The sequence below is a fragment of the Mya arenaria genome, chromosome 5 (genome assembly GCF_026914265.1).
Source record: "Mya arenaria isolate MELC-2E11 chromosome 5, ASM2691426v1".
Classification (NCBI taxonomy): Eukaryota; Metazoa; Mollusca; class Bivalvia; order Myida; family Myidae; genus Mya; species Mya arenaria.
In genome coordinates this window covers 68,952,507-69,024,595 of record NC_069126.1, presented here as the reverse complement: position 1 = coordinate 69,024,595, position 72,089 = coordinate 68,952,507, and the positions used below count along the sequence as shown (strand labels likewise).

Below are 72,089 nucleotides of genomic sequence, written 5' to 3'. Positions count from 1 at the left end.
AGAAATATACCGGAAATTATTTTTAAAGGTAGCCATTTTGTTTTTCGTTTTCCGACTGTTTTGAAAAATTTGTGCTTCGTATAAACCTATTTGGAATACTTGAACCTATTGCATGATTGAACCACCTTGCACGGTTTGATATTACAGTTGTATTTAATCCGTTTGTGGATCTTACGACTATTACGATTTTGTACACCGACAAATGGACGACGAAGGTGAAACAATTGACGTTTAGGCAAATGAAAATGATTTACGAATTTAAGACGAAAAGACATGCTTCCTTACAATGTACAGTGCTTTATTCATAAGTATGTGCAATGTCATTCTAAGGATGCATGTCAAAATCAGCAAAGTCAGGTCTAGAAAAGCAGACACCATGAATGAATAAGGGATAAATATGGCTTCACTGTGAACTAAAGGTAAGTTATAAGAATGTTTTTAACCAAAATGGTAATAGTTAATTAATAAAACTTATTTATTAGGTGATTTTATATTGGCCCATTTTTTTGTCCTCGGTCAGCTGTATTTGCCTTCGCCTTTTCGGGCTCAGGCAAATACAGCTAACCTCGGACAAATAACTGATATAATAGTGAAATCACCTATTAGTAATTAATAACATTATAATCCAACTTCCCTGTCCAAATATATGTTAAAAAGGACTTATATTGACAAAATACGTGCCATGTACTTTCAGTTTCCCTGGAACTAAATTAGTCTGACAATTTGAATAACATGTTCGTGAAATATAGATAGACAGATACTCGTATATCTTCCACTTCTTGTTTCAATGCACTGAGGGTGTTCAAATAAATCTTAAAAGAACCAAAATGCAAATATCACATGAACATGTTTCAAATGAAAAAAAGAAATATTTTCCTATCAATATCGCAGAAAAAGGGAGAATTTATCATAAATAAATGAGCTGGGCTGGTTTAAATATTTTTCCTGTATGGATTCTGTATGAGCCTTATTGTTGGACTTAAACTGGATCGGCAAAATGTCGACATCGCAACCATATTTGAATTTCAACGGATTGGAGATGAAAGAACAATATATGTGGTACAGGCATAAAAAGCTTGACGCTATGGGATGAAATGCAAATGAATTTCTTTAAAACAAAAGCAATCACCACAAAGCCATAACACATTGTGTAATTGGGTAGTCATTTCTATTTTGACACAAAAACATTTCATTTTGTAGACTTTTCAAAAAAATAATAATACTTTTTGAGCCAAAATCTGATATTTCGACGGATACTTCTGATTGAAACTGTATTATATTATCATACTATGTAACCTAATGCTTCATGATTCGTAAAATGCACTTTTGAAGGATTATTTTTTATTTTTTAAATACAAAACAAAGTGTATCAAACCATCAGGAGTGTTAAAACTAAGATACTGACTACTGATCCCCTTCAACTAAATGTTAAAATATACTCAAGTATAAGTTCACGATTTCATAAACCGTTGCTAACGCAATTCGGCAAAAGGCTGTACATAGCATGATTGGTTGATTGACATTATCACGTGATGATTTCAATAAAATAAATAAATTAAATAAAGGTGAAACTATTTAGCAAGATATGTATGAGTCACACTGGCCAAGTGGTAATGAGATCGGTTTTCTATTTTGTTCTTGAATGTACCAGTGTGGGTTTCCTCCCGACTAAAACGAGGGTTTCTATTCATATTTGAAAAGAATTTTTGTGTATTTCAAGTATCAAATAGTAAGCTTATCATAATATAAATGTTTTCAGATGCATTGCCGGAAAACCCTTTTTTGGGCGCCAAAACTTGACCGAATCCCTTTAAATTTATATAGCATACTTGCGAGATGTAATACAAATACAAACGTCCCTTTGTAGTTTCAAATATTTATATGTTTCTGTTTGTTAGTTAGTCTCACTTTACAAACTATATTTGTCATTAATGACATAGAATAATAATTACATTTTTCATGTTACATAATAATCAATGTTCTCATTTAGTTTGGAGAAAAACATACTATTAATTCGTAAGCGTAAATATACGGCTAATAGATAACAAGGTTTGCTTAACTGTTCTTTTACATAATTATGCATTAAACGACAGCTACGTGCAACCACTTCTTATAAAAACAACTTTTTTTCATGTTTTCGGTTAGACAACTGAGTAGATATACAAATATATACATCCAATTTCTTTTTCTAATGACAGTTTTATAAATGATATTTACTTGTGCTAGAACATTTTAATTCCAAAGATAATATTCCAATAAAATACAATTTATTACTAAGTTGTTTTCGTATACATTTTTTGTACGGCACAAAGAAATAAGTTTATAGTTACCTGCATACGTGATGTTTTTTCCAGAGATCGGTTCCCTTATATAAGAATTTAAGCATGTATAATAGCCTGCGTCGTTCACCTTAAAATCCGTAATTGTTACGTTGTATCCAGCAGGCTCTGTATTTCTGATCACAATGAACTTGGTTGGATTTGATTTCTCACATCCAAAACTGCTGCATCTTCCTACATAGTTCTTATCTTTTTCAAACTGAACCGACGTATTACTATCACTCGTATTGCAGGTTAGCGTTATATCACCACGAAGCTGTGCAAACTGTTGGTCGGATGTCAGCACCAAAGCACCTGAAATCGAATGCAACGTTTAAAGGTTTTAGTGAATATTTGTATTGAAAAAAAGTGTATACTGCATATCTTTATCTTTCTACATGATTGGGAGCCGCGCTCCAAATTGTTTTTCTTCTTCTTGCGATAATTTAAAATACGAGTCTTCAAATGCAAATGATTTTGTAAATTGTACATGTATGTTAAACGATACAAAATATGTCTGAAGCTTTGTAGATCGGATATATTCAAAACAAAGAATATATATGTTTGTAAATGTCGGTAAGTCGGTCGGTCTGGCGGTCAGTTAACCATGACTTATACGCACACTAACTAAAGAAGAGCTTTACCTAGGACATTGAAACGTCAATTCTAGAAATGACTGGAATGCTATGACCCATTGTATTGCCTATTGAGATCAGTAGATCAAAGGATCTTATCGAAACGTTGTCCGTCCAATAACTTGATAACAGTTTGACCTAGAACCATGAAATGTCTGTGGAAGGTTGTCGTTGACCTATATTAAGTGTAAGGTCAGAATGTCAAAGGTAGATGTTTAGTTCAACAGTTTTATAAAAATTCAATTCGCATCATGAAACTTCAGTTGCAGATTGCCATTGACCAGTAAATAAACTTTTTTCTCTTCGTTCCTTTTTTTTTTTTTTTGGGGGGGGGGGGGGGAGGGGTGAGGGGTGGCGGAAGACAGGAGATCAAGGTCAAACTAAAACTTTGTGTACACAGGTCGTATTACTATTTGCTGAATATTTATTGAAATAATTATTTAATTAAATGTACTCACTAGGGTATTACATTCAATGTTATTATCGGATCAAAGGTTATCAAAGCTATGCACACTTTTTATCATATTTGTCTTTCTTTGTTATCAGGATGATATTCGATAAAAATCATAACTTTTGAAAATATTTACCTTTCTTTTCAATCCTAAAATCAAATCCGATGTAGACTTATGTTACGTTAAATAAACATAGACAATTATATTTAACCTTTCGTTACTTTCTGTATTTTAATGGGAACAAAGTTATGACGTCATCTTACCGTGTATGACATCAACATTTAATTTTAAGCAATTTACTTTTGAAAGGATAGTGGTCATGTTGTAATTCTTCATTCTTGTTATATTCACTATATTCAACGTCCCATGTTCGGATCGCAAATCATCGCATAAAAATATACATGAAAATCGATTTTTTTTTATCTTATCATTGTTACTTTTGTGTCAGCAGGCTTTAAATACTTAAATCAACATTTTAGAAGGTGTTAACTTATGATATGTTGTCATTAGTGTTTTAAGTTTACGTTTAAAAGTGAATTTAAGTGGATAATCTTTTTCCGCGTTATTGTGACGTAATTATATAAACTTTTTCCGGTTACGGTCGGGCGTTCCATTTACAGAATGGATGAGAAAAAATAACTGTAAGGTATTCTTAAATGGAATGAAGTGTTTTTTAACAATTCTTGAATGAAATAATGAATTATTGATTTAAAATTAAGTAATGAATTTCGGTATTGATGTCATTCTTTGGGAGATGAACGCAGTTGGGCTGGTTAAAATATGCGTGGAATGCTTCGGACACCACAAACTTTAACCAGCCCAACTACGTTCATGCCCCGATAATGACATCAATCTAATCTTTCCGAAAAAACATGTGATAAAATGTGATACTTGTCATCATATAAAACATAACTTTTAACTCGCCTTGGCTTGCTTACTTTTAAATATCCTGAACTTGTTGACCAAAATTGTGTTTTATATGATGACAGACCCGTTATACAAATGTGTTGCCGAAGTACAAAGTTCATGCACACGCTAAGTGTAATCAATGCATGAATCTTTATAAAGAAAATACCAATTTTAACTGGACAATAACACTTATCGTCAAATTTATATAATTTGCAATACGTTTTTAATGATATTGCAAAAAGCCAAAACTAAATGCGAATGATTTAATAAATGTCTTACATGATTTTAAGACGATCTTGCGAAATAGGTCTACATCAGTCTTACATTAAGATTTAAGTTCGGTTCAATTATTGAAGACCATCCCAGCTCAGTCATATTGGCCTATCAAACATTGGAGTGAGAAATAAAACGTCATCAGACTGCAAAATTAGTTGCTATAAGTATATATGTAAACAATGAACCAAGAAAAATTGCCAATCTTGACCAAAGGGGCAAACGAGCAAATACTTTGATTTGATGAATTATTATTTTACTACAGAGTGGTCCCGTATATGCATTATTATTTACCGTTCATAAATCATGATAACAAAGGCCATTTTTATGAAAAACAAGATTCTGTATAAAAAGTGTAACCTTAATCAAATATCATTGAATTTAAAAGTATTATATCATTTATGAACACATGATGACACTATAAATTTGGAATTACTAGATCAATGGTCAAGATGAATTAAACTCTTAATATTAAGTATTTGCTCACTTATCAAGAATTGTTTGTATTAATTAACTGTTGTCTAATAGAAGAAATCATACAACTCAGGAAAGCGTATTTCAAACCAGCAAGAGCAAAACACTTATTTTACTAACAACATTAAAATTTGACGCCAGATGCAAACAAGCTGCATGCATCATACATTCTGGACATGTAACTCTACGTCTGTAAGTCTAAATGAAAGCTTTTAGTATTGTACTCCATCTTTTCTGAATATCAACTCCAGAATTGGGCCGAGTTTGCTCAAGTGTTTTACAGAATTTGAATTCAAATATAACATCAATATGTTTTCATGCTTTTCGGAAGAAAAATGGAGTTTTATCAGTTAAATAACAACAGTGAAAATGTCGATTTCATGATAAAAAAATGATATTAAAAAGGTTGAATATGTTAATAAAAAGGTGTTTTTGGAAATGAACATGACATGCCATTAGAGAAACGGTGTCCTGTTTTAATTTTTTTTTGTCAACTCGAACAATTGTTTTTATATAAATAAATTACAGACGAAAACTTCTGCTCGAACATACATTCGATGTTATATCATCTATCAAATATATTTTAAACAGCATGTAGTTCAAACCTCCTAGGACAACTCACACAACAAAGCAAGCTCTTCACTCTAAATCTGAAAAACGACCTGTCTTCAAGCGAATCAGACAGTTCTCTGACAGTGATGGATGATTGAATACCCATGTTTCATGAAACATACTCTAAAACTTGGATAACTGTTTTACATCCAATGTTAATTCACATTCGTTTTGCTTACACAACCCATCTAGCGCTTAATGGAGCACATTTAAATTTAAGTTTTCTGGAAATTGTTTACAATTCATATATAATACTTCGTATGAAATAGAAGCCAAAACGTCACGTTAAAACATTTTACGACATTATGACATCAGCTCCATCACTGCACAAATTATTGACGTAAATTATAAGATAGCAACTACATGTTTATCAGAAATTTGAAATTCATTATAAAAATTCAAGCACTTGGCATACACATTTACAGGTGATACGGCGGGACCTGATGAACGCCATATATAATAAGAGACCGGACGCCGAAGTTAAAAGTCTGCTTTTTCACCAGGACCACGATCCTCCACATCGATGCCACGATACATTGACGACAGTCGACCTTTTGGATCAGAGGATCAGTCACCGATCGTACAGCTGGACCTGACCCCGTTTCATTATGCAATCTCCTCGAGGCTAAGAATGATATACGGGGTAATCGCTATGGAGATCTACAGAACCTTCGCTTCGCTGTGAGAACAACAGTGGCACGATATCAGAGTGGTACGGACAGATATTCAAGCAATTGGTTTAAAGCCATCGTAAGTGTGTACGTGCAGAAGGAACGTATTTTGAAACACTGTAAATGACGTGACGCAATAAGACTACGATTTGCTTCGTGACTTGTAACCTGTACTTGTAATGTTTGTTGTATACATTCACTCCGTAGTATATTGTTGAACTTTTCAGGATTTGTTTATATAAGGTTAAACTATGAGCTGATAATTTTTTTTAAATGCAACCTATGAGTGTTTTTCATGAATGCAGTCTCAAAACATTCCGGACAACTCTCGTATTTAGAAAATTAAATTCTAATTAAACTCGCGTAGTCGATCATAGAAAAATGTTTTTTAACTCGTGGCTTCGCCATAAATGAAAATATGTTTTTATGACATTCGTGAAATAAAATACGATCTTACACTGAGATAAACCAATCGAGGGCTCATTGCAACAGTACTGTAACTGCATTTGTTTTACAGAATTTATTATTGTTTTGGCATTTTTTCATTTAATTGTGTTAAGATGCATTAACTTAATTATTTAGATGCACTCCTAGAATAAGTGTTTCTTTAAGAGAATGCTTCCTGATTGTATCTCTTGTGTGTTTAATTCCAAATCGTAACCCTATTGTAACTTTGTTTTACTATATCAGTATGATGACACAATGTTTGATGACATCATCAGTTTCGAATTCCTTGGAAAAGAAGCTAAATATAGCAAGTAGGTTACAACTTAAAGTATGGAAGAAATCAATAACTTATAATATATAAAATACAAATACACACAATGATAACAATCGGTTATTAATATACATGTCATTAGGTCAAGCCAATTTAATGTTTTTTTTCTTAAAAAATCGTAAAAATATTCGATTTGCATTCAATAAAATAATAAATACATCCTATAAAAAACTTAAATCCATTTTTGTTGAGGAAACATATCATATGCTGCAAGGTTTTAAACACGAGGGACACGTTTCCTATAACGGATGTGGCCGGCAGGATGATGCAAAATCAGTAGCTGACATATGGCAAAGCTACTAGCAGACTCCTGCAAAATGGGAGCAGCAAACTATGGACAACGTCCGAAATATTTAAGACCAGCTTTATGTTGACATAACATCTTAAAGTGGCTTAATCAGTACTGATCACTTGAGGATATACCTGACCGATTTTGTAACCTGGAAATCACAGGTGTTCCTCTATTTAGAACAGTGCTCTGTGTCTAAAGAGCCATTCTGTGCATAAGGGACGCTCTGCAGGACATTTCTGGGTCATCTGCCGGTCACGAATGTCGTTTTTAGAATGGGAAACAGAGTGTCAGCATACAACAGCGCTATTTGAAAGAAATACAGTGATTACTTCTTCTTTGACCCTCATTCACGCTCTGCAGCTAGGATGAGTGTGGCTGATGGTCATGCTTCTTTGACCAAACATTCGTCAATTGACAATCTTCGTTTGTTTATCTGTCTTGAAGTGTAGTGTCAGATGTTAATGCTCTTCTCAAAGTCGAAATTGCTTCCCTTTTCATGCCAATAAGGATGTACGATGACAGTGATGATTTTTTCAAACAGTGAAGATGAAGTTACCTGTAAATTATACCTTGCTGAACAATATTAGGAAAATCTCCCTAATTTTAAATCTGAGGTGTCTCTTTCAGATACTGATATCAGTGGAATATATATGGTTTCATGTAGCTCAAATATAGAAAATACATTACACCAATTTAATGAAGCATCCATTCTGATTAAGGCGATAGACGTAAACACATCTGGCAAGTATGATGATAAGAGTGATGATGATGATAATATACCCTTGTCATTGTTTGCCGAAAAAGCTCAAACGGAATAGTGGGAATTCAGGTAGCATATATGGGATGTGTGATTCAGAGATAAAAATGAAATGGAACAACAAGCAAGGACTAGACACGCCAGTACTAAGTGGACCAGGAGTGGATGGACTTTGATTTCATAGATATGGATTGAATGGATCAGGACTAGATGGGTCTGGATTAAATGGACAGTGGCTAGAAAGACACAGATTGGATTGATCTTAATTGAGTGAAACCGGATTGGATGAACCAGGATTGGATTGACCAGGATTAGATGGACCAGGATTACATGGATCAGGATCGGATACAACAGGATGGGGTGGAACAAGATAGTATGGACTAGAATCAAATCGGCCAGGATCAGATGGATCATGAATGGATAGACTAGGATTGGATGGAGCTGGAGCAGACGGACCAGGATTCGATTAACCAGGATCAGATGAACCGAGATTGGTTGAACCAGGTTATGATAGATAAGGATTAGATGGACCGGGATCGGTTGCACAAGGATTGGGTAGATCAGGATTGGACAGATCAGAATTGGATGTATCAGGATTTGATAGACATTCAAGGAACAGAAACAGCACAAAATGTGCAGGAAACAGTAGAGAAGCAAGCCAGTAGAAAGGAAAATTATGAACCTAGTTCTTAGACATGAAATATAGCAGAGAGTACGAAGAAATATGGACAGGAATACATATCAAGCAATAATGAAAAACAGTTATAACAAGGAACCATAAAAAGGGGATGTTAAATGAATTGCAAGTTTAAGTGTCACTCCAAATTCACAGAAAAAGACAGAGAACAAGCATTTCATAGCTTTCTGGGAATATAAACAAACAACGGCAGTTCATCGAAAAGTATCCTGGTGATTTTTTTTATAAAAAACAACAACAAATACCAATGACTTTGGGTATAAAGAGTTTCCAAACTGTTGCCACTACCTACAATCAGTGGCGGAGTAGAGGATGTATGCAACACATATTTTTGAAAACTATCAGCATTTCTGATCAAAAAGTCACAAGTGTACACAATAAACAACAAGGCAATGCTGGAATTAGTACTGATGACAATAGAAGTCACATTTCAAAAAGGGTAAACAGACAATCAGAAATGCAAAGTCAAAAGTTTTTTGTCACATACGCAAATTCCAAGCCACTACTGTAGTAAAGATTGCAGAAAGAAGTAATTTGAACCTGATTTGAATATTTCAAGAATGTATATACTATACTGTGATGATTGTTCCAAGGATGTAACTTACAATGAAAAGCCGGTTAATCATTGTATGCATTCCAACATTTTCAATGCTGAACTTAACTCGTCATTTCATGTTCTATCCAAAGATAGAAGTGACCTTTGTTCTGCATTGATGAGGAAAAAGAAAACAATAGTGAAACTTATATACTATATTTTGCAAATAAAGAACATGCTCGTTGTAAAAAAGAATCTACAAAGAAATGCGTATCAGATGGCAATAAAGGAGACTTAGTAGGAGCATATTTTGATCTTGAACAAGTATTGATCACACCAAGAGGCTTTGATTCGGATCTGTTTTATAAGCGCAGACTTGGTATAACAATTTCATTATAAATCATTATGGTAACCGACAATGTTACTGTTACCTTTTAAACGATACCATATCTGGGCGTGAAGCAAATGAAATAGCATCTTGCCAACAAGTTTTACTTTAGTATGCAAGGGTTCTGTTGAAGAAAATTTACGCTTAAAATTATCACACACATTTATTTGCATTTTTTTTCAAAACTGCTTCACATAAAAGGCCATATTTCGTAAAAGCAATGAGTATGACTGACCTTTTGGACATTGAACAGGTTGCAAGCAATGTGAAACACTTTTCATTAAATGAAAATAATGAAAACGTCAAATACAATGAAATGAAGACGGTATCATTTACAGCAGAGACCAACCAAACAAGCTACCATGGCCCTAAGAAGGAATTTGATCTTGTTCTATAGACATATATATAGAGTTCCTGTTCAGTGTAAAAGTTTGAATCAGCCACTTTTTAAGGCAAACTACTTGGACCTGATAAACTTGTGAATAAAGAGAACTATCCTAAGAGTGCATCATGATATGCTGTGCTTCCCTATGATTCTCAGTAAGTGTGAAATATATGTTTTAAGAAGATATAACTTCCTAACTACCATTGAAACATAGTTATACTGTTATTGTTATATGTAATTTTCGTAGAATATGTTGACGTACTCTTTTTATACTATGATACTTAAAACTCACTTTTTGTATGATGATTTATTAAAAAGTATTGTCAATAATTATTTTATAGTTAAGCTGATATGCTAAGGGATTTAATATTATACTAAACTATTAAACCAAAACAGTACAATGCCATTAATATAGAGTACATATAACAAATAAATGTTATGAGATCAATAGAAGCAGAACAATCTATAAAGTAACTTATTATTATTTAATTACTCTTCGTCGGATAATCCGATATATTACATCGCTATGTTTTATTTTGTATGAAGTGTAGCAGAAGAAAGGTCTGTGGATGCCAACGATTCTTATTATGATGTATTAGTTTGACATCAGATTATTAGTTTGAATGCTTAATTGTGATTTCAGTATATTCCCTGTTTGCGAAACATAGAGGACATAGCATGAGTGTTCATTCAGTAAGGAATTTAATTTTCATTTAGAAATATAAGTTTTCTTAAATTGATAACAGTAAGCTGTAGCAACGTTTAATAATTTAATCATTTAGTACGTTACTTAAATTTGATTTAAATGACCACGAATGTGATATTGTATTTATGTAGTAAATTCAATTTCAATGATTTACAGAACACAAAATACATAAACCACTGCTATTAAGTCAAACGTTATATAGTTTTTTCCACCTCATATCAAATTTGAAAAACATGATTTATATTTTCAGTTATATATAAGTATTAAGTGAAATATAGTAAATACATATGTGATATTACCTTGCGTGGAGGCAATCGTCAACAGTAAATGAAGGACCTTCCATCGAACGACCTACAACAATAATCGAAGTCCTAGAATATTTGAAGCGGAGCTTTTCCAATACTGAAACTATTTTCATTTAATAAATGTTTGCAAAATACAGTATATAGTATATCATTGAATTGCATGGTTCCCTTTTAGGTAAAATTGAAGCATATGTCTCTCACATTGCCAAATACTTATGATCAGTACATTGCTTATTTTTAATTTCTTATGTTCCCTCAGTGTTGTTAACATTAATTAGAAGATATAGAGGATAATTTTTGATCTCAGTTTAAGCTCGTATTTAATTTTACGGGTGGTCATAGAAAACATAGTTTGTAATTTCAAGGTAATTCTCATTTACAAACAAGATTCATTGTAATAAAATTGGGCTTATAATTAAGTTATTCATCCGAACCTTTAATTTAAAGTTCATGGATATAACGAAAACAAATTTAAATTCCCCACAACGAGTGATAGCTGTATGCTTTTGGCGCTTTCTTAATTTCATTCCTCACTTGAGTCATTCTTGTTAGACGACAACACATCGCTTACGAAGGGAAGTTACCGCTGCATGGCGTGTTCTCCAAAACAAGCAAGGTGTAGGTACCTTTATATAAAATAGCTCCTCGCTCATTAATATTTTCGTATTCATACTTTTCCTGGCAGTAATTCTAAACAAATATATTTGCCATTTTAAACAAATAAATCCCATCGTTGATGACATAGTAAAACATTGGACAATGTAAATAGGCACCCTATTTTAAACGACACATTTAAGTTTTCATTTAGTATTGAAACTTTTTTTGAACGACATATAATAAGGCTGTTGAGTTATGGTTGTACTCACTCACTCACTCACTCACTCACTCACTCACTCACTCACTCACTCACTCACTCACTCACTCACTCACTCACTCACTCACTCACTCACTCACTCACTCACTCACTCACTCACTCACTCACTCACTCACTCACTCACTCACTCACTCACTCACTCACTCACTCACTCACTCACTCACTCACTCACTCACTCACTCACTCACTCACTCACTCACTCACTCACTCACTCACTCACTCACTCACTCACTCACTCACTCACTCACTCACTCACTCACTCACTCACTCACTCACTCACTCACTCACTCACTCACTCACTCACTCACTCACTCACTCACTCACTCACTCACTCACTCACTCACTCACTCACTCACTCACTCACTCACTCACTCACTCACTCACTCACTCACTCACTCACTCACTCACTCACTCACTCACTCACTCACTCACTCACTCACTCATTCACTCATTCAATTATTCCCTCAATCATTCACTCAATCATTCACTTAGTCATTCAATCAATCATTCAATAATTCGATCAATCACTAAATCACACACTTAATAACTAACTTCTGTACTCACTTGCGCCCTCACTTACTCGTTCGTTTGTCAATAATTACTTTATTGCAATCTTTATAACATTATTGCACATGTAATGTAAAATGGGCGAGAGTTTTAAAGTCCATAAATATAGGACAAACCTTTCGCTTTCATTCCTGGAAAGTATCACTTTATGTAATAAGTAAAATATAATGAAAAATAAAGATACGTCCATTAGCCTGTGCCATAAATAGTTGAACATTTACATACAAAAAACAATACTAATTTTTAGCTAAATGTGGTTCCCGGTTGATATTTTCATACAACTACATATATAGTAAACTAATATTTGCACAATTTCCAATAGATAGCCACTGAACGTTGCCTTCAGGAATGATATAATTCAGGTATTATTTTACTTTTTCTCAGTCGAAACATTACATTCTTCTTCTCTCATAAAATGGGACCTTCAGCTCTTAAAAACAACAACACTTTTAACAATAATTTAGAAAAAAAAGAAAACATTTTGTTATCTTTGTACTGCTTTTGATTCTACCTATGAATGCAGAAATTGTAACCGCTTTGTTTCCTCTTTTAAATATTCACTTATCGGATAGTATACTGGTTGTGTAAAGGGAAGTAGAGATCTACAATATCCTTAAACACAAAATTATTTCAATGAAGCGATTTAAAACATATATAAACTTGTTTGTCGGTAATGATTTTTCATGATATTACATGATAACATAATTTTAAGTTGTCAAATACTCTGAATGGTATATATTCTAGCATGCTATGAAAACAATATGGTTAGGTAATGCATTCAAAACATACCTTCACAGGCGTATAATCCCTCATAGCTATTCTTAAAAATCCATAGCAATGTACTTAAACATCTAGGATGCAGTCAGTATATGTAAATGGCGTATAGTATCATCGTTCAAATGAAGAGTAATGACAAGGCCAGACTAAATAGATTGTGGGTTTGTCGTAAGGTTCAAATAACAACACCTACCTAGCAGACTAAAAAACAAAGTAATCAACCGGTAAACAATAATGGCCACTTTGTAACAACTTAAGATTATTTGATGAATATACAACAGTCGTTTGAAAAATGCACCCGTTGTAGTAACAAACTAATATCACCTAAGTCAATATTTTATAAAAAACAATTGAATTCGAAATGTAGGAAAATGACCACCCGGAAAGCAATTATGACATCCTCTTCTGGATATATTTATATATGTACTGTACATACATTGTGTACGTCGTAGAAATATGAGTAATTATGGAGGTTTAGATAACAAAGCAGCATATGTGATAGTAGTAGTAGTAGTAGTAGTAGTAGTAGTAGTAGAAGTAGTAGTAGTAGTAGTAGTAGTAGTAGTAGTAGTAGTAGTAGTAGTAGTAGTAGTAGTAGAAGTAGTAGTAGTAGTAGTAGTAGTAGTAGTAGTAGTAGTAGTAGTAGTAGTAGTAGTAGTAGTAGTAGTAGTAGTAGTAGTAGTAGTAGTAGTAGTAGTAGTAGTAGTAGTAAGTAGTAGTAGTAGTAGTAGTAGCAGAAGTAGAAGAAAAAGCAGAAGCAGTAGCAGTAGCAGTAGTAGTAGTAGTAGTAGTAGTAGTAGTAGTAGTAGTAGTAGTAGTAGTAGTAGTAGTAGTAGTAGTAGTAGTAGTTGTAGTAGTAGTAGTAGTAGTAGTAGTAGTAGTAGTAGTAGTAGTAGTAGTAGTAGTAGTAGTAGTAGTAGTAGTAGTAGTAGTAGTAGTAGTAGTAGTAGTAGTAGTAGTAGTAGTAGTAGTAGTAGTAGTAGTAGTAGGAGGAGGAGGAGGAGTAGTAGCAGTAGTAGTAGCAGTAGCAGAAGCAGTAGCAGTAGTTGTAGTAGTAGTATATTATGTTGTTGATGTTGTCGATGACGTGGTTGTTGTGGTTGTTGTTGTTGTTGTTGTTGTTGTTGTTCTTGTTCGTGTTGTTGTAGTATTATTAGTACGGATATATGAAAGTTGGTATCACTTTTAAGCGAATATTGATTTGATAAAGGTAGGGTTTCAAAGCAAGTACATATAACATTTGGCCTTTTAAGAGCTAATGATAGACGTTATTTAGTTCAAAAGTTTAAGGGATACTCTTTTAAGCTTGGTTTATCAGTCAGTCGGTTGATCGGTCAATCAGTTGGGATGTCTTTTACTAAAAGTGTTTGTGGAGCGAACTACATGTTTTGACAATCTGAACAACTTATTTCACAAAAGTGAACAAGTGCCTTATTCATTTGCCTTGTATCTATATCAGGGTTTGAAGAGCGAATTTCTCACACTGTTAAAGAGGGATCGGTGTGAAACTTAGACAACATGATCAGTATGAAGTCTTCAAGTGCTTAACATAAATTTTGTCAGTTTTTGTAAAGTGGTTTAAATTGAGTATGCCTTGAAGAACTTGAATTTCACACTTACGTATATATAAATGAGAGTCGCTGAGCGAACAACTTCCGTAATTGAAAATATCATTCTTATACAATGTAAACATGATAAACAACAAGTGTGCATTAACAGGTTTCAACAGATAGGGCAGACGCGTGTAAAAATTAGGTGCCCTTTAACTTCGTCCTGACATAGCTGTACCAAACTTTGTCCACAATTTAAGAGGGATTGTTCTGAAACGTAAAACACATTGGCACTATTATGTGTACTAGTGCTTGGCATATACTTCATGAGCAACAACCTTTTCATCTTCGATTTTCTTGCACTTTAATTAAATTCTAATAGGAACAATATCCACCATGATGTGAAGTAGTACCCGATGATTTTTTCGTTTCCAACGGCCTACCTAAATAAGAGCTAAGTTACTTGAAATTGGGTTTTAGACTTTTTGGCTACATTGGACTTCTTCCACATTTTAAGATAAGACTTGATATGTTTTACCTTCATTACGTGTAGCAGTAACAGATAATGTATTTTTCGTGACGAAATGTCCTTTTTTCGTAGAGTTACATGCCCTTAAGCATTATGTTTTAATCTTTGGGAAGTATTGCAGATTATGTATTGATATAATACCAATCCACATTCTTAGATATACCAATCTGATACTTGTTAGTCAGTTGCGGATTCGTCATTAAAGCGTAAGTCTTGTTAAGTAGATTTGTTTTGTAAATAAACTATAAAAAATAGTGATTTTTTATTTTAATATTTGCTTGATTCAGAACTAAAAACAGTATACACGAGAAATACGACAAAACGAATACAAATATGGCGTTCATGGCAAAGCACACTTTTCTCGAGGAATATAGCGAAATCGAGGACGTGGGTATTTTGAAAAGTCTCAAATCTCAATAGATATTAGCATATTATTAAAACTGAAATCGTGTTATGTGAAGACTTGGAGTGTGTCGTTGCGTATATAATCTACATGATGCCCATTTTGCAGCAACATCCTGCCGTTATTCTACAATAGTACAGATGCTTCTAGTACTAATTTCCTGTTCAAATATAAATAAATCAACACATAATGCAGATTCCTTTCTAGTGCTACCAAAATATAAGTGTACACCAAAATTATCATAAACCAGTTGTGTTTTCTTTCATTTTGTTATAAATTTTGAGGGAAACTGAAACTCTTCATGAGACCTGCTAATGATTGTTTCATGAAATTTATCAGCTAAGTAGGTGGTACTTGTATATTTATTTTGCATCCTTAAATGCTGATGTTACAATCGATTATATAATAGAAGCTGAATATACTCTTACAAACAGGACATTTACTGATCCTATCACACAATTACTTCGTCATGGTCTCGTTGTACGAATTATTCTTCCTCATCTATACTTAACAATATACACACATCCACTACGTATGTCTGCAAATCTGGTAACATTTGTTTCCCAATGCATTAGTTGTACTTGTGTGTCTATACTCCCGAATGGTTACAGTATCGGCGTTCACACGCACGCACGCACGCACGCACGCACGCACACACGCACGCACGCACACACGCAAACAAGCACGCACACACACATAAACGCTAATATATAAGTTCCTCCAGAATCTGACTGTAAAGAGCTTATTGCTACAAACATGAAAGGACAGGGGTTTGATGGCGCGGCGAATATGAGTGTGAAGTAGCGTGGTGTGAATGTCCGTGTAAGACAGAAGTACTAGATGCGGTCAAAACTCACTGCAAGGCGCATAGCCTAAACCTCTGTATCGTACACGCCTGCAAAGAACAACTTGTTCGGAATTTTATTGACACTATTCACATCATAGCATTTGCCTTCGAGTATTCAGCAACATTCAATGTAGCAATATATAACGACAAGCTTGCGAGAGGAGAAATAAACATACACAGGAAGTTATGTGAGACACAGTGGGCATCTCGGAAAGACGTTCTATACACATTCAAGTCATAACTGCTTCGCGACTGCATGCACAGCACTGCAACCTTTGCAGACAGCCGGGGATGCAAAAATAAGGCCTTTTCTGGCATTCATCAACAAATTGCTTTTATAATAACTCTACTGGCCACCTAACACGTATTGCCAGGCTTGATTAACTTATCTGCCCAATTACAAAAGGAGGACTGTGATCTTCTCGGCACTGTAGATGGGTCAAAGGTTGTAAAGACCACGGTCAACGAAGAAAGAAATGACACGGCTGTGTTCGACGTCCTTTTCAAAAGTGCCTTAAACATTCCCCAACACAATGACAGTGAGCCTTTTTTCGAGGAGCTGCGCAAAAATAATGTTAGAGTGGGTTATCCTCCCGGTTCTCGCTTCATAATAGTGTTGTTCTAAACGGGGCGCTCTGAAAACAAATAAAGTTAAATTATTCACGTTTCGAACGATACAGATTCTTGGTTGTTTTATTGAACATTTTTTTTGTGTAATTTTTATTTAGAGATTAGTGAATACTCGGTGTTCTCACGATTTCATTGAGTTAAATGGTACAGAAAGACATAGTTTACCAAATCGCTGCCTTTGTATCGTCTATACCTTGTTGACAATTTGTCTTACGACAGTATCTTTTTCAATTATTTCATACATCGGTAAAGCAATATAGACTAAAAGTTCAAATATGTATATCCAGTAAACATTGAATAATTGAGTGCTCGTTTAGTTTGTGCATCAATGAAACACAAATAATATTTTTCTATATATTATGTAACCTTCAGGCTAACAAAAGCTAAGTCACAGTAATACCTTTCTTGACACTTTCGACGTTAACATAGGACTTTGAACTTGGCACATCCAACGGCGTGTACACGTGCGATAGCACATATATGCATGTATATACATTAATTAATCACATTGGGCTCGTATCGACATACATGCAGACGTGTATACCTTATTATTATAGTCAATGCCATGTTATTATGTAATTTAATTCAAATATTTAAAACTTAAGTCTCTGTTGAAAACGACAATAATCTTTAATGAGTCAAAAATGATCGCTACCCTTAAGAGACAGAGGAAATGCAACATATACATTATATGTGACTTTGTCAATGAATGTCATACACAACACATACAATATCAGTATATAATATGTGCACATACTTACGTCTTATAGTTTCAGTGCATTATTTTCATTGGTTTAACATACCTATTGCTGCCATCTTCTGTAAAAGAAATACAGAAAACTACTAAAAAAAGCTGGATGTTAAGCAAATAAAACGTATACACGCACATCAATGTGTTTGATGTTTCAAAAAAAAACAATTCTCTATTTTACCATCAAGATTTCATTATTGAAGGAACACTATAAAAATTAATTAGAAAACCAGCAGTTAATTCTCTTAAAGATATTATTTCATTGTGTTTAATCGCTGGTACTTGATTAGTTGATATATCTTGCATTTGAATTTCATATTGCCAGTATTATTGTATTATTTTAAATCTAATATAAGACTATTTAACGCAAAAATATATGCTATACTTTGCGGTATCGCCGTATACGTCATGTGACGTCTTTTCCTAACATGACGCCATTTCCGGCATTGCATACAACCTGATGAAGGCCCAGATGGTCGAAACGTTGTTAGAGTAAATGTTTTAATGTTGTTTAAAGTTGGATATCTGTTATATTTATTGATATGAATAACACGAAAATATGTGAACTAATCGGTGGCATCACGATTTAAATTTCACACAGTTTTTAACTGGTTCTAGATCCATTATGCACAAAATGGTTATATAAAATAGAAGATAAAACACCAATTAAAAGGATATTGTTATTAAGATGATCCTTTAATGCCATCGGAGAGTGGTACTAACTTAGTACGTCGTATGTTGGTGTTGCAGTTGTCATGGAAATATCCTCGTATTTCTGAGCTGCGTTAGGTTCAGCATTCTCTGCACAGGATCTGAACATGTAAGAGCAAAAAGATAGTCCTCAACTCATCCAGTTAGTTTTGTGGTTCATCTTTAAATGCATTAAGACAATGCGGAAAATATAGCGATCATCGTTTCTGAATAAAGAGTTGTTATCTAAATGAATAAGTAATTTTTCAATGATAATATTTCATAGCAAATAATGTACACAATTTTACATGTTCTAATGGCATTGAAGAGACTCATGTACTATATTTAGGATCTTTTTTTCAACATGAGTTGAATATTATACAATTTGTCATAGAATTTGATAAAAATCGAATACAATATACTTTGTAATCATGCTAGTTGTTCGGACACAACTTGAAAAAGTCGAAGACAACGTGTGTATAATATTAATGACTACATGATCGATTATGTACAGACATTTCGGTAATTATACAAAGAGTAATCATTGTTTAAGATGCCGGAAAAACAAACTGTCACCAATCAGCATGGAACGGGGACATTCAGATATTCGTATCAAAGAGCTATGAATGTAAGTGCCCTTGAGCAGATTGATGAGTTCAAAAAAGTTTGTTTTTTAATTTATCTTTGGAATTTTGAAATAATTTTTATTAGCTAAATGTTAAGACAGCATGTTGATCTTTTACATGTACTTATGAAGTTATGTACATGTTACATATTTTACGTGCACTTATGTACATGTTACATATTTTTATATGTACTTATGCTCATTATGTATGTATATGATTTGAGTATGTAATCTTTAATTTGATTGATTTATCTTAGAGAAATATCAGGATTAAAATTTTGTTTAAAAATGATGTGTTTTGGTACGTGACCTATTTCTAACATACCATCATACATGTACATACCCGTTATTTGTTTACAAAATGCATATTTTTAGAATAACCTGTGAGGAAAAGTTGTACGTGGTTTGGGGCTTGAAGCCATGACTGCTTGGACACTAGTAACATTCATTTGCATGGTGTAGGTCTCGTTAAAACCCCAGACTGTCGTGAATCATTATGCACAACAACTACACATTTGTGCCTATCAACCCTTACTCTTGGCTTAAACGGATATTAGTGCAGGATGTATAATACTTGTGCATTTGTATTTTACAGTAGTAGTTTCTGCTGGTTGATAACCGAAGTCTAATTTTTATAAACACACTGTATTCAATAATCAAGTGGTGGTGGTGTTGGTGGTGGTGATCTAGTGGTGGTTGTGGTGATGCTGGTGGTGGTGACGGTGGTGTTGACGATGATGTTGATGATGAATTTTATTGACAAATTTAATATTTTCTTTATATATACCTGTATGTATCAGCTTGTTGATGTTTTTTTCATATATTTTGTATATGTATGGCAGTATAATTATCCGTACTAATTAGTTAGAAAGGCTTTAAAGTACAACGCTTTTCCTTTACAGCACTAAACATTCTAGATGGGTAAAGTACCTGAAGGGGCATGACAACCAAATCAGCTTTGACTCAGTATTGAGTAGTTATCATCTGTGCACACACTACAAGTGCAAACGCATGGGAACATACCAGACTTCAAATGTTGAAGAGTGAAGAATTATTGTGAAAAATCTAGATGTTAGAATACCAATAACAAACAAAACAATCGCAATATATCATTTCATGATGGTGCGGGTCTAGAATATTATGATATACGTATACATACATTCTTTGGCGTATCGTTTAACCCTAATTGTACACATTGACTAGACAACCTCCCATCATGAGATTTTAAGTCAGAAACCGATAAAATGATAAATATGTCGTTTAATTAAATTTTATTTGTCATTCATTTTTTATACAAGTATGTTAATTTTTCAAACTATTTCAAGATGCCCTTGGACGCTTTGCAACAATTGTCTTTTTTGTAACGTATTTACATACCCAGTGGGAAATCAAGTGAAACGTCACTTATATATATACAAATCTTAGCGGAAAAAACAAAGGGAGGCATATCTTGGATATCATAAAATGTTTGAAAAAAGTAATTATTTAACAACAAAAATGTACATTTTTACATCATATTTATTTATTTATTAAAATACTGTATAAATAGCTATATTCAGTATTTGTTTTGTATTATTTTGTATTATCTGGTATTAAGAGTAACCCTCTTGTATTGTAGTTGTCAAAGTAGTCATATACTTTATAATAATAACATTTTTATGTGCTGTTTTTACACATTTTGACTGAATTAATTTATTATGTCAACTGAATTTTATCGCACACTAAAATTTAATGTTTATTACTTTCTTGAAGCGCTTGAAGTATTCTCTTAAGTTTGCAAATATAAAAAGTGAGCTAAGTGAATTCATCAAATGAAAATAAAAGCACAATCATATTGCCTGTTTGCAATGAAGGTACAGATTTGTATTACTTCAAAAGTGATTTCAAACAGTAAGTTTTCTGCTTTTCGAATAGCATAATTAAATTGGCCGGTTGATAATTGACTCCAATGCAAATTGTACATATATTGACCGTAAAAGCTTACAAATAGTTCATTTGAAAACAGTAGTAGTTGAACAGTTGTAAGGATAACTGTGAATCAAACGATCTATCAGTCCTTCAAATAAATTGACTTCCCTATGTCTATTACATATGGAATGTCATAATAGTGTTGGTTCATCAGCATTTTGACCACTTTAGTTACTTTATTATATTGACCTTATGTCTCTAATTATGCCTGATATTGTTTGTTGTTCATGAAGTGAGTAAATATATATAGAAGTGTTGTTCATGAATTGAGTAAAGATTTATAAAAATGTATCATATAATCATGTTTCATGAAGTGAAAAAAAAATAAGTAATACACATGTATCATTCATGTATACAGTGCATCAGAAGAGAGGGAGTACACACCATCTTCCATTGAAACCATTCTGTTGAAGGAGGAATGTTTGTGGGTATTTCTCTGGGTGAGAAAAACGGATCTTTAGTTTTTTGGGTTTTTTTTACAGTTAATAATTGTTAGCTCACCTTAGCCGAAGGCTGAGGGTGAGCTATCAGGATCGATGAATGTCCGTCGTCAGTTGGACGTTAACACTTAGTTTGTTAACACTCTTGTGGTCACATTTTAATCTCAATTGTCACGAAACTTTGTCAGGTTCTTTGTTCCAGTAATTACTCGTACGAGTTTGAATATGGGTCATCTGGGGTCAAAAACTAGGTCACAGTGCTCAAATATGGAAAAAAAACCTTGTTAACACTCTAGAGGTAAAATTTTCAGCCCAAATATCCTGGATTTTTTTTCAGAAAGGTTTTTTTTGTTGATTTCTAGCTCAAGTTCGTATTTGGGTCATATGGGGTCAAAAACTAGGCCACAGAGCCCAAATATGGAAAAACCTCGTTAACACTCTAGAGGTAACATTTTCAGCCCAAATATCCTGAAAATTTGTCAGAAAGGTTGTTTCAATGATTTCTAGCTCAAGTTCGAAAATATGGGTCATCTGATTTGTGACACATTATGTTACTCCAACTTAAATATTGTAAGTGTTCTGGCCCTTTGTAACTTCTTAAACAAACACATACTTTTCATGTTTTTATACGACTGTTTTAAATATGAGACATAGTCTGGTTTTACTTGTGGCATACAGACTTCAAAGCTTTGTAGTCACCTGTGAGTTATTGCCCATTTATTATAGAAAAGTCCAGAGCACCTTTTTTAAGTTTTTTCAGGTGAGCGATATAGGGCCATATTGGCCCTCTTGTTATGTTAAAAGCTGGCTTACAATGAGATTCCACCTTGTGATTTAACCAAATCAAATATGATTGCTAACTTGCTGAAATAACTCCTACGAAATGATTTTCCTTGACGAGCATTGTGTTTTATATTGCAAAGGATATTTACCGCTTTCCGGATGTTTTTAATTGATATCTGCAGTAAGGATAATGCTTATAATGTATGTAAAGGAGATGTTTGTTTGCTCTTTACGTTGCTAGTAAAGTTTAAAAATCGCAATAACACTTTATTGAATGAAACCAAGGTCTTCACTTCAATTAACAAAATTGCATCCAGGCTCAATACACTTAAAGTAAAACGGTTAACTGTAGCTCTGACCTGAAGAGTTGTTAAAACTTAGGGGAATGTTACTTTTGCCCCCCTTCGAAGAAGAGGGGTAAACTACTTTGCACATGTCGGTCAGTATGTCGGTCGGTCGGTCCGTCGGTAGACCAAAGCTTGTCCAAGTGATAACTCAACAATTCCTGGATGTATGGTCATCAAACTTGACATGAAGGTTGGACCTGACCAGTAGATGATTCCTATTTTTAGGGCTCATCGGGTCAAAGGTGAATGTCACAGTGACCTTTAATGGTAAAATAATTTTAAAGTTTGTCGGAGTGATAACTCAACAATGCCTAAAGCTATGTTCATAAAAGTTGATATGAAAGTTGGGCCTGACCAGTACATGACCCCTATTGTTTTTGGGGGTCATTCGGCTAAAGGTCAAGGTCACAGTGACCTTGAAAAGTAAAAGGTTGTCCGAGTGATAACTCGACAATGCTTGCAGCCATGGCCCTCAAACTTGACTTGGAGGTTGGGCCTGTTCAGTAGATGACACGTATTGATTTTAGGGGTCAAAGGTCAAGGTCACAGTGACCTTGAAAGTAAAGTCGACATTTCCTGGACCTATGGTCATCAAACTTGACATGACAGTTAGGCCTGATCGGTAGATGACCCCTATTGATTTTGGGGGTCATTGGGTCAAAGGTCAAGGTCACAGTGACTATTAACGTAAAAAGTTGTCTGTGTCATAACTTGACAATGACGGCACCCATGGCCCTCAAACTTGACTTTAAGGTTTTTGTTGACCAGCTGATGACTCCTATAAAATTTGAGGTCATAGAGTCAAAGGTCATGGGCATAACACACTCTATCCTCACACTTTGAATGGTCATAATCTTAAAACTGCCGCAACGGCATCCAGTGTATGTTACAAATCAGCTGTCATTTTGGTCCATGCTTATTTCAATTGTCCATATAATCCTGACAACATGGTGTTCGGGGGGGGGGGGCATAATGTCTGACAAACATCTCTTGTTTTGGTATAATTTGTACCTGCAAGTATATTGCTTTCCTGATATTCATACATGAAAACCATCAAAGGCAATATATCTACAATTCAATATTATGGTCCAAGGAAAACAACCACAATTGCAATATGCTAACCAGCTTTTAATGCAAATGTTACACACTGACAAAGTTATTGTTTAATTGTTTTGTTCTATATTTAAAATACAATTGGAGCAATCTTTAAATTAAACAAAAAATCATATTTGTATTAATGTTTTAGTGTAAAAACCTGCATATTCTTTCTCTACTCAAATTGCCATTGAAAATGATACCAATAGTCAGAATTTGTCATTTGCATGTTAATTTTTAAAACTGCTACTGGTAAGCAGTCTTAAGTTCTTTGTTTAATTGATGAAGGTAACTGTTACTTAGTTTTTTTCAAATACTGCATATGTATAATTATGATACATTATAGTATCTGAATGTTAGCTTCAATATTTGTATCCAGCTCTGTCAACAATACCATAATGTTTGTTGGTTTAAAGTGTTATTGAATAACATATTCATATTGAAACATTGTTCAATGTTTGCATCTGTTGTATATTCCATCTATCTTCTGATATGACAAAAAGCAAGTTATTAAATGAGGGAGTAAATGATCCAGTTGTTTTTGTGAACTTGCAACCGACTTTACCTACAAGATGTATGTTTTAATGGTTGAGTGGAAATTCAAAATTCAGATTCAAGAATATCATCACACATTTATTATCAAATATAAGTATTGTACATACACATTGATATCATACTTCCACTTTGGGTTTTGGTTTAAAACAAAAGGATACCCTGACATAAGGACACATGGACATAAAATGCTTAATTGTAATACATAATAAGAATGCATACTCATAAACACATTTGGCAACAAGAGTGGCATATACTTTTGGCGTGACATGGCTGTAAGTTGCTAACAACTGCAACAATTGTTGTAATTTGTCACAACAGAAATCAAATCTTCAATAGAATTAATCCTGACAAAATGTTAAAGGTCTTCATTCTTCGGATAACTCTTTCAACATGAATTCTAACAGAGGCAATAGATCTTGAACGTATAATTGCTTTACAGCTGAGGCATTTTCCATCTGTAAATGCCGGTATATTAAGTTTAGCTTTCTTTGGAAGTAACAAGTGCCTTATATTAAAACCACGATCAGCCATTATAAAGGATAAATATTCGACTGAATATGCAGGCAATATCCAGTCAAAAAAACAGTGAAGAACTGCTACTGTTGGGAAACCAGTATATTGAAAACATGTACCATTATTTTTTAGAATATGGTGAGTTAAGTCAACCGATGTTTTATTAGATGTCTGTGTTCCAAAGTCTGTTGTGCTACTAATACTCTCAATTTTATATCTGGGTTATTTTCGCACTGAATTATATCCTAAACCCCGGTAGGTTTAAGTTGCATGGAAAGATATTTTCATGTGTGCGGTTATCAGTGCTACGAATATTCTCACGAATTCTTCGTTTAACCAATATTTAGTCTTACATTATAAACATACAAACAAACCTTCGAGCATACGAAATGATGTTTTCCAATTTTCTCAACCGATAGGTACTGATGTGGCCTGCCACAATTTTTGATCCACTGTTTACAACGGTCGTGGCTCTTCGTTAGTTAAGGAAATGGCTTAAAATAAACGTCTTTAATATGTGGCTTGTCTTTATACCGACTGTCACTTTTGCAAGTTCCCCAACTGCAGCGTTTAGTAACCATGTTGTTTTTATTTACTCTTAAATAACGATTGTTCAGATGAAAACAGCGTTTAAATTTAGCGCTATCGATTGACTTTGTATGTACCGGTGTCACGTGACATAAATATTGGAAAACCCAACATGTGGATTTCCGGGCTTGAAGTATTGCTTGTAAACACGATACAGTCTTTAGTTTTGATTGAATCGATGAAACTTGTACAGTATTTAGATATCCATCAGAGCTTGGATCCTTTCGAAAACCAGCCAGATCTGCCCATGCATGACTAGACTATGGTCCTTGAAAGTATTCAAAAATGCTATTTTAGCAAAGTCTACATGTATAGCCAAGTCTAGGATTAAAGAGAGACAACTTGTTTTTGGTTGTGCAGTTGGTTTTATGTTGAACTATCCCTTGCCCTTGTTGAAAAAGATCAAAATTACAGTTTAAAGGGGTTGGTTGATTTTTAGCTCTGTTGGCCAAAGTCCATTTCTAGCTCTATTGGCCAAAGACCAGAAGTGTCTGTCGTTAGTGCATCCATCTAAACACAATTGCTTGTGAATGTTTGTTCAAGTTATGCCCTTGGGGTCATTAATGGCTACGGGGTTCACAGGTTGGTATACTAAAATTGGGAAATGTTTGAAAATCCTTTTGTCTGAAACCGCTAGGCAGACCATTACTATTTGTGTACCATGTGTACAGTGTTGTAAACTAGCAGCAATATTGTCCCTGGATGGCATTGACTGTGACCTTTTGACCTACTTTTTATTGTTAAAGCTACAGCAATGACATTTTGACCATGTGTATAGTTTTGCAAACGAGCATCAATGATATCCGCGGATGACCTTGACTGTGACCTTTCGACTTTTTTCTTATTTTTAAAGCTACAACAATGAAATTTGGACCATGTGTACAGTTTTGCAAACGAGCAACAATGTTGTCCTTGGATGCCATTGACTGTAATCTTTTGACCTACTTTCTTATTTTTGAAGATACAGCAATGAAATTTGGATCATATGAACTGTTTTGTTAACAAGTATTTATTTAGTACTTTGATGACCTTGTATGTGACCTCTTGACCTACTTTCTTAATTTTGAAGCTACTGCAATTAAAATTTGGACCATGTGTACAGTTTTGCAAACAAGTATCAATGTTGGCATCGGATGACATTGACTGTGACATTTTGACCTACTTTTTGAAGCTTCTTTAGTGATTTTTTTCGTATGAGTGCAGTTTTGAAAACAAATATTATTTTCCTCCGATGACTTTGACTTGGCACATATAAAAATAGTTCATGCAACTTATCTGCTTACAATGCTTTCTGTCCTCAGATGTTGAATGTGCAACGTTTTCAGCTAACCCAAACACAAAACGTGAACTTTATTTCTGTTGCCTACTCATATATACATGCTCTGGATTAAAAATGACCACAAGAGACATGCTAGTAGAGCAAAGACCCTCATGGGCCTCTTGTTTGGTTGTGCAGTTGGTTCTATTTTTACTTTCCCTTGAGATCAAAATTACAGTTTAAAGGGGTTGGTTGATTTTTAGATCTATTGGCAAAAGGCCATTTTAGCTCTTTTGGTCAAAGACCAAAAGTATCTGTTGTTCGTCCATCCATCTGAACCTAATTGCTTGTGAAAGTTTGTTTAAATTATGCCCATGGGTAAATTACTGGCCACACCCCGGGGTTCACAGGTTTTGTATACTTTTATTGGAAATGTATGCCCCTGGGGTCAAAACTGGCCCAAACTTTCAAAATCGACCTCGACTGACCTTTTGACCTACTTTCTTAAATTGAAGTTACACCAAAGAATTTTGGACCATGCTCACCATTTTGAAAACAAATATCAATGCTGCGCATGAAAGGCCTTGACTGTGACATTTGACTTACTTTCTTGTTTTTAAGCTCCCGTATTAATGTTTTAGTTTTTAATGTATTTAAAGTTTTATAATTAAGAGAATACTTCAAGTGATCTATTTATTACTTTGTCAGTGGTTATACAGTACCAAAGGTACCGGCCACTTAGTGTGTTTAACCGATTGTGTTACACATAGTTCTGCAAAAAAAAAACTTTATAGAAAAAGGAAGGTCATTGATGTGTTTGATTGTTAAATAAATCGTGAAGATCGATGTTACTTTCCGATGTTTAAACGAGAGAAGGGGAAAACAATTGCGGGAAATTGTTTATGTGAAAAAAAAAACAGCGGCTCATTTATTTGTGGTATTTCATTCGACTTTTTGGGTATAAAACCCAAAAAAGTTCAACTTAGTGCATATTCGTTATCTTTATAGCTTCTAATTATTGCATACATGCATATATACAGCAATGCGTAAACATATTTCAGCCTATCATATCAGTTATAACACAATGAAATATTGGTTATTATGCATAATTCATTAGTATCAATTACAGAATATTTGTAGCATAGCCATCGGATTAGTGATTACTATTTCATTATATTAACAAATCCTTCCATAAAAATGTTGATCAAATAAAATGAAACAAAAATAGTTCGCGTGGTCCTTTAAAGAAGACAGGATTCAAGAACAGTTTAATGGACGTAAGAATCGTTGTTCTTCGCCACTTGTCGCAGCATCCTTTATGTACGAACTGAAGTCTGTTGGCCATACAACGTTCTCGTGACGACCGACACCTAAGTACCAAATCACGCTGGCAACGTGAGAACACGTGCCAACCACACGTGCACCTGCCTTACACAAACAATACCATGCTGTTCCTATGGTCGTGTTCCACCCAGCATTTGTATTTCAAAGAAGAGTGACGGCTGTGGAGCTGAGCTTGGAGTAGACCGGGGACGAGTTTGCATAAAAATAACTTGTAATATTTGTGTGTTTACATGTGCTCTTATGTGTAAGATTTAGCCAGTTTTAATGTTTATTTCAATAAAGTTATCTCTCTTACGGCTTCTTCTGTAAGCTTAGGGACTCCAAGAAATTCATATGCTCTAATTAAAAGTTGACAATAAGTAAAGCAGTTTTTCATCGATATCGTTTAGATTACAAAACATACACGTTCTATTGACATGTTGACAACATTTTGTCTCCATCTGCCGACTTTGACAGGAAATTTTTGATTGCTATAGCATGGAAATGCGAAGATGTAATAAGTAGAGATTTGTGTAAGATATTAAGATACGCTTCAAATTTTTACATCGGACTTAAGCAGATAATATATTCTAACCTTTAGGTTAGACGAAATATTAAATTGTTCAAAACAATTTTGCTGAAGATTTGGTTTTCAAGATTATATTTCACAAGTTTACTAACATGTTTTGAAGGTACTCTTGGTGGTTAAGCTAAACGTATGAATAACCCGTTGAATCAAGTATTGACTTCATGTAATTGGCCCAAACTGAATGGTTGCTATGTAACATGTATTTTCAGGTCAAGAAACGTATTTTCGAGTCATGGTATGAAACGAGTTTACTCCAGTAGCTTATCATTCTGGTTTGAACTATGATGTTTATACGGTATCTATCAAGTTCTGATTAGGGTGTGTAACAAATGATGAGGTTGATATTGTTTTTAAAGTTTCAAGAATATCGAAAACATAAAGTTAATTGTATATCAATTTTTTCCTTTCAAGCAAAGTATAAATGTATTTGATAATGTTTGTCGCTTAACAAGGCAAATGTGTGTTGTTGTTTTTTGTTTGTTTTTTAAATAGTTAGAATAATCGGTTTATCGGTAAATTACTCAGATGTATTCGAATTCCGATTCAAGTTTACATGTATAATTGTTTACCAACTTGAGAAGGTGTGTCGCACAAAAAATGCGTCCTCACGCCTGAAATATCACTATCAAACTCAGAGTTAAGTTAAACCCTGTTGGGATTTTATAGTAATAATATCTGGCTAAGCTATAACTTACTGAACTAGATTTTAATCCGTTTGCTCTCAAATAATTAATAATTGCTGACAAGCATGCGTATGAGTTTCGCACATAGCATTTGTGCTCTTATAAGGTCAAGGTCATACTTAGTTTGTATAATTAGATTTAAAATAATGTGAAATTAATTGTAAATGATACGACTCTAGTTGACTAGTCTATATTACATCGATATTTATTGTCATGTACTAAATTCCAATCCCACATCACCGGCTACTTACCAGCGAGATACATACTGTTAGATACGCCTTACCATAGGAGTAGTGTGTAGGCAATTCGCTGATTTTTTTACTTGCCTTAAAAACGAAACTTGAATGTACTATGTGCGGTAAGCATCGCTCTACTATGCCATTGTATTTATCAATGCATAAAATAACTTTAGGCATGGTTAGAAGATCGCCATCCCTCTATAAACGTAGTGTACATATATTACTACTGTTTTAATCCGTAAAGCGGAGCGCACCGAAATCGTCAATAAAATGCATTTTTTTAAATATGTACAAAAAAGTAACTGAAACTTAACTGAAGTTCTGTATCTTTGAGTTGAAATTATGTATTTAAAATTTGTGATAAAAAACCGGATGTTTACTGCTGAGTCTCCTATCTCAAGAATACAATTATTATAATAAATTAAATCCGGTATAGGATCTGTTAACATTAACGAAGCACTTAAGAAAGGCAAATTAATTAATTCTTAAGTTTTAAATGCACACATGGACATAATTAAATTGAACATTTAAACAAGGGGTTAATTCAAACGTGTGAATCCGAAAACAAAAATATATTTATGTCGAACAAGTCCATTACCGTGGTAACTATTACTAATTTATGGAACACATAATTATATTTTTCCATTAACGTATACGATGCACTGAATAATTTCTTTTGGTGTCTATGAATATGAAAGTTGATCGCAGCTATTTTGCCATGGTCCCCAATTACGAATTCTTCTTCCTGATCTCTGATTGGTAGTGTCTAATATCCACTGTGGTTGGTAGATGGTATAAACTAGAACTACGTCGGTTCTTAAACCTGCTCCCATTGCAAAAGTTGTACTTTTAAGCGTATCTATCTTTCCCGAAAGAATACCACCGTGTCCGAAAGGAAGGCTGCCCATCACCATTTTGTGTCCGCTAAGGAATCCACTTAAAACCGCTGGCTTCCTAATACCATGGCAAAATATTCACATAATCGAGGTGACGTTAAAGCTGCACTTTCACAGATCGAACGTTTTGACAACTTTTTTTTATTTTTTTGTCTTGGAACGAGCCAATTTTTGCGAAAATCCATGGAAACCAGTTAAATAAGACTGCTGACAAAAATTAGATCGCAGATATTTGTATTTAAGTTAAAAAAATGATGATTCGAACGAAAATATGATAATCTACGATCTGATTTTTTGTCAGCAATCTTATATGATTGGTTTGTAGATATTTACTCAAACATTTTCTCTTTCCAAGAAAAAAAGTTGTAAAAATAGTAAATCTGTTAGAGTGTAGCTTTAAGAGTAGATATTTCTGGCAGATACCTTCAAGTACCCTGTTACACATCATTAAGGGTCAAGGACCAATTTTTGATTTCACCCTAGAACACCTGAACTGATAAAATGATCCAAAAAATATACCTTACAAATGTTTGGAATAGACAGTCGCAAATCTAGAAAATTAAAAAAATCACCGTGGTGCTCCCAATAGGTGAAAAGAAAAACTCATAAGCATGTGTTTAATGCGCTTTTCGTCTAGATAGCTAAAGAAATAATGTCAATAAACCCCTAAACTCTAGATGTTGGTGCGATTGGAGGGACACCGCCAATACATGTACCTCCCCCTAAACATTTGGCTGGAGATCAACTACGGTAAAGCTTATTCAAACACATATTCTCGTCAAAAGAAAAACAAATACATATATTTTTTCAATACAGATTTTTTTTAATACAAAATACAGATACGATTACTGAACATTTAGAAATTTAAGACAGGTGAAAGTCAACTTAATAGTTCAAAATTACGAAAAAAGACATCACATATAAGTACATTCAAACCTAAACTGTGTCAAACTAGCAATATATAATTAAACAAATCACTTATTCAAGCACCATTCATTGCATCTTGCATTTTGTAAACAAACACATATTGTTTCTTACAGATTTCTTTATAATAAGAATACGCTAAATCGCTGACCTCTGGCCATGGTCATTATAACGCGTGTATTCGATATTTCTATGTTTTGAGCTATTGTCCCGACAAACTGTATTCAAACTTTACATATATTCGATGAGGACAATCATTACGATTATATGTTGAATATTAAACCTAGTATTGACTTTTCAATGAGTTGATTTATTTCAATCTGATTATTCAAATCACAATAACAGAGATGTTATTGTTTTAAAAGTTACCTATAACAATAATTTTAATGAGGAATGGCATAGAAATAAGGGTGCTAAAGTAAAAACATGGGGAAAGGCAATGACAAAGGGAAATAACTCAAGGTGTTTTAAAAATGAAAGGCAATCAACTTAAGACATGCGCGTCTATTTTGGCCCTTACCATATATGGCTGAAATATGATGGCCATACTGTTCGATTTAAATATAAATAAAATTGGTGAAGAGATTAAGTTGCTGGGTGGTACAAGATTTCATATGGGACTCAAAATTGATGGAGATGTTATGGTCATACATAATCTTTCTAAATATGAATTAGTGAATAAATGAAGGTACCATAATGAAAACAATGTTAAGTATGGTATTTTTTCGTAAATCAATCATAAGTATATGTTTTAACATGTTCAATTAAAAACAAACTACAAACAACGGTAAATATATACATAAATAATTATATGTCTGCAAAATACATGACACAGTTTAATATCAAAGAGGCATACTTGTTTTAGTGACTGGAATGATTTAAAACAAATTCGAACTCTACAAATAACCTAGTCACCAAGTTGCATCATGATTGGAAAAGATACTTTGGATATTGTTTTCAAAAAACATAAAAACTACTGCTTCTTACGTAACAGGAGTAAAACAAATATTCAAATTTCACCGAGAGATTGTGACCATATACATTGTGTGTGAGTTTGATTAAAGACTGGTTCAGAAATGTTGATGCTAGAATGGTTACAAAATAAATTTTGACGACGAAGTACAACGGACAAAATGCGATCAGAAAAAGCCTATCTTTAAATAATTTGAGTAAATTTACATTGAATGCGTTAACGTTTTTTCTTATCGTCACAGCTACCCTAAAATATATATTTTTTTATCTCAATATGATATAGGAAGTGTGTATTCATTTTCTTATATTAACCTAGTGACTTAATTTCCAGTCATAGGGTATACTATTTCGTCTAATTTTCTTTTTATGTGTTCCGTTTTACTTGTAACTTATTGCCATATTAAATAATATCAGACTAAACATATTTAACCATATCTAATAAACCGTTTTATAAAATCTTCCTACAACAATTCTTAAAAACATTCAAACATTTACATACAGGCATCGGGTTTTAAAAGCACAGTTGATAGTATTAAATGAGTGCTCTATTATTGCAAGAAAGTATAAACCTGGCTATACTAGATACATTCATCTACATAGTAACATACGGGCATAGTTGTATGTCATAAAATAACAATTCCTAGCTTATTTGATATTTTCAACTTTACTTTTATGTATACATTTATTTAATTTGTAAATATGTTCTCAAAAGTAATGAGTAAAAGAAAATAAGGTGCAATAAACTCTGGTACTTTTCAATATTTCGTTTGGTAACTGGAAAAGGTCGATTACAAGCTAATACATGAGTGGTTAACTATGATGCTTTGATGTGTATCATATATGTATAGCATAGTTAGAAATCGTGGAGTCACGACATTTCGTTATGCTCAAACGCGTATTCCGATCAAATGCCAATAAATGGAATATTGACGTGCACGGTGATTATGATATATTGTGTTTGCTTTCAATAGCTTTATACAATTAGACAAAACAATCGAAGAATTAAGTTCCACGTAGGATTGTATATTTGTTGTGTTTAGTTTAGAAGTCACATAAAAATAACTCGTTTGGAAATTGCATAATTGCTAGAGCTTAATGTTGACATCGTACTTGATATCTGGATTTTCATTAAAACTGTTATCGTTTCGTTTTAGGTTTAAATTAGGTTTATTGACCGTTCCAAAGCGGTATCAAACAATCCAACATACCTACACTTTCTTATATATATATATAGTATGTATGCACTGTGCTGTTTGTGGAGTTTTGTGCTGTTCTTCCATGTTTCTTGTTTGTTATTTTTTGTTTTTTATGTTCTATGTCTTTGGCGTTTACCGAGTGCCAACAAACCGGGTTTATGATTAAATCTTTTGCTACAGAGCTTGTTTCTGTAGTTTTTCACGTAAGTATTAAGTAATCCCTTGCATATTATTTGCATTTAATTACTAAACAATTGTCTCGATGCTCATGTAAGAACCTAGTTTTCAATACTTTGTGCACTATGCTCAAATTTCTTAGTGTTGTTGTGGTCATGAAGTGTTGTGATGCTCATGTTTTCTAATTTATTGGGAATTGAATTTTGAAATAATAATTGAAACAGTCAAAAACGCAATTTAATTATTTAAACGCTTGGTCTATCTCTTTAAAGTATGGCAAAGTACATCACAGTTTTGCGAATTTTAATGCATTTTGGTGCTTTGCATTGAAATGATCCATTGGTTCGTTGACATGAACTGTGTAAGGCACACATTCATTTGTCCTGTGATTATCATCAGCAATGAGAAGTCCAAATTTCCAAGTTTGGTCCTCTTATTCAGAGCGTCTGTAAATGTAATATCATTAAGCCCGAGACCAACCACCACGAAGTGGGGGTTCAAGGAACGCTTTAAGTGCGTGAACAACTGTACACGGAAATATGAGTTATTCATTTCTTCTTAATTAAAGATAATATTGGTTTATACCCTGCGCTGTAAAGAATATACGTATATGACATTTCATCACTGGGAGTACTTGTTTATTTAAATGCACACACAATTAATACACAATATATAACGGAAAAGCGGTTCACGATTTAGAATGTGTTTTTTTTTCTATAAGTTATGGAACTAATAATTATGCACTAGCACCAAAATGATTTAACCTTTTGTCATTAAAAAGTTTCAATTATTGAAAATTGCTAAAACAGTTTTCGTGAAATTGACGGTGTTAAATATGTCAACATTAAGCTCTAGTAATTCATGCAAGTTCTAAAAGATTAGAAATTTATTTTCAGTTACAACTTTTTCATTTAAGACAACACATAGTCAAACCTATGTAGTAATACTTTTCCCGATTATGTTAACCTTACTCGTTACCATTAGGTGACATAGTAACTCACATTTTACTTACATTTTTAACTCATTGACAGTACAATGGAAAGGGCATTATCAACGCATAACAACATGTTGTGGCTCAAAATATTATTCGACGTAAGAGGTAACCACCGGAGTAAGTTCGTTTAATTTCAATACATGAACTGTAATCGAAATATAGTTAAATTAAAGCTCCGGTTTGTAGATCATTTGTATGAGCCAAGGCCCAGCATATGCATTAATGCAGACACATATGCATTAAAGCGAAAACGAGGGTACGGAGAACTTTGCTCTTATTGGCTTGTTTGAAAAAATGAACCTTAATGCAAGTTTAAAACTTTTTGTGTTATACCAAGATTTAAATCTTTATAGCTAAATAGATGTGTAATGTACCACTTTTTGCTATCAAACTTATGCAACTTTAGTTTTAACAATTACGATGGAACATGAGCTGGAAAATGTTCCTTTCCATTATTTCGATGTCGATTTACTATCAACTCCATCTTTTTCAGGAAATGGTTTCCCCCTTTTGGTCAAGTCCACTTCTGCGTATTCTGTCATGTTATCTAAACCGTGGATGACAAATCCCTGTTGTCCGTTTGGGGGGTTTGACAATTCAAGATCTGCGTATAAAAGTCCATCTGCGTTTACATTTCTCTGAAACAAAAAGTAAATTTGCGAATTTGACCTTAATAATCAACATAAACATTACAACACTATGGACTCTGCCAACATTTAGGGTATGAAGGACAAGATTTATGCATTTATTTGTTTTAAGTAAGTTTATGTCCTCATATCATATACAATATTTTACCATTTTGTATTAAATTTAGATAATACAGTGAAAATTGCAGGGACAATCCCAGTAAAATAATCCCTGCATAGGGGCACAAGACAAGGGACAATTAACTAGAGGCGCAAACATACTTACACCACATACACAAAAACAAACACCAAAGAAGTCTTTCCCTTGTAATAACATACCTAAAATCTATTTCAAAATAAGATAAAAAATATGCTAAAAAAGAAATGCCTATTGTCAATAAGACTAGGGCTGGTTGCAAAATGATGGTAACTCGGAAAACCGTAAACAAACATCAATAAATTTCTTACCCTTAATAAATAACGTAAATTATCACGATAAGCTTTTCGATGCCTTTTATCACGACGAGTTCGATGTATAACACGTATCCGTTGAGATCGCGCAGGAGTCGAAACGGATGCATGTTAATACAAGTTTTAACAACGAACTAGTCGTAAGAAAAGCGTCCTATCGTATATTCTCTTTATTATATATATATATCATTATATATATATCATTCGATTATTTCCATGTTGGAATGCACCGCTTCTAGTTTAAACCAATTAAACTGCACATAGATTTTAGACGACATTTTTCGGATTTTCCATTCCGGATATGACGTCAATAATTAATCGCATTAATGACGTAGTGCATTGTATTGAATATAACCACAAACAAGCAATTAAATACAATTGGAATAACTTCTTAATGAATTATAGTACGTTACTGAACAAATATGTTACTGAAAAGTAAGTTTATATTTTCAAAATCTTGAACTAATATCAGTCTGTAAAAAGTAGCACTTACAAACGCTACTACTGATAAGGGTTAGAACAAAGAGGGATACGGATGTTTCAATACGGTACGCTTTATTTTCACTGTTGGATATGGAAACGAAAATTGATCGGCTTGTATAAGAACATGACATTAAAACGTAAAAAACATGTACATGATCCCTGATTTGTTATTATGCGAGGATTTGCAAACTAGCATTATAATTTATTACCGAAATCACAGTTATACCTGCTTTTGTGGGTAATAAATTTAGTTTATGTGGTTAATTCGATTCGATTGTTCTTTTATCTGTTGTTTTTTTAAAAGAATGAACTCATATGTCCTTGTTAATATATGCAAAATAACTAAAACAATATTTAAAAATGAAAACATATTTGATTTTACAAATGATTATCGTTCATTATTTTAAATGTCACCAGCGTGTTATCTGTAATATTCAACTGCATTAGGTGGTGCTGTGAAGGGATTAAAGAAAACTGAAAGAGGTTTTCATTTTTATGCACCTGTTCCAATGCCAAGGCTTTTGCTATGGTGAACAGCCGGATAAAATCGTAATGTTATTACAATTATTTTAAATGCATTCTAAATATTTCAGACACGAATAAAAATGTATTTCCTATTTCTATACAATTGATAAGTAAATTAAAATGAATGGTGAAGTATTTTTTACTATCATTTTAAAACGATCAACAGACGGCTTATAAATGTGCTTTAAAGTATCTGTAATACAAAAGAAAACATCAGTTGTTATCTGTTTAAACGTTTGGAGTAATTATTTCAATCGTTAGATGAGAAAAATAATCAAAATTGACACTTAAACAGTCCCCCTTTGTGATGATCATCTTCTATTCATGGCTGATCATGTAGAAGTTAGACATCAAAATGATGTAAAAAATGTTCGAAACTCCAGGCATGGAAATTGCGGATGGTTGGACGTAAGGACGCTCGCAAAATTTGAACTTTACATGGTTTCAGGTTAATTCGTGTCAAGCTAAATCACAAAGCAGCTCAATGCACGCTGGAGTCTACCAAATGTTTTTTAGAATTATTTAAATGAATCATTACAATACAGCAAAACAAACCTTTGTTGCTTTCACTGTCAGGGGCACTTCATGATTCTCGTAGATATCACCAGCAAGAGTAGTGTCTCGATCATGTATCTCTCTGTGATTTGTAGCGTTCTCGTATACATCTAAAACATTAATAAGTAAACCATGCCATTATTGTAGTGCAATATAGTGTCCTCTACAGGTAAGCCTTAGTGAGATACAGATAGAAAGTTGTTCGTAAGGTAATGGCATAATGACAAGAAAGTCGTGTTGATGGTGAATAACCGCGTACAATTGAACAGGAAGAAAATAAAACTATATGTCAAAAGGCAATATTGAAACAAGTCATAAAACACTTCGATTATTAGTCAGATTCGTTTTGTAATCAATATCGTATATCAAACGTATTCACACAAAAAGGGATACAGAAACATAATGTGTTACTTTGACCAATTACTATTGTTTGTTTAATAACTTGTAAAAAACGCAATTACATTAATATAACTAGGTTGTGTGGACTTCTTTCACTTTCGCAGTAATTCATTTTCTGGCTCTCCGGAAAACAATTTCATCAATTGACAAATTACAACCAGAGTTCCTGCTCTTCTACACATCTGTATATTGTTACTAGCCTGTTAATATCCTAAAAGGGTTTTATTGTATTGCCATTTGTATAAGGTTTGCTCTCAAGGGGTCCAACTAAATAACTTTACTTAACTTTATAACTAATAGCAATATTCATGTTATATATACGCAAACTTCAACATATCCATGTTCCATGCAAATATCTGAAATATTGTATGAGTAATTGCCAATATTCAAGTTGTAGCGCAACGCCACCGCCGACGCCCAAAACGACATCAAAGCTATGACAATAACTTTATTTTGAAAGACAGACTTTTCAAACAGCGAAAGTTAATCTTACAAAGAATTTTCTGAAGAAATTAAGCAAACCAGAGTGACAAATGCCAATTAAATGATAAGCGGGCTCAAAACGAGATTCTGAGAAAAACAGCAACTGACTTAAATGAATAATGTTGGAAATGTTGTTTTTTTTAATCAGACATTGAAATATACAAACGTGAAAAGTATTGATATACGCATCACAATGGAATCAAGTTAATAACATAACCTGAAATATTACAAGGGTTATATTGTGATCAATGGAAAGCTCAGTATTATGTGTGCATGCATTTAACACGCATTTTACAAATATGTAAGACATAATAGTAAAATCAGCCTTTAGTCCGGGACATATTCATGAGCTACAGCGTACCTTGCATGCAAAAAATAGATAACAAAATGTTTCTTTTTAAGATATACGAGTAGTACACAACTTGAGATATAACAAGTCGTTGATAAACATAATGTTATATTAAAATACTTGATTACAGATGATTGGTTCCAGAGGAGAGAAACATAGCGGTGATAATAACTCATTGTGCATTATTTCTCTGATGAATTATATTATTAGAGACTCACTATTTAAAAAGGTTGCATTTTACTCTTGCCAAAACTTTCAAAATATTTTAACGGCACATATGAAATCGGGATCAGTCTTGATGAATTAAATAAATGTATGAGTCAAATATCTCGACAGTGATATACTTGTTGGAGCTATATTCATACCGGCTCAACTGGCAAAATGATAGTGATTCGTTCAGTAACAGACGATTATTCGTTCAGATTATGTTACATAATGCACCATTGCCTTTTGTATGCCTTTATAAGGAAACATATGCTACTAAATAAAACTCAAATAGAAATTTGCTTAAGTTTGACTCTAGGACTTAACTGATATTGTAATTCGGATAATGATTCGTTTGTACGATTAACTATAAGTTGCGTATGTGCTTCTAGGTTATTTTCGACTAGAGCAGTGATAAGTTCAGAAATTCTGGTCAATGATTCATTTAGTTCTTAGCTTCAACATTTCCAATACTTCATATAAATCCATAATATATCAACTTGGTAATTATAATTATGTTCCTTCGGAGTGAACACGAATGGGTTTCTACTTCTTTGAGTTTGTTATTATATGGAGAAAAACATTTTAGCATGTCATTGCGGTATGCTGTTTGTCTCGGCATAATGTGTTGCGTTTTAAGAACATTCTTTCCAATTAGTGTGCACAGAAAGCATTGTTACAAAATTTATCATTTTCTATTTGGTTGAAATAAAAATAAACGTTTGGTGAATAAGGTGTTAAGGTGATTCTTCTTTGTTATCTTAAATACAATTTCTAATCAAAATATCCATGCCTAGGCCTTCAGATAGTACATGGATTTCACCTCTAAGATACGAGCTACTGCAAAGTGAGAAATGCTAGGATATATAAGTGCTTTATCCGGCAGTAATCATAATTCATTGTGAACTAGTGACATATACACGAGCATTATGAACAACTTCCATTACAAACTGTTGATGTATGTAGAGTTATCCTCTCCCCTTATATTGTCTAAAGATCTGCTTTTAGACGTGAAAGTCTCCCTAATGTGCAATTTCAGCTATATTTTCTATCCTAATGATTGTTTAATCTGTGTTGTTCCAATGCGTTTTCATGAAATAAATATTGTTTGAAGTTAAAACAACCATTCATGTTACGGAAAAAAGTCGCTTTACATAATAACATTGGAAAAGCTTATATGTATTCACTATGTATGATGTTTAACGAGTCGTAATAAGAATGAATTTATCGTTCGTAAACTCTTTACGAATCGTCAGATGTTCACTTAACGAATCGCTATCATTTTCCTGAACGAATCGTTCTACGTTCAGTTGGAGTCCTTGACCTTTACATAAACATTTTTATTTTTCAGAAAGGTAGGAACAGATGTTTGAGCCTTTCTTGACTTTTTGAAAACTGTAAGTAAAAGGTGAACATATTCAATCTAGCCTGCTTCTAATACCATCGACTCAGGAGTGGCACAGGGATAAACACTGCCTCAACTGTTATTTCATTATATGAGCGATTTTGGGCCTTCGGACATATATTTGCTATTATTATGTTTCACGGTATTTGAATTAAATGATATTTCAGGAAGAAATTCGGAAAAAAATCGTAATGATATCATTTAAATTCCGTAAGATCCTAGTTTACAAGTGATATCATGTATTGCATTTTGAATACTATATTTGACGTCATTCACATGACGTCGTTACGAAAGCATATTATTCAAATGACGTGCCAAAATAACGTTTCAATATAACAACTAGCTTATAATTGAAATTATTTTCTTAACAAAGACTCCTTAAGGAACGTAAATTAAGATAAAAATGCGGAATCATTTTTATATTTCAATATATTTGGCCGATTTAAACATCTATTGATGCAGTCAAGATATGTCGGGACGAAATCCATGGTTGCTATGGAAATATGAGTAAGCGAATGGTCATAAATCGTCGAGAAAATGAAGTTTGGAAGGAATTGATATACACAGAAAAAATCATTAGTGTGGCACTTTTTATTACTTATTATTTTATTTATAATAATTATGTCCGAAGGCCCAAAATCGTACGATGCGGCTCATATATTAATGGTATTGCATGAATCCGGTTGAAATATACCTAGCATTGAATGTCAGGTAAAAACGTGATCTTAAGTTAGTAACTGACTGGTGCAAAATCAATAGCATGATTTTACATCCTACTAAATCAAAACGTTTGATTATTTAAACGCTGCTTGAAACAAAACATCAAGCTTATCTAAATGTAACCATTTTGCCTAAGAAATTGTGCATTGCCCTGAATGTATTTATTATTAAAATAGCATTCACAAGTATGTTGAACTCAATAACTTATCTCCAACATTATACTGATGTAATGAATATAATGATATAGTTACATATGAGATAAAACGTATGTTTTACGGTGCGTTTATACGTCCAATAATTGTATTTTGTTGTCGTATTTGAGAGCAATACGATAACTCAATGACATAAACAGAGGAAAAAGTGCAAAGAGGAGTTGAAACCAAAGCAAGAGCTATCCAGTTGGTGAATGAAATAACTGCATGTTATCTGTAACAAGAGAGTTGCGAACAAAACAGTGCCTATCTTGTCTATAAAATGCTTATTGGTATGGCCTCTTGTTAGGTTGACATACCAAAATAAATAGGTTAACAACCTCCAAACTTAATTAAATATATATATTTAGAATCTTTTAATAAATGCATCGCAGTGATCACTATCATTATTATCAGTATTGTAATTATTATCCCACATGTACAAAGCAAATTGGTAAATAAAATAACTTACCTTCGCTGGGTTTGGCTTTCTTCTTTTGTTTCAATGCCTTTCCCGTTCCCTTCTTTCCTATTAAGATACGTATTGTTCATTATTACCAGCATGCTAGCGTGCAACAACAATTTTTAATAAAATGTAATTCAATTGTAAACAAATAAGATAGCCCCCATATGCGTAGCTAGAAATATGTTATTTACCATGAATGTAAATCTTTACAAATGAAAATAAATGATTCGTGCCGAGCTATGAAAAAGGTAATTAATAAATAAGTTGTATATGATTTTAACTACAGAACGGACTGATCGTGTTCAAACACTTACCTTTCGGCTTTTTGTTTACAACACTATATAGGTCACTGACTCCACTTGACACGCTTGCAGCTTTTTTCTTCTGAGGCTGGGAATAAATAGCCTCCACCTTGTTTGTGTGGTCCTGTACATCATCACCTCCTCCATATAACGGATTAATCACTTCATCTTTGAAAGAAAGAAAATAGGAATGACGTCAGAATTTGAAAAATGACTCGATAATTTGTTTCAAATAAAATCGTTGAGTGTATGGAAGGTTCAAGATATCATTTATAAACACTCACACACAGGCTCGTACAGCCCTAAATGACTTGATTGTAAAGTCATTCTACAGTTCATGGATTTAAAGGACTACTTTCTTTCGTTATTGTAATAGTTGGCCACATATATTGTTTATTAACTAATGGGAACTAAATAGCGTTTCATTCATGACGAATACAAGGTGTGTGCAGACCGGTAAGAAAAGTGTACATTGTCTGGCATACAACATCAACTAAAATTTCATATGGAGATACCTGATATATATGTACATTTTTACATCGTTACTTTTCGTAAAATGATTGGAAAATTCTAAAATATATGCATGAGTTATGTTTTTTATTTGAAATTATACATCATTCCGCCACAATAGAGAATGAAGCAATCTTTAATTTTTTATAATAAGGTTATAACTAATGCAGAGCTTACAAAATATTATGAAAATTAGTTTATATTTGTTTTTCCCCATATTCCACGTCAAATAAAGTCAACAGAACGCCATTATTGGTTGCAAACAAGTCGGAATAAATTGTGTCACGGTGAATTTGACTGAAATATTTGAATTTAACGTTTAGTAAAATCATTTATTTTTTTAAATCTATGAACACTATTCACAAGCGACTTCATGTTTCGACTTCAATGCGATACCGTACTGTATTGTGCTGTAAATAATGTGAATGTCAACCTTTTACTCAAGGATTGAATAAGTTAACTCAACTTTTATTCGGACTAAACTAAATTAACAAGTTCAGATTTTCGCATAAAAGCGAGTCTAATCTGCTAACTCCTATTATTTGAAGGTTGTTATTCCGGTATACTTTATATTGATGCTAAGTTTTAAATATAAGATATTTCTTTTACTAAAGACACTCTAAAACGTATACATGAGAAATGACAAACACTTATTCAAATGGTTATAAAAAGACGTAAAAGTTCTTGAAAGTTTTCAATGCTCATGAATGAGTGAAAGCATATGTTCTCGCTGATGAAAAGGTAACATATTCTAAGGATTAAAACACAATTGAGGACTTGAACAAATCATAACCAATCATAGAAATAAATAGTTTTGCTTTCCAGTTTTTAAATAAACAAAACAGCTGCGTTATGTCGTACTTATGATGCAAAATACATCAGCATCAATTTGTATTAACAATTGTATAACATTGGCCTGGTAAAAAACACTCATTCACATACCGTCATCATCTTCTTCATTTTCGTCCGTGTTCGCCTTGGACTGCAGCTGACTGCAATTGACAAACACGTGCATAACAGTCTCGCATTATTCTGTTGTATTATTAATGTACTATAAGTTAACATGTCCTGACCTTCAATGTTCAAAAAGTACGTATTAGTAAACGCACAGTGAATATGTCAGTAGAATAAACGAAAGACGTTTGTATTAAATACAAGTAGAATTTGAAGAAGCTGTTCAACTTACAGTTACACCTGTATTCGAAATAAAAATGTGAAAATAAAAGCATACCGCTTTTTAGTAATATTATGGTATTTTACAATCAACAAGCAATCACATAATTATTAAATACAAACAAAGGTTTTTTAACCAAAAAAAGACACAATAGAATTGTCTTAAAATATAAATCAAATGAAGATTAACAACATTTGTATTTAAGCACACGCTTCAATCACACCTCTTCTCAACAAAGCCTGTTTGAATAATTTCGGTTATTATCTGTCATACTAATATGCAAAACATAAAGCAAAGGTTCATTGTAGAATCTTTAAATTTGGTATTACCCAAATAGCTGGAAATTGTGTGTTTAAGTGCAAATTAAACAGAAGGTAAAGAAATTTTGCGTTATATTTCTTTAGGATGCAGAGTCAAACAAATATAGATTCCCTTTTACAATTAAAGGCAGTCGAACTGTATTTCGAATGCTCAAACGATGATAAGAGGTTGTGAGATATAAACGTCCTTTATGCACAAAATAGATCAAAAGGGTTATTTAAACCGAACACACCATTATTTAGTAGTACAACGCATATGGATTGTATGATAATTGGCATATAATGCTTAACATTAATTACATTAAACCATTTGATTTAAAAGCCAGAGTATTGTATATTAAAAACGTATATTAGTTGATGATATTTGAACAAAATCATTTTTCAAAACTCATTTCACTGTCAATGTCAATTAAATGTTCCGTTAACGCATTATGTTATATTCAGTCTTTAGCTGAATTACATCAATACAAATGCTGAAAGAAATCGCCACCTCCAACACTTAATCGCGTTTGCACATTTTGATCGGTTCAATTGTCACAACATGGATGTCATAAGCATAAACTTTATTTTCTAGAAGACTTTAAACCGTTGACAGTACGCTTCAGGACTGTACTCAAAATCACATTAAGTCGATACGGTCATGTGTTCGGGAAATGAGTAATATTGCAAAAGAAAGTATACTCTTAAAAAGTTAAATGACTCAATAAATTGATGACTGACCATGCATCTCAAATGTTCCTTCTAACTATGGCATGGAAAGCAGTGCTATAAAATATATTGAACAACAGACTAAGCACACCTTCTTACACGGTGTTTGGTTATTGTCTTCTTGTCATTATCCGAATTTAAATTGTACATTTTGTATGAATTTAGGATGTTTATATCATCATATCAGCTGAAAATGAACGAAGCGTAAAACGATTTGTTCTGCAAAAGATAGCAATTCGTTCAGTGCGGCCAATGATTCATTTGCATTTAAATATTTATAAATATAGTCAATCGATGAAATTTGTATATTTTTCGAACTTTATATGTCCTATTTAATGACAGCAATGTTTGCATCTTGTAAATTACATATAATCTACGTAAAGACTATGACTTCTTAATGGTAAGCATGGCAATATATCCATAAGATATATCAAATAACAACCTAGTCGCACCTTTCAGGGTTAAAATAAAACTGTCAGACTACCCAGGCTCACAAAATGACATAAATTTAATCTGAGCCCTAAAGTTGAGATTCCTCTTAACTGAGTATGAACCAATAACGAAATACTTACTGTTCGTTGGTTAATCTGTCAACATCTGTCCTTTTCCCTGAAACGATTAAAGATTAATTCTCTCAAAATGTGTTGCGTTGGAAACAACAAGTTCAAACACAAGTTTTATCCAAGAAATCTAAATTAAAGAAATATGAACCCTTTCTAAAGAATGAGCTGCAAATTCCTGTATGCATTAGATTGTATTCGAAGCAGAGGAAACAATAACGCTTAAGTCATTATGCTAAGTTTCCGAAGGTTGGTTTTAAGCGTGGGAGTAAGGTGCATACATACCTGCCTTTCTTCTTTTGACGATTATTATTATAACAACACAAAGCACGACTCCACACGCGACGGCACCTAACACTGCTATAAGCACAACAGGTGATCCGCCTAAAATCAATATATAAAGGGAATCACTCGGTAATACAATGTTAAAATACCGTTAATCAAATACTAATATTGAACAGTCATTGAAAGTCGAATCAAATGCATTTATTGGGTTTACGAATAACCGAAAGACACAAATAAAACCGACAGATCGAATTGACAAACAGACATTAACACACTGAAATACGCTCGATTGGAAAAATACATTCTTTCTTAACTCGGTACTAACCAGTTTCCGGCCTTTTTAATGTTGCCACTGTTAAAACCTCTGATGCACTTGAATTTCCAATGTCATTTGTTGAAAACACTCTTATTTTGTACATTGTCTTAGGATTCAATCCAACAATGGTGTGATAAAAGTGTCCAGCAATAACATCATCTTTCCTCCAGACGGAAGATCCAATGTCCCTGTACTCTACGTGAAACGTTTGAGTAAGCCCTCCATCGAACCCGGGTGTCCATTCAATGTAAATCGTGTCAACTGAGACTTTTTGTAAGTGTTGCAGAATGAAAGGAGAATGTGGACGCTCTGAAATGAAAGGTTGTATATCTGAATTTCATTCATAAGGATATCATTTTAAGCCCACATTGTGACAATATTGAACATGAATTATGCCACTGTCCTAGAAACAGACATGGCCACGAATTTACCGAATAGGGCATGACATGTACACACATATATAAATATTGCCGCATCTCATTGTCCTTCGTAACCATTCGTGCCATTACACAGGCGTTTTGTAAAAACACAACACAATAAAATAATTTGAAACAAATGTGTAAAAACATTGCGAATATAAAACATATAAGTAGGTCCCTTTACCCCCTACGGGACAAGTTACAATGACAAAGAAATTAGTAGTATCGGAGACAGGATTGATAACAAAGATGACGGGACGTTATAAAACAACGACACTAGTGGAAACGATGACAGCGGTCATATGATGGGCAACAATTCGCATTGGCGAGGGGACACTAAAACATGACAATAGAGGAGTGAGGATTCAACGTAGACCGTAATTTGAACAAAAAGGAGAGTTATGAACATAAGAACTGTTACAAAAACACGACAGGTAACAAAAGAGACAGGCGTGGAAACCATGGCAAGGGATTTGATAACGACTGAGGGAGAAGTGTAAACAACACTAGGAATTCTGGCGATTGAAATGAATAGAAAAGGGGAAATATGGGAAAACGATGTAGTGAGGAGTAACGATCGCGTAAAACACCTGTGGTTGGCAGTAACAATGGTAATTGGAGGGGTTAAAAACTACGGAAAACTTGGTAGCAACACCGACAAACAGTGCAATTAGACGTCGGATTTTGGAGATGTTTAACGTGGGTGTTATTGTAAACGATAATGATGTGAGTTATAACAACGTCGACGATATTAAGGGTAACAACGCCCTTCAGTTTGAGTACAAATGGTTGATATCAAAACTCCAAATAAACAAAAGAGAAATTGAATAATCATCATGGTTCATGCTGAATTCCTCAAACACGTGCGTCAAGTGTCGCTCTTTTTAATAAAAGAATCTTCATTATGCTTCAAACACTTCATTAAAGTAACTTTTTGCGAGTCTTTTTATATTAATGCAGACTTGTTTATGATCCTACACAAACAATATCAATCACATAATCCGTCGAATTATTAAATGTACACACTTATCAATATAATAAGTGTTTTTTTACCTCACCTTCAGCAATGTTGACGTCAAAAACATATACCATGAGTGACCTTATTTTCAATATAAGTTAGATGAGAGCTTTTCATGAAACATAAGATGGCCAAATACTTTTTTATCACTGAAGTAGAACAAGTGTATTGCCTTTTCGGAGAAACAACTAAAAAAGTTGCTTAACAATGATAGATGATGCCATGGCAGTTTATAGGATTCCATAGCAATACAATCAAATTAATCTCGGCTGAGCACTTTTCAAGCTTCATGAGTGTGTTTAAAAATAGGACTACTATCTTTCAAGAGTAATATATGATGGAAAAACTAGTTTTTGTTTCACAAATGCTATTGAGCTCGTGAATGTTGGACACCTGCATTTGGTAGTTTTCGTCATCGGAAAATTGGCCGTTTAACTAAAATTTATTTGTATGAATATAAAAAACGCGATGAAAAATAGTGCCTCAGAAGGTCTCAAAGTATTTCACAGTATTCTTATAAACAATTAATATCATAATTTTGGTAAACAAACACGGACTCTTTATATTATTGTTCTATATGTTTTGGTAGAAATAAGTTTTGTATACTCTTTCCATACCATTCGAAATTTTCCTTTTAGTTTATTGTTTTCACTACTGATATTTTGCCAATATTGAAATAGCCTTGATTACTGAATTGATTTAGACCATTGCCAACAAACAACAGCCGTGGTCAAGTATCAGGTACAATGTATAAATAATTTGTAAACACTAACTCGATTAAATCTTATTAACAGATGATATAAAGTGCTAATTCGGGTTTTGCAACACTATGGCTAAGCGTGAGATTGTGACTGAAAAGACGGATGAAGTGGGTACGATCAAACTGAGTTGTTCTGACTAAAATGATTGACGGTACGATTAGATTTATCAACGTATTAATCCATGTCAACCAACAGCATGAGAGTGATTGGTTTAAACACAATTTGTCGAGCTTAAGTTCTCAACATGTCAATATAATTGCGATTTCAATATCAGGGATTGGAACGATAGAAGAAACTGATATATTTTCCCTCCTTTTGTCAACGGTACGCTTAACATTAAGGGCCTTCCACAGTAAAAATGTAGTTTGAAGAATCATAACATTAAAAGTTAGAAAATCGTTTTTCATTAAGTTTTGTGGTTCAATATGTAGCAGGTGTATATATATATATTTTTATATATATATATATATGTATTCGTTGCAACACATGTAGTGGAATTAAGGAGTTGTGCAAATTGTACGAAGGAATTTTTTATCAGATTGCAGATACTTTAAGCAAGATATTTGCATATTTGAAACCATGAAATGAATTAAATCCACGTTTTTATTATTTTATTGATCTATTGGGAGACAGAATAAGCAGCAGCACCACAACCACCACCAAAACCACAACCACCACCATCACCACCTGAATGTCGTTACCATATAAGAGCGTAGATCTATTTAAGACAACGGTTGCACAAAAATAAGCAGAAGCTTCCTTTGATTAGCGAATAGAAGACACATGAGAAGACACTCATATGAGGCGTTCTGATTTTCACAGTTCCAGACAGGAGTGGAGACACTTTGTTTGACACAAGTATGATGGTGGAGGGAACTATAAGTGGTGCGTATGCAAGTGCGCAGGACATGAAGCTAACAATTTTCATTGTAGAACTGTTTATATTATTTGTAATTATCCGCGGTAAGGTAAGAGTGCAAACGAGGAACAGTTTCTAAGGCCTTTGGTTCTATCAGAAGAGAGTTCCATGCCAAATTTATAGAAGGTAAGAATTATGTACGGGTTCGAAAATTGGAAATGTTGGACGAGTTTCTATCTTGTCGATCGTCTGAGGAACTAAATTAATCAATATTCAGAAGAGAGACCTTGTAAAAGAGAAAAAGCTTTAAATGTTCCATCCTGATGCTATAATTATGGCAATCTTTATAATATAAAACTTGAGATATCGCTGGATAAACTTCATGATTAAACATCTTTTTTAAATCGATCAAGTCTTAATATGCGTATTTTCGTTGAATTGGAAATTCTTTCTTTATATATTTTAATTAACAACTGCAAGTGCTTTCTTTTCAGTCTATCCAAAATATGTAAGTACATATCAGATATACAACATTAAACTTAAATATGTGTTTTATTACTTCATCTAGTTCTAAGAATTTGTTTGTATACAGAAAGACATTTCTAATAATTAGTTAAATACAATTTTAGATTTAACAGGCATTTTGAAGTATGGGATTTCATTTAAAACAACACTTCTGGAGTGCTCTAGTAATTCTTTTCTCGCAAATTTACTTTTTACAATTGCGTGAGTCTGTTGATATCGGGTGTGAAATTTCTAGGGTATATTTTTGTAACAGAGCTTTTCGTTCAGCGCTATGACTTTTTTCCTTGTTTCCGGTAGTTGCGTCTATGATGTTTTCAAATGATATTTTAACGACAATTACATTTGTATTGACAATTTGGATGTGTTTAACCAGACTAACTGTACAGAATAATGGAATGGTCAAATGTTCTTATGCTAGAAAAAAGACAAGTGTCCTTTTTCAGCCAGGTCAAATTGGATACTTGTGAACCACTGTCTCCTTACACTTTTTAAATTGCAATGACTGTTATAAATGAAAATCGTAATTGATGGCATAACAAATTCTCCTCACGCGCCAGCCTTAGCTATGACCTGGCGTTGAGTTTTATTTGCGTTTTCAGATTGTTGTTTTTTGTTTCTCAATTTCATCTATCATTATATACAGTTTCTGTTTGGATGGAATACTTTTAACCAATCTATCTAGCTTGTTGTATCTATTGGAGGCTTATGTATTCAAACGATAGTGAAACTCAATGAAAATATTCTAGACTGACGTAAAAAAAATATACGATATGTTCCGAAAGTAAAAGAGATATGTAAATTACCTTGCGCCTTCAGTATAAACGTTGTAGTGTAATTTCCAAGTTCATTTTTGACATGTACACGGTAATGACCGAAATTGTTTGGTGTTACTGAACGGAAGGACAAATTAGTTTGAAGTCGGTCTTCAGAAAGAAGTATGTCAACATCTGAGCCATTACGAACGGTAACCCGCGTATCATTATCTGGAAAAATATTTTCCCACACAATTTCCGCCACTCGTGGTCTTGGAAAGGCTACAAAATTAAGAGTTAATACTGCAGAAACGTTGGTAGGGGTTGTTACGTTCTGTTGTGTTGGGGCCAATGTCGATGCACGAGGTGAACCTGAAAAATAAGCTAATATTTATGTCGTTATGCTGCAAACGGATTAGAAAAATTATCTTTATCTTCATCTTGTCGTTGTGACAATAAATGTACTATTACCCTCATTTTGGATGTTTAGGGAAATATTGTTTGATACTAATTATCGGCTAGATAAAAGCAAGAAAGTAGGGGTCGTTTCGCAATAACCATCTTAACCTATTATTGGTTTTGTATGAAATATTAATGTGCTCCATGTTGTACAGCTAATACTTAAACTTGATCTTTTAAACGACTGTAACTGTATATGTTTTCTATACATTATTTTAAATTCGGACATGATTAACACTATAGGCTTTCCTGGCTTGCCCTCGATACCGATATATGTTTTGGGCCTATTTTTGCTCTCGGTCACACTATTTTACAAACTTATGTGCATGCCTTTGATTCCCTACAGGAGTCAGTCGAAAAGACGACCAATATTGACATTTAGCGTATACTAAAAAGGCTATCCCTCAACGTGTGTACAACGTAAATAATTCATATATGTTATGTAATGTAACGGAGACATTATTCGACTATTAATATTATACTCTTACTAGTGATAAACATTATGTTTTCATAAGTTGGTTAAACAAAAAAGCAACGACCTATGGTAGTTAAAATTCAACAATAGTTGCAATGCCATAATAATGCTGAACAGATCGTAGTGGAACCAACATTCATAGTACTCACATCTGACGAAAACCGTCAATGACTTTATATCAGCTTTAGTATTGTGTATATTTTGCGCTGTACACTGGTAAATGCCATCGTCCTCACACGTACTTCTACTGATCTCGAATTCCAATTCGTGTGTGTTATTTGCTGTCTTCAAATCTTTATTTTGTTTAGACAACACCATTTTGGAAAATGGATTGCTTTGACTTCGGCAATAAAATTTGACATGTGTAGTTTCATTCACTGGAAATGTTTGCCCGTTATCAACATTCGATTGTGTAAAATTCGTCACTTTGGCCTCATCTGAAATACAAAAGAAAATACATATGAAATGAATATCTGATCAGTAAGGATGCTTATTAATAGGTTATGGGTATGCTTTTTTGTTTTCAACCAGGTGTTTTGTAGGATATGTACGTTTCTGAGTGGAGAGTGTCACTCTATGGTTTTACTCATGCAGCAATACTTAAAGTCAGAGTCGTTTCATTCATCATAAAATATTATCATGAATATTGCCTTTCTGTAAGAAACATAGCCGATGAGCTTAGAAACCTGGAAACTTCCACCGGCCACTTAGGATTGTCTTGTGTGTTTTTTTCTTTTCTTTTGTCGAATTTGACGACTCCCTGCATAATGTTAAGTTACTCCTGGGATTTTGATACTTTTGATGCATATTTGTATTGCTTTGATATGCGAACGTCGAAAAAGACAGTAACAATAGCGTTACGGAGGGAATATCAAAACATCTCACAAACGAAATTTCAGTTCAAGCATTCCCCAAACCAAACATAAATGTTTTACTGAATACCTTATTCGTTTTGGCATTCTTTTAAGTGTCAATGGCATGAAATTTGATATCTAACAGAATACCAAAATCTGTATTCGTCAATTTTAAAATTTATGTTATACTAACTGATGAATTTCCAATTTGTATAAAAAGTAGATTATATAGCAAATATGTTTAACAAGCCTAAAGATGATTGAATATTACTTTTAAAAGTACAGTTTTGTGCTTAACACTTTAAACCAAAACCACACACATTTGTATGCCGGTAATATTTGTACATACTTGCTCTTTGTATAGTTTTTTTACAAACTTGTAGCAAATCTTTGAATCTGGCTGTTAAAATATACCGAAATAATGGTATATTATTAAATGCCCGCACGTCTAGAATTGGACCGGACAAATGAACATACAAATAATACAGCGGTAACCATATACACGCAACATGATATATATATATATATCAGTATATCCGAGAAGCTCAGAATAATACAGTGCAACATTGCTAAATTACTGTCTTGTTGGGTTCAATATAGTGATGCTTTTATTCCTATGATTATTCCATGCCCGATATTTGGTATATGAGGTATTTATACAGGTGTATAACTTACAACCAAGCCAGTATTTTTATTGGTTTTAATTTGCATTTTTTTGTCAATTGCAATTTGAAATATATGCCTTTTGGACCTGAAACTTATATATACATTGATTTTATATTTTTTTCTTACATTGTACATCAATGTAGACTGTATTGTTACTGTTGCCAAAGGTCGAGTCATATCCCGTGGGTTCCATGAAGTTCGAAGCATTACATCTGTAGTATCCTCCCTGTGCTCGACTAATGTTTGCGATGCGAAGTGTCTGCTCCGTGGCGACTGAGGTCATATCAGATATGTTCTCCCATCTAAATACGGTCTTGTTTGGAACACCAGCTGTTACTTCACAAGCCACACTAACTTGGCTTTTTTCGAGAACTGTAACGTTTTTCAGTGGCTTTACCACTGGTGGAACTGAAGTAAAATTTAGACAATCATCACTTTTAACACTACATTGATGTTCCATTTAATTATATAAAGGCTAAACGATGACAACGCTAAGAATAAAATTAATTATGTGTGCTTGCATCACAAACTTAATTATTCTGAATTATCATTTAAAACGGTCTTCTATGAATTGCAACTTCAAGTCATAATTATTGTTTGCACAATTTTATGAATTTCAAGTCAGAAATCTCTTATTTAGAAAACAAATTTCATTGCTGTTAAGTGACTTGTGTTTGATTGACGTTATTGGATTTCAGTATAATCGTTTAGAACATATACTCAGGGGCGTAGTCAGCGTTACGCACTTACGCATGTGCGTATCATCAATATCAAAAAAGAAAATAACTATGGCCTATTATGGAATCAAAGTTGAGGGATAAGCTAAAAAATGATATCAGAAAAAAGGAATATCAACTCATGTTACTGGGCCTAAATCAATCACTTGGTAACTACATAGTCAGCCACCTCGAACCTATAAATCCCCCGAAATTCACCTCAGAGCTCAACATGTTAGTTCCATTTTCCTCCCTGGGGAGACCCCCGACACATCCACCCCGGGCTACAGGGCTCTTCCCCCTGCCACAACCCTCCCCCTTTCGTGCGTAACATTCAGTAAGGCCTGGCTACGCCCCTGTATACTTGTCCTTATTTTTGATATAAAATTTTAAATCAGGGTCTTATCTAACAGAATCACTTTCTTGAATCCTAGTTGTTGGGTTCAAACATATTAAATGTCTTGAATTTTCTGGCACTGAGGAATTGAGGTTATCTCATATGTATGTTCACGGTTAATAATTCATTAAAGCCCCAGCATTTTTGTTTGCAGTTGATCTTCTGTTAATATGTGTTTATCATCGTACTTTGTCAATGAGCTTTGTACAAGCCAAACTTATCGCTCATAGAATCTTTCAACTATGAAAGTCCAAGTAAAACCATTATTTGATAAGACATTTTGCACATATTTGCTTTGAATGGTATTAACCAACCTAAATTGATCGAATCATTTTGATTAAATTTATTGGTTTGCATTGTTATAAAATCATTCGGTCGGTTCCCCCTTTTGTCTATAAATCGCCTTAAACACATCAGAAATTAACTTACATACATGTTTTGAACCATTTCAAAGTGCACTGCTCGGATGAATATGCACAAACAAAGACATGCTCCCTTATTATCACGCCTATTTAATTCTTGAAACTAAAAGTTCCCAAGTAATCGAACCCTGTTTTTTAAAAGGATGCACTTTCCTTAATCTTTGCACGCAATAACTAAGCCATTGGTGGTAATCGATATGGGCCCCCCTCCACACAGTGGCAAACTAAACATAATTGCAATATCCTTCTCACAGTTGACCGTCCATGGGGTATCCAAAACTTGTTTCCTATCTCACTTAGTGTTTGGGAAACGCCTGTATATCATTCGTGCGTGGTATTTGAAAATCACTATGTTTGTAAATCTGGACTTACTTAGTAATTAAATAGCACGTCTTTCCGATTAACTATCCTTTGCTTGATCATGTTGCACATTGCATCTCAGTAATAAAAAAATGACCTAGATGTTGTGTAAAATTGTTTCTTGACAGCTAGTGATGTGAATATACCTTTAATTATTAATTATAATTCTTTTTCTGTGTGTGTAGAACCATACTGTTTCGGCAGTTTCTTTCTCTTCATTTGTAAGATTAAATACCATGAAACCTTATCTTAGAATTTGTTTTATACATCATAACGTCATTCCAAGTAAAAAAATCAAATGGATATTCGTCACGCAGTGGAAACGATTCGATGTGTTCTTTAAGTTTATAATTGCCATTCGATATTTTAACTGTTTTGTAAAATGTGTTACGCCGATCGTTTTGACATTATAGAAGTCCTTAATGTCTGATTTTAATGGAGACAGATGTTTAAAATTATCCATGTTATAGATGCAAACATAATAACTTTACTTTTGTTACCGATAAACGTTACCAGAGGCATTTCTTGCGTTTCAGCTTTTTTACGTTAATTTCAAATGCCAAATGTTGCGTGATTTAAGTTTCAAGAATCAAGTAAAACACGCGCCTTTCTTTCAAAAGGACAAGATTTCCACGTATGCATCATAATAATTTCACCCATGGACAAGAGAGGTTTTGTATTATCCTCGTAAGTTTCACTGCACTTTTAATTATACATTTGTACTTTTAAATTTCTTTGAACATAAGATCCGATGATGCTCATTGTGCTGACAACAATGTACACACACCTTGTTGTTGTTTTTGTTATCACGCGATGAATTGCCTTTCCCCTGAAGCATTTATAGCAGCTACTCTTTCAACGTAATTTTCTCAAACCAATGATTTTGGGCTTAACCCATTCGTCACTCAAATATAGTTTTGTTCAAAATGAGTTGGCAGATTACCCTTGTTTTGTCTTGTCTGGCTGTATACCTTGTTTTTACTAAAAACAATGCATTTTATGTCCTGTTTGTCACTAATCTTGTTGTTTTTATGCATAACTGCTTCTGTTTGCACCTTTTCTGCCACTCTGTAATTTTCATTCGACAGCGACAAGCCTGCTAGTGCACTACAAGTTTCACCTCCAAGTTTACTGCTTAATGCTTACCGGTTTAAGTAATTTTGAAGATTTTACATGTTACTCTTTCTTTATTTCACATTTGATATCTAAACATTCTTGCAGAAATTGCATTTGAGCTTCAAACCTTTCTTGCGTTTTAACACCACATTGTACTTTTAGTCCCTTAACATGTTCTTCTGTTACTTGATTTGCTTTATCAGTCACACAATTTAATTTCTTTTCTTTTTTTTTTAAACGCAGGTTCCCAGCAACACTCAACACTTGTGAATGATATTCAACAAATTTGATTGATTAAATAAAGGTCACTTCCGATAGCAGCTGCTAATTTCCAGAATGAGCTTCAAGTTTACCAATACCGGATTGTTATTTGTTTATACATTCATCTATTTGAGACACAATTTCATCTTTTCAATTTGTTGTTATGTAGCATTTAGTAACACTGATGCATTCTTATAATCAAACATGGCCGACAACGAGTTTAGAAAATTAATTCGTTGGAATTAAGCGATGATGAAACATCTAACGATGGTATAAATGATAATCGTGCATTGCCGTATCGATTTGAGCCGATTGATCGTCGTGGGGAAAATGAAAACGTTAAGAAATGAAGGACCTCCCGTAGACGAAGATCCAGTTCGAGTTTAATCTTATTCTTTGAGCAATGATTACAGCGACAGAAAATGTACAAAAGTGTTGAGTGAAGCCCTTTTGTAAGGAAATGTCTCATAAACAACATGTTGGTAGGTTTTGCAAGTACAATTACGAACCCTATAATAAAATGAAAGCTAGGGAAATAGGGATTGGAAGAATCCCGTATTACACGTGTATTATCTTAGACAAGAAAAGATATGTACATGAGATTTATTTGTAAAAAGACCACTTAGATATTGATATATTTCGTCATTGCAAAAGTTATTCAGTCTTTAAATTAAGATGTAAATGATTATTTCCAGGTGAAGATGCACCAATTTCCCATCAATGGACACTGAACATGAGTCTGTCGTATGCAGTAGGATGTATTATTGGCCACACGGGCTTTGATTACATGTGCCTGGACCAGTATGTTCTAGAAACACATATTACCAGTATCGACAACAGTATGGTGAATAGCTGGGAACCCGAAACGAGTATGTAGGGTTTTGTCATATTTTAGAGTTGTCTGTGTTCACTTCGTTCAATTCATTATATTTCCAAACTGTTGTTTTACAAAATTAATGCATCATTTACTGTCATTGCAAGGTTTTTGTAACTTGTGTGACAATGAATTTGTAGTCCTATAAATGTAGTCAAAATGTTATGAATTTCTAAGCATCATTCATTACTCCAGACGCATGAGGTATGTCGGCTACAGACAACTGGTTAGGTGGTGTTGGTGCTATCTTGGACATAAAGTGCGAGTTGTCTTGCTAGCATGTGCTGTGAAGCGCATAAGAGAGCTCTACCCATCAGCACAATTCACTGGATTTCTTGATGAAAATTAGCATTGCTGCTAGAAAATGTATTTGAAGTGCATTTGACGATTTAAGATAATACTGTGAATTTCTTCATTGTTCTTAAAGAAGTGTTCTTTTTTAAACATATTGTTCAGTTTTATTAAAGAGTGCCTTCATGGTGATTTTGAATGTGTTTGTAAAAGGACTTTTGTTTTGTTAATAAATTATTGCTTAAAGTTTTATATTATGCGTTTCTTCACACACAATCATTAACCAGAAAGATATCAGAGTAAACGATTTTTACATTTACTGATAAAAACACATTAAAAGTATTGATTGGAAGTAGTAATTTGCGGAATGCTGAAATAAGCAGAAGTTAAGACAGAAATTACAAAAATGGACTGGAAATGGTTATGATGGAACATACATTACAATCATAGTCAGGAACGGTTATGATGGGACAGACATTACAATCATGGTCATGAACCGGTTATGATGGGACAGACTTTACAATCATGGTCATGAACCGGTTATGATGGGACGTGCATTACAATCATGTTCATGAACCGGTTAAGATGGGGCGGACTAAACAATCATGTCATGAACCGGTTAAGATGGGGCGGACATTACAATCATGGTCATGAACAGGTTATGATGGGACGGACATTACAATCATGGTCATGAACAGGTTATGATGGGACAGACTTTACAATCATGGTCATGAACCGGTTATGATTGGACCTACATTACAATCATGGTCATGGACCGGTTATGATGGGACACACATTACAATCATGGTCAGGAACCGGTTATAATGGGACATACATTACAATCATGGTCAAGAACCGTTTAGAATGGAATCGACAATATGATGGAACATACAACAATCATAGTCAGGAACGGTTGTGATGGGCTGGACATTACAATCATGGTCATTAACCGGTTATGATGGGACCTACATTACAACCATGGTCAGAAAAGGTTATGATGGGATGGACAATATGATGGAACATACATTACAATCATAGTCAGGAACGGTTATGATGGGGTGGACAATATGATGGGACGGACATTACAATAATGGTCAGGAACTGATTATGTTGGGACGAACATTACAATCATGGTCATGAACCGGTTATAATGGAACGGACATTACAATCATGGTCATGAACCGATTATAATGAAACATACATTACAATCATGGTCATGAACCGGTTATGATGGGACGTGCATTACAATAATGGTCAGGAACTGATTATGTTGGGACGAACATTACAATCATGGTCATGAACCGGTTATAATGGAACGGACATTACAATCATGGTCATGAACCGATTATGATGAAACATACATTACAATCATGGTCATGAACCGGTTATGATGGGACGTGCATTACAATAATGGTCAGGAACTGATTATGTTGGGATGAACATTACAATCATGGTCAGGAACCGGTTATAATGGAACGGATATTACAATCATGGTCATGAACCGATTATGATGAAACATACATTACAACCATGGTCATGAACCGGTTATGATGGGACTTGCATTACAATAATGGTCAAGAACTGGTTATGTTGGGACGAACAGTACAATAATAGTTAAGAAACGGTCATGATAGGACGGACATAACAATCATGGTCAGGAAACGGATATGATGGGACGTGCATTACAATAATGGTACGGAAACGGTTATAATGTGTCAGACATTTCGGACCAGAAGTTGCTACGGTTGAGGCAAAATTTCCAATTATGGAATTAAACCCCTTTATGAGTTCGACATTACAATTATCGACATGAAATGATGTAGCAAACAATTCTGCAAGAAAAACATTGGTTTTGAATGGTGTGTGATGTCTCCACACGATATTGAACATTTTAAGTATCAATTCAATTTTGAATGTGTCATCGTACAGAATGTATGTCAAATATTAGCAAATGAGTGCTCTATAATTTGAAATGAAATGTGATTTTTAAGCAAATGCCATGTTCATGAACAGTTCCACACAACCAACCAATTTTTCCTTACCGCATACATTAACTTTTTAATCTAATTTTCACTAAACGCCGCGATTGATAAAGCATAATGCCCACCGCGTTCATACCTATAATTCCCTCGCGTTCCGCCGCGTCGAGTTAGCGCGACACGCGGCGTTGCGAAGTGTTAATTTACGGTAATTAAGGTAGCTTTCAATTCTCTGAATGTTTTTTCTTTGTTCTCATCCTATACATAAAATTCTAGTCAATTTTATTGAACTCAAACAAACTCCAACCGTAATCTACAAATCTTGGTTCGTACTCAAAACTGGATCCCTGGAAATTAGGCTTTGCAACTGTGAAAGTATTCAGACGCTATTGTCACATTGTTACAAACACCTAAATTTCGAATGTCCTCGTTATACATTTGTCATTGTGAATAAATACTATATTGAGTCATTAAACTTTTAAAAATACTCAAAATACGAACACTCAATACTCCAGTGACATACTTATCAAGTTTCAGAGATGAAATTGTTTACCCTCGCAATCGAGTGATATTTATTCTTCGAGCACGTTTCAATTAACATTCGTCGAATTTATCACCTTTACCTGTTAAAATACCTGCATATCGCGATAAGCCGCATCGCGGCATTACGCAGCTCGCGTGTTTTCGGAATTCGTACGCAATAGCAGCAGATGAACGCGGCGATGACGCGCACAACCGCGTTGGCTAGCACTATCCCCTCGATTTTCCGCGATGACGCAATCTCTCCCGCGGTGGCAACGTGTTTTTGCAATGGTTGGTAGTGTTTAAGCAGACCAAAATTTAATGCAAACTTTCTTTGTTTTGAGCTCTAAATGCCTGTATATTCTAGCAAGCGCTCATGCTCGACCTTAAATTATACAATATCAGCATAAAAATAGCTAAATGTTATCTCAAAATAATTTACTCTTTACCGAACTTAACATATTTACTTTGCCACGTAGTAACTTTCTCATTTATTTAGATATAATCGGATTATATGTTCATATGCTAACTTGGCCAATTTTAAGAAGCAGTGTGTTAATAAATAGCCTCCTACCTTTCAGTTTTAGTACGTTTTAGCTAGGCTACAAAGGAGAGGAATATCTTTGGTTGAGAGGTCTTGATTTCAAATTTGCGTTATAGCGTTCAGGTATAAAAGTCGCAGATATAACATACGATCGCGTAACGTAAAATAAACGAGGGACTATCGTGGCAAGTTCCTTCGACTCCGAGGGCCTCAGATTACCTAAAGGCGATTAAATTTATAGGTATATCGTATCACAGTCGTTTGACATCTAAGGGTATAATACGACTAGACTATGAAGTGGGTCTGACTTGGCAAATTACCTATGAAGATGAGAAGTAATTGGACATGTTAACATATATATCTAACAACTGTCTTATATAACATTGTCCGTCCCTTAAAACCCAATGACGCACCGATAAATGCAATACTAAAACCCCAAGCTACTGGTGTGGACCTACTGTATACCTGCAGTACGAAGTTTGTCAAAATCTGTAGGATAGGCTAAGTGTTTTGTTTAGGTGTATTTGTTTTGAAATATTTCATTGAATCGAACAGTATACCCAGTTAAAGACCAAAAAGTAACTTACAAAGTACTGGACCTAAAAGATCGTAGCTATTTGTAAATGCTATACTGAGCTTTGATTCTTTAATAATTAGGTAGAGGCACTTACAAAGAACTCTAACGTCGAATGGCGAATCACGTCTCCCCTGTTCGGTAGTTCCGTTTGTAAACTGCATGCTGTTTTCCATAGTCAACGTTATCGTAGTCGCTTTCTGGACGACCAGGTCAAAACTTTGTCCAGAAGTAGGAGTGGATACTCCGGTTACAGACCACGAGTATCTGGATGACGGGTTGCTATCACAGGAACAGTTGATTGTGATAGTATTTCCTCGTATTGCAGATACTATGTTTGATGATAAGGCAGTCGATCCGACGCGGCAGCTCGGTGGATCTGGTGGATCTAAAACAAACAGTATACCCAACTTATAATACTAACAAAAAATTGCAGGTGCATGTATTTGATTTAATTTGTTTATACTATGGCTGTGACCTAAATTAAATACTGTATTTAAGCTTGATAATTTTACTGAGCTGCGCATGTATTAAATATAGATCAAATACAATTTCTACACATTAATTAATGGTGTAACGATTCTTAGAAAATACATAAATACGATAGAAAAGAGAATACCCGTACATTGAACCTCGACTTTAACATAGATGTCCTTGGTGAGATTAACTGCCTGTTGCTCTGATGGGATCAAGTTGCTTCTTGCTATTATCCTGAATCTTCCAGTGTGTGTTCTGTTGATGCTGCGTATGAAGAGTGTATCAGTTGGTCCATCCCCAGGGAGCGCCCAGGAAAAGCTTGGTGACGGATTTCCGTCGCTGCTGCAGTCTAAGCGGAACTCCCAGCCTTCTTTTACTGATACTGCAGAGGACATAGTTGATCCACCAAGTTTACAAACGATTTGACTTGGTCCATCTGAAAATTAATAAATACATAAATAAGCGCAACAGTATCCGTTTTTTGACAATGCATTTTAAAGTGTGCGGCTTCACAATAAGGTAACATTAATCGATTTCAAACATTTTTACGGACTTTTGATGATTGTATGATGCATAAGGCGTCTCTGTATATGTTGTTGTTCAGGGTCTAAATTGCTTAGTAAACAATTGAAATTCACACATAGTACAAATATACATAGATAAACAATTATATTGCATCCTTCGTTAAGTCAGCTATAATACAAAATTTCATGCACACTGAAAATCAAGAATAATTAATGTTATTGATCATGGTCACATGTATCATTGCAGTCGTCGAAAATGTTATAAACCTGATTTTAATAACTTAAACAACATCAGTGAAATAACTAAATAAATAAACCCAATTTTAAAAACTGTTGAAATATATTTCATCAGTATGTTTCGTATCATTCTGATTCTGATCAGTGTTAGTTGTTACGTTGATATAAACACTGCCAGTAAGAAAAAAAAACATCAGAAATGCTCTGATTAGGAACTTTGATATGACTGCCTAGTGTGTTTGCTTTTTTAATGTACGAGGAAAAATCTTAAAAATATAGAATTTATATCTTATAACCTGAAAACGATAACGATGTCTAAGGTCGTATATACGTTTGGGTTTAGCTAAGTATATCATTTCATGTACTATTCATTTTGCGGTTTCTGCGTACGACTCTCAAAATTCCACGTCTGAAAGTGGTATATCACATACAACCGTCAGTTATGCATAGGTACATAATCAGCTTTTTCTGTCGCAATTAAGTGGAACTTTAAGAGACCGATCGTAGGAAATGAACGACCGTATCTCTTACTTCGCACACAAAACTTTAAACATCTAATTATAAGTATTTTATTTGAGCTACTAATTCAAAATGGAAAGTTATTATTACTCTATCCATGAACAATAATACAATTTTAAGAGTGCAATTAAGAGCTCAGCAAAACAAAACTTACAAAGAACGTTTATCATCGGCTTATCAGATGTCAGTACTTGACCACCATTACTTCCTTGACAGTAGATGTTCATGTTCTGATGTTTTTGCTGCGAGGTGTAGTTAAGTGTACTAGCAGTGACATCTTGTGAGGGGCTGGACACAGTTGCAGAAGTGAGTTGTTCGGAGCCCAGATACCACGTAACATTGGCCTTCGGACGACATATTGACGTAAGACACTGAAATAGCTGCGGGGTGTTTTCAATAACCGATATAGGATTCGCCTTTGGCCTCAGTGTCACTAACGTGATGTCAACTGAAAAACAAATGAAAATGCTCACGGTGCCATTATACAAAACGAAAAAATCACAAAAAATAACCATCTGGAAGGTTTTTAAAACTGTATTGTCACAGTGATAAGCATATTGAGTTGTTTTAGTACGATGTGATACAGATAATATCCAAGTGGTAATATTATAAAATTTCACAAGATGATATATCACATTCGTGGGATCTCTTATGATGTGGAATGTATTAGGTAGGAAACTGAAACAATCAAATACATTTTTTTTACATAATTCTCATCATATTTTACTTCATAATTATAAGCATCAAAGTAACTATATTTTGTATATACCGAGAGAACACCAAAAATATTGCACGAGAGGCATAGCCACGAGTGAAATATTCCCATCTGGTGTTCACGAGGTGAAATATATTGCTATCTTATACTGAAACAAACACTTTATTTTCATGAAATGCATAAAGTTAGAGTGAAATGTCATTTACGTACAAACTTTTGTTTTAAAAGAGGCGTATTTAAATACATAATTGACAAATATTTTAATGTTGCAATGTATATTGACGTTGAACCAAAATGAATCGTTCACTCATTATTATGAAATATAATTATATTCCAATATTAAAAATATCAAATTAAGTTCCGTTTCTAGAAATACATATTTTATATGAAAAGTAAATTACGCGATAATCGCCAAATTATATGCAAGCAAGCATATCCCTTAAATTGGTCCAAGCAATTAATGTGGCTATCATAATTGTATTATTCTCAATGTTCTACCACTTGTCATAAACAATGGCACAATATTACATAATTTGCCCCTTTTGGGATGACACAGTCGGAGGGGTCAAACACCAATATCTCATATTCCAACTCGCTAGTCCAATTATAAGTTACAAAGGACTTATATTGACATTTGAAAATACGTGCTATGGACTTTCAGTTTCCCTGGAACTAAATTAGTTGGATAATTTGAAATACATGTTCGTTAAATATCGATAGACAGATATATCTGTCACTTCTTATTTCAATTAACAGAGGGTTTTTATTAAAATCTTTAAAGGACCAAATGCAAATATCACATGAGCATTAAAAAGTTTCAAATGCAATAAGAAATATTTTCCTATCAGTATCTCGGAAACAGAGACAATTTATTATAAATAAATGAGCTGTGCCGGTTTAAATATGTTTTCCTATATGGAATTATCAATATTGTATCATTTTGAAAATCCAAACCACGGGCTTGTTGATATGCACTAAGAATACTGAAACCCTCTGGAAAATATTGCTATTTTAGATATTATAAAGATATACCTGCTACATTTAGGTTTGTCCACGATATATGGTAAACCAATATGGTTATTCTTAATTAGGTTTGTGCAGTGTTTCATTCTAAACTAGTATTCTATATATACAATTTTATAATTCTTCGCCCACTAATCCTTGAGATTATTAGCGCGATTTAGCGTGATTTACCTATATACCAATCTCGACTCTCAGCACATAAGAGAAGTAAGAACAGTTGGAAGGTCTCAAAACGTTTTCATACTATGTACAGAAATTGCATTTACCACAGTACTATCAAACTCATTATTTAATTCAATGATCTTAAAATTGGTTATATCTATGTAGAATGTTATACGTTTGACTTTTAAACATAATGTTAAACATGAAACACGCTCAGAATGACATACAATGTAAATGGGATTGTATATCGGCGCTATTTTCTTTGAGCAGTAGCCAGTGATAATATACAAAGACAACATTGCTTACGGGTATTGTTTACACATGTAATTTTATAGATAAAAATACCCCTGCAAAGTGCTGTTGGTTATGTTTTTAAACATAATTAAACCATTTTACAGAGCATTGTATAACATATTAAGTTAGAATGTACGTTCGTAAACAGGTGTTTTTGTTTGCTTGTCTATCTATGTATAACTGATTTAATTCAGAAAATGTTGAAAATTATGTTGCCCAAGGAAAACCATGGCATAACTGGAACGTCAAAATATGACAATATCAATTAACGTCGAAACGGTGTGCAAATCTTACACAATGTCAACGTTTAATCGACATCGGCATTGAACGTCCCTCTGGCTTAGTAGGCGTCATGTATGTTTGTATTGTTTGAACTCAAAATCTTATCAAAGCAAGTAAAAATATATTTCTTATCAAAAACAGTTGATTCGATGTAAAAAAGTATAAACCTCAGATTTCTATTTCCAACAATTGTTCTATAAATTAATGATATTTACAATTGCTAGAACATTTTAATTCCAAAAAAAATTAGCAATCAAATAGAAAATTTATACGGCACATAAAAATACGTATAAATTACCTGCATACGTGATTTCTTTTCCAGAGACCTGTTCCGTTTTATTCGAATTGACGCATGTATAATAACCTGTGTCGTTCACTTTAAAATTCTTTATCGTTAAGGCGAATAAGTTGTTTCCAGACGAGATGTTATTTTGGATCACAATTGACTTGTTTGTATCCGTTGACTCACAATTAAATGCGTTGCATCTTCCCACATAGTTGTTATCTCTTTTAAACTCAACAGAGCTAACATTTTCACTCGTGTTGCAGGTTACTGTTATATCACCTTGAAGTTGTGCATACTGTTTATCAGATGTCAGCACCAAAGCACCTGCAATCGCAGTCATTGTTTAAGAGTATTTTCACATACACATTTAATATTCAAAAAGATATGTAACCTTTATAACCGCCCTCTAGAAACTGTTTTCACCTTTTAGAGAATTCAAAATACGATTCATCAAATGCAAAATGGTTTACATACAATGTCAAACGTAACGACATATGTCATCAGCTTTTTAGATCGGATATATATATATATATATATATATATATATATATATAAATGGGGTTATATGTTTGTAAATGTCGGCCCGTCGATCCGTCTGTCTCTCGGTCTGGCGGTCGGTTAACAATGATTTTTACGCACAATGACTAAAGAAGACCTTTACGTAGGACTTCGAAACGTCAATTTTAGATATGTCTAGAATGCTCTCAACCATTTGATGGCCTTTTGAGATCAGTTGATCAAAGTTTAAGGTTTACGACTTTTTTAAAACGTTATTGAATTTCGACCAATAACTTGAGAAGGGTTTGACCTAGGTCTATGAACTGTCTGTGGTAGGTTGTCATTGTAGATGGCCTGTATAATTTGTAAGGTCTGTAGGTCAAAGATAAATGTTTAATCACAAAGTTTTTTAAAAAATGTAGTCGCACAAATAATCCAGTACTGTCTGACCCAGCATCATTAAACTTCAGTGGCAGATTGCAATTAACAAGTAAATAGCCTTTTCGGGGGGGGGGGGGAGCAGGAGATTAAGCTCAAGCTCATACTTTATCTACGAAGGTCGAAATATATTGCTGAAGATGTATTGAATTAATTGTATAATTAAATGAATTCTTATGCATAAAATGTTATTGAAGAATAAAAGGTCATCAAAGCTATGGATACTTTTCAGTGTTCATCATATTTTTCTTTCTTTGCACGATGAACTGTTATCAGGATGGTATTTAATATAAATCATAACATGTAACTTTTGAAAATATCAACCTTACTTTTCAAACCTATAATGAAATCTTCTAAAACTAAAGTTGTTTTAAGCCTTTCGTTACTTTCTGTTTTTGAATGGGAAATGAAGTCATGAACATATCACAATTTTATGACGACATCTTACCGTTAGGGACATCACCATTAAAGATAAAGCAAAGTTTTTCTTTAAATATAGTGTTTATTTTGTGATATCTATTGGATATCATCTAAGTATTCATCGCTTACTTATTAATTTCATAAACTCGTTGTCCAAAATTGTGTTTGATATGATGACTCTCGACAGATCCTATATACAAATGTTTTGCTGAAATAAAAAGATTAAGTACCTGCGTAGTCAAATTAATTCATGAATCTTTATAAAGATAATACCAAATTTAACTTGGCAATAACACATATCGTCATGTATGTATAATTAACAATAACATTTTATTGCTACTATAAACAGGAGGGCCAAGATGGCCCTATATCGCTCATGAGTAAAACTATTGAGTTGTTGATAATTAAAGGACAATAACAGGGATTAAGTTTTTTCTCTGATGCCCATTCGCATTCCCACCAAATGTTGTGATGGTTGGACAAAGGCTTGAAAAGTTATTGATAGGACAATGGCAATTTTAGGTAATTTTCTATAATTAAAACGCTCGGGTAACTACAGCAATTTTAATAATTATCAAACACGTTCATACACATTCTGACCAAATTTGGTCATGATCGGACAAAGGGTTCAAAAGTAATTGATCGGAAACTATACTGGATGGTGCCGGTCTGCCATTCAATATACCATTGGTGGAACTTTTATATGTCCAGTTTTTAAACAGGTGTGTAAAAACATGGCAAATATGTATTTGTTTAAAAAAATACCACGGGCAATTACTCTTACAATATTGAGGTTGGATTTATATAACTCGTCCCAAAATATTACAATTAACTGTTAATAAGTTCATGAAGTTTGGTACCTTAAATGATGTTAAAACAGTAAAATAACAATAAACCCTCGATGAACATATGTTTTTCAATATTTGGGCTCTGTGACCTAGTTTTTGACATAGATGACCCATATTCGAACCTAAGCTAGAAATCAACGAAGCAAACTTTCTGACAAATTTCCAGGATATTTGGGCTGAACATGTTTTCTCTAGAGTGTTTACAAGGATTTTCCATATTTGGGCTCTTTGACCTAGTTTTTGACCCAAGATGATCAATATTCGAACTTGAGCTAGAAATTATTGATTCAAGCTTTCTGACAAATTTCCACGATATTTCGGCTGAAAATGTTACCTCTAAAGTGTTAACAAGGTTTTTCCATATTTGGGTTCTGTGACCTAGTTTTTGACCCACAGTGACCAATATTTAAACAAGAGCTAGAAAACAACATTTTTTGACAAATGTTAAGGGTATTTGGGCTGAAAATGTTACCTCTAGAGTGTTAACAAGGTTTTTCCATATTTGGGCGACCTAGTTTTTGACCCCAGATGACCCATATTCGAACTTGAGCTTGAAATTATTGAAACAACATTTCTGACAAATTGCCAGTATATTAGGGCTGAAAAGTTGCCTCTAGAGTGTTAACAAGATTTTTCTATTTTTGAGTCATGTGACCTCGTTTTTTATCACAGAAGACCCATATTCGAAATCGTCCGAGAAATTACTGGGGCAAACATACTGACTAAGTTTCATGACAATTGAGGCAAACATGTGAGTACTAGAGTGTAAACAAACTAAGTTTTGACGGACGACAGACGACGAACGACTGACTACAGACATTCGTCGATCCTAATAGCTCATCCACGGCCTATGGCTAAGATAAGCTAAACAAATAAAATAATAATTGCGAATGATTTAGGAGATATCTTACCCCTTAAGTGGATTTTTAAGACGATCTTGAGAAATAGGGCTACATCATTCCTTCATTAAGATCGGTTCTTAACATTTATTGAAAACCATCACAGCTCTGTTACATTGGCCTATCAAACATTAAAGAGAGATATAAAACGTCATTAGACTGCAAACGTTGTTGTTCTATAAGTATATATATAGACAGTGAGCCACGAAAAATGGCCAATATTGACCAAAGGGACAAACAAGCAAATACTTGGTGTTTATGGTAATCAAGAGTCTTTGATATAAAGTATTACCTAACAAATATTATTGAATTCAAAAGTGTTATATCGTTTATGTACACTTAATGACACAATACATTTGATGTTACTAGGTCAAAGGTCAAGATAATTTAAATCCTATTTAGTATTCACTCACAAGTCAAAAGTTGTTTGAAATAGTTAACTATTGTGTAATAGCACAAATCATGCAACTCAGGAAAGCGTATTTGAAAACAGCAAGAGCAAAACTTTTTTTTCATTTAGATATCTAAGTTATCTAAAATTGATAACAATGAGCTGTAGCAACGTTTAATCATTTTTACTACGTTACTAAAATTTGGTTAAAATGGCCACAAATGTGCTATTGTTTTTATGTAATTGAATATATATGATTTACAGGGCAAAAACATAAACCACTGCATTTACTTCAAATGTTATAAAGCTAATTTGCATCGTTATTCCAAATAACAAATATGCTGGTATTTTACGTAATTGTACATATTAATTTTATTTCAATATGTACTTAAAGTTTCTTTACCGAAAGTTATGATTTATGGTTTTAATAGACAGACAAGTTTAACTTTGTTTCTTCATCATGGTCAATTTAATTATCGCTAATTGATTGAGTAAATCCACTGCACATTAAAATTCAAGCCAATTAATATTGCCTTTTTTATGAAGAAAACTACAAAAAAACTTTGAGGAATTAAGTGTGTTTGAAGTTATGTTTTTAATTCATATGTAGGTACAACTTAAAAATCAATAGAACTATAAGTGTGTCGACCTAGGAAATTTAATGTTTGTTTGTAGTATTGAGGCCAGACATGGCGGTTTCCTCCGGAATCTGCGGTTTCGACCACAATACAAGACCGCACCTCGCGTAACAGCGTGCGAACGAGTGTGTTAAATATAATGTTGTATTAACTTGTTTCACAATCGATATATTAATAGTACTGTATGCATATTAAGTGGAATATATTAAAACATATGGGATATTACCTTGCGTGGCGGCAATCGTCAACAGGAAATGAATAACATTCCATCGGACAACCTACAACAATAATCGAAGTCCTAGAATAGTTGACGCGGGGCTTTTCCAAAAGACACATATATATGTAATTCTGAAATTATTTGTAATTTTATAAATGTTTGCAAATACACAGTATATAGTGCATCATTAAATTGCATGATTTCCTTTTAGGTAGAATTGAAGCATTTTTCTTCAACATTTTCAAATACTTATGAACAGTATATCGTTTATTTTTAATTTCTTCTATTCCCATAGTTCTGTTAGTTCTGTGTTTCAATTAGAAGATGTAGAGGATTTTTGTTGATTTCAGTGTAAGCTCGTATTTGATTTCACAAGTGGTCATAGAAAATGCAATTTCACGGTAATTCTTATTTACGAACGAGATTTATTGTAATAAACTTGGACAAATAATTTAGTAATTTACCAAAGCTTAAATTAAGAGTTAATGAATATAACAAAAACAAATTAAATTCAAAAAACAGAGTATAGTCCTTATAACGTCTAGTTCTACGGGTAAATGAGGAACATCGACAAAGAAACGTGCTGAATTACGCTGCCGTTTAGCGTAGTTAATGATTAGTTAACCAATTCAGGGTGCAAATTGAATGGATTACCACAACACTTACGAAAATATATGCTTCTTAAAATGTACAGTGCCTTTACGCCCTCTGTCCATATATAGATTATTTGTACTTTAAAATGAATGATCGTACAACGATCGTATCACTTGTTATACTTAACGCTGAATAACGATATTCTTTTACGCATATGGACAATATTTTAAAGTGTGGGGGAAACTTTTGCTGTATTTTCAAGTCGCCTGTGGTACCACCAGAACCATTTAAGGGAACTTGATATGCCAGAATTTAAATTTTCAAAAGTAACTTTAATATCAATTTATCTGAACGTGGTGATTTATGGGGGGGGAGTCACGTATGACACCATTCTGTTTTTCACGACCCTGCAATTGTTTTTTGGTGTTACTACCTTATCCAATCGCCATGTTGTAGGGTATTGCCTTAAGCCAATCGGAGACCAGAGTCAGAAAGGGAATTGAATATTCAATTCATATTCGTTGTCACTCACTCACTCACTCACTCACTCACTCACTCACTCACTCACTCACTCACTCACTCACTCACTCACTCACTCACTCACTCACTCACTCACTCACTCACTCACTCACTCACTCACTCACTCACTCACTCACTCACTCACTCACTCACTCACTCACTCACTCACTCACTCACTCACTCACTCACTCACTCACTCACTCACTCACTCACTCACTCACTCACTCACTCACTCACTCACTCACTCACTCACTCACTCACTCACTCACTCACTCACTCACTCACTCACTCACTCACTCACTCACTCACTCACTCACTCACTCACTCACTCACTCACTCACTCACTCACTCACTCACTCACTCACTCACTCACTCAACCACCCACCAACTCACCCACCAACTCACCCACTCACTCACTAACGCATTCAATTATTCACTCAATCATTCACTCACTCATTTAATCATTCAATCTATCATTCAACAATTCAATCAATCACTAAATCACACACTTAATCACTAACTTCTTAACTCACTTGCGCCCTCACTTACTCGTCCGTTTGTCAATTATTACTTTATTACAATCTATATAATATTATTGCACATGTTATGTAAAATGGCCGAGAGTTTTAAAGTCCATAAATATAGGACGAACCTTTCGCTTTTATTCCTGGTAAGCATCGCTTTATGTAATTAGTAAAATTAAATTATAGCGTCTCAAACAAAAAATCGTCACTCACGAATTGGCAGCGCCATAATTTGTATTTTAATATAAAGATACGTCCATAAGCCTGTACCATAAATAGTTGAACATTTACATACAAAAAACAAAAGTAATTTTTAGCTAAATGTGGTTCCCGGTTGACATTTTCATACAACTGCATATAAAGTTAACTAATGTTTGCACAATTTCCAATAGATAGCCACTGAACGTTGTCTTCAGGAATGATATTTATCAGGTATTATTTTACTTTTTCTCAGTCGAAACATTACACTGTACTTCTCTCATAAAATTGGACTCGAATAAGCAAACCTTCAGCTCTTAAAAACAACAACACTTTTAACAATAATTTAGAAAAAAAAGAAAACATTTTGTTATCTTTGTACTGCTTTTGATTCTACCCATGAATGCAGAAATTGTAGCCGCTTTGTTTCCTCTTTTAAATATTCACTTATCGGATAGTATACTGGTTGTGTAAAGGGAAGTAGAGATCTACAATATCCTTAAACACAAAATTATTTCAA

At 33.7% G+C, this 72,089-nt stretch overlaps 1 protein-coding gene across 1 annotated transcript; it reads right to left on the bottom strand.

The window, feature by feature from the left end:
- Positions 1–31,586: 31,586 nt before the first annotated feature.
- LOC128235057 (nephrin-like) lies at positions 31,587–62,877 on the bottom strand. Its single transcript, XM_052949763.1, has 14 exons — positions 62,778–62,877; positions 61,492–61,779; positions 60,964–61,254; positions 52,937–53,218; positions 51,440–51,727; positions 50,408–50,728; positions 46,032–46,331; positions 45,707–45,805; positions 45,434–45,470; positions 43,602–43,651; positions 42,162–42,317; positions 41,854–41,910; positions 37,631–37,740; positions 31,587–35,608 (listed from the first exon to the last, which is right to left on the bottom strand). Exons 1-14 carry the CDS (start codon positions 62,848–62,850, stop codon positions 35,423–35,425), a joined length of 2,538 nt encoding a protein of 845 aa, XP_052805723.1. The 5' UTR covers positions 62,851–62,877; the 3' UTR covers positions 31,587–35,422.
- Between the last annotated feature and the right edge of the window lie 9,212 nt (positions 62,878–72,089).

Bases quoted from the DNA above. Each gene is read 5' to 3' on its own strand.
- LOC128235057 (XM_052949763.1), bottom strand. From the start codon at position 62,850: ATGAACATCTACTGTCAAGGAAGTAATGGTGGTCAAGTACTGACATCT. The intron at 46,332-50,407 runs GTAATTTACATA...CTTTCATTTCAG, and splicing joins GTTTATACTGAAGGCGCAAG to AGCGTCCACATTCTCCTTTC. The intron at 37,741-41,853 runs GTAAGTTATTTT...TTAATGTTTTAG, and splicing joins GAAAGCCAAACCCAGCGAAG to ATGTATACGAGAACGCTACA.